Source organism: Vombatus ursinus, unplaced genomic scaffold, assembly GCF_900497805.2.
Source record: "Vombatus ursinus unplaced genomic scaffold, bare-nosed wombat genome assembly UNPS02014821.1, whole genome shotgun sequence".
Classification (NCBI taxonomy): domain Eukaryota; kingdom Metazoa; phylum Chordata; class Mammalia; order Diprotodontia; family Vombatidae; genus Vombatus; species Vombatus ursinus.
The window spans coordinates 339,847-411,935 of NW_020954599.1; the positions used below are offsets into that span (position 1 = coordinate 339,847).

The 72,089-nt window shown below is 37.4% G+C and overlaps 1 protein-coding gene across 1 annotated transcript; it reads left to right on the forward strand.

The window, feature by feature from the left end:
- Positions 1–7,086: 7,086 nt before the first annotated feature.
- On the forward strand, positions 7,087–55,336 carry EIF4E (eukaryotic translation initiation factor 4E). Its single transcript, XM_027837435.1, has 7 exons — positions 7,087–7,157; positions 38,253–38,359; positions 41,660–41,755; positions 50,549–50,612; positions 51,000–51,113; positions 51,814–51,953; positions 54,173–55,336. The coding sequence occupies exons 1-7, from the start codon at positions 7,140–7,142 to the stop codon at positions 54,285–54,287; spliced, it is 654 nt and encodes a 217-aa protein (XP_027693236.1). The 5' UTR covers positions 7,087–7,139; the 3' UTR covers positions 54,288–55,336.
- Positions 55,337–72,089: the final 16,753 nt, after the last annotated feature.

The following is a 72,089-nucleotide window of genomic DNA, read 5'->3' on the forward strand; positions in this document are numbered from 1 at the left end:
GCTCAGACCCAGCAAGCCCCGTAGGGGCGGTGTGCGACGAAAGGCTTCCTGGCTAAGCCCGGGAGTGCGGGGATCCAGAGGGATGGGAGAGTGGGGAGGGAGAGACGGCCAGGACAAATGCAGGGGAAGGGAGAGGGAGAATCCTGCGCGGAAAATACATCCGGCGTAGCTGGATTTCGGATGTCAGGGAGAAAAGCCAAATGAGCGTGGAAAGGTAGGAAGGTGCCTGGTTGTGCACAGCTTTAAATGCCAAATTGTATGTTAATAAGGATTTAGTGTGCTGATGGTGATGTGATCACTTTAAGAAAACCACTTTGGTACAGACTGGATAGATTGAAGTGGAAAGAATCAGGGAGTGCCAATAAGACTGCGCAACACGGTTCCATTCACCTAACAAAGGCTACAGGTACCTTAAAAAAAGAATGTAAGAATGTAATTTATCTTAAAGCAAATTTAATAAAAAAGGGTTGAAGGGAGAAGACCGCCATGTATATACCCAAGCCAAATACTATAGAGAATAACTATAAGATTGGTGAGGAAAGCTAAGGACAACTGAAAGGGTTTTTTTTTTTCTTTTTCAAAACTATATTGGGAGGAAGAAAAGAGACTGTAAAAAGATCAAGAACTTTTGCTTGTGGTGGATGAAGTGATAACATTCAAAAGGAAGGAGAAATACTCCATTCCTAGTTTGTTTGCTTTCTCTGCTAGGGAGAATGACTTTTGCACTGGAAATGACTGAACAAAAATGACTAATAGGGAGTCGATACACAAGATAGAGAGTTAAGAACAGCACCTAGCTGCCCATGAATTCAAAGTACCTGGCCCTGATAAACCACACCCAAAGGACCAGAAAGATATGGCAGAAGCAGTCATTGCCAACCACATATGAAAGAACATGGAAAATGGGACAAGTACCACAAAGCTGGAGAAGGGCAAGTGTCCCAGTTTTCAGAAAGAGGTATGCAAACTATTGGCTGACGAACTGGACATCAAACTTCCTGGGAAAAATTCTAGAAAGGATCATTAAAGAGGTAGCTGTCAAATATTTAGAAAGTGGTGATTAATTATAAAGAGCCAGGATGGCTTCATGGAGAATAGATTATAACAGACTAGCCCCACTTCCTTCCTAGATGAGGGAAATGCTCTTAAGTTTTCTTAGTATACAGCTTATCTAGATCCTTAGCAAAACTTTTTTTAATAGCAAAACTTTTGATACAGCCTCTAACATCATTCTTCCGGATAAGACAGAGAAATTCAGATAAGACCATAATAAAACTAGATAAACTCAAAATTGATTGGATGCATGTAAAGAGTAGCTGGTTCAGTGTCAATAGGGCAGGTATCCAGCAGAGTACCTTCAGGGACAGCTTGGCCCTGTGCTGTTTAGTATATATATATTTTTACCAATGACTAGAATAAAGACATAGATAGCATTCTCTTCAAATGTGGACTGTAAGCTTAATATTAATTAGCAATGTGATATGGTAGCCAATTAAGAAAGGCATAGCTTCCAGGAAGAGAGGCCATAGCTCCACTTTACCCAGACATCATCTGTCATAGTTTATTCAGTTCTGATTGCCAAGCTAGAGACTGTCAAAATGAGGGCAACCAGGATTTTGAAAGGCCTGTGTTCTTGTTGAATACAGATTAGCTGAAGGAAATGAAGATGTCTGCCCTTGGAAAACTTGGGGGCACATGGTCAGGGAAGTTCAAGCATCTGAAAGGCTTGTCATGTGGTTGAGGTATCAAATCTGTTGTTTGGTTTTAGAGTGCCATATCAGAAGCAATGAATGGAAATTGGAAAAGAAGCCAATATAGACTTGATACTAGGAAAGATTTCCTGACAATTAGCTATCCAAAAAGTAGGAAGGGCTGCCTCTGGAGGTCATGGGGTCCCTGTCATCGTGGGTCTTCCAGTAAAGGCTGCATGACCCCTTCTGGATGTTTTAGTGGGGATTCCTTTGGTGTTTAGATTGGCCACCAAAATTCCTTCCAATCTTAAATTCTGTGACTCACTGAATATTATACTATAGTGTAATCATGACTAAAGAAAAACGTTTATATCCAAATTGTATTTCCTAGGTTAAAAGGTTATTTTTAACTAGAGTATATTCCCTTATACCTATCTCAGAAAGCAACCTTATTGTGTTTGGGTAAATAACTGTCAAAATAGCTTGGAATTCAAATTTTCACATTTTCTTTTAAACTCTTTCTTCCTCCAAACTTCCCTATTTCTGTTGAGGGTACCATGTTTGAAGTCACCCAGGTTTATTGCTTCAGTCACCCATGACTCTTCTGACCCCTCTGTAACATCCCTTGAATCTGTCCCTTCTCTTCACTTGCAAGGCCGTGGCTCTTATTCAGGGCTTCATCAGCTCTTGCCTGGAGTATTATTACAATAGCCTCCTTCTTGGTCTCCAAGTGCCTAGTCTCCCTCCTTTCCAATACATTTGGCCCATTGCTGGCAAAAGTAATCTTCCTAAAACCCAAGTCTGTTTCTTTCCTGCTCTAGGATTTTCAGTATTGTCCCTCCCCCCATTTTTTGTTTCTAGAATAACATGCAAATTCTTCTGCCAGGCACTTACATAACCTCACTCTGCCTCCCTCCGGCCTTATTTCATGTTACTCTCCCTTTATAAACTTTGCCCAGTTGTACCCCAAACTTGACATTCCAGGTCTGTTCTCATTCCTTGGTACAAGTTCTTCTGTGTCTGGAATGTCATTCCTCCTTGAGTCTGGTGCCACTGATGTGCAAAGCCTTTTCTGAGACCCCTAGTTGCTAAATGTTCTGTCCCACTTCATCATATAAATAAATAAATCTTTTATTTACTTAATGTTGGGTTTCTTTGGTGTGTGAATTGACCTCAAAAGCCAATGAATACGCATAACTCTCAAATGGGCTATCCCCAGATGAATATAAGATCGTCATAAGAAGTAACATTTCATTTCTCGTCACTGCTTGGGATAATGTAGGCATTTGTTAAGCTATGTATTTAGTCAGCACTTGGTTGTTGAATTCAAAACCACAAAATTTCAGAACTGGAAGGGACCTCAACATCTGCCACCATTGATCCAACCCATATCTGGGAAAAAAAAAATCCCCTCTACAACATACCAGACAAGGGTCATTCAACTTTTATTTGAAGACCTCAGGTCAAGTGGTGGTGTGTGTAGGGGATTGGGATATCTCCCAAAGCAGCCCCTCCCACTTTTGGTTAGATCTCATTGTCAGAAGTTTTTCTATACAAAAAGCCAATTATCTGCCTTTTTTTTTTTCTTTTTACAATTTCCATGAGTTGCTCCTAGTTCCATCTCAGAACAAATCTAACCTTTTCACATGACAGCCTTTCAAAAATACTCAATAATTGTCATACCCCAGAGATCCCTTCCTTTTTTCAAACAACCTTCACTATCTTAGCTGCCCTTTTCCTAGACTCTCAACAGTTTATTAATGAAGGCAGAATGATGAAGGGGGAAAAGACTCAATCTGGAGTCAGAGGTCCTGAGGTCAACTATTGGCTCTGGGGCTTACTTCTCCCTTTGAAGTTGGGCAAGTCTTCTTGGTCCTCAGTTTTCTCATATGTAAAATAAGGGGCTTGACTAAATCATCTCCAAGATCTCTCCCAGCTCTTTTATGTATGATCGGTCTTATATGTCCTTTGTAAAACGTCATGCCCAGAACTGAACACAATTCCAACAGATGTGATCTGAACAGGGCAGAGTACAGTGGAACAATTGCCTACTTATTCACATGCCTTTCTTCATGCATCTCAAGAATGATTTAGCTTCTTGGCTGCCATATGTCATTGTTAACTGCTGCTAATTGCATTTGCAATTAAATAAATTCCCTAATTCTTTTTCATATGAATTGCTGTCTGGCCACATATCTTGTATTTGTGAGGTTTTTTCAACATGTGTAAGACTACATTTATTCCTATTAAGTTTCATATTATTAAGATTCAACCCAGTGTTCTAGCCCATCAAGGTCTTTTGGAATCCTGAATGCCATCCAGTGTATGTTACCTATTTCTCCCACCTTTGTGTCAGCTATGAATTTGACAAACGTGTCAACCTGGTCTTTATCCAAAATGTTAAAATCCTTGAGGCATACCATTGAAGACTTCTTCCTACGATGACATAAAGCTATTAATGCTGACTCTTTGGGTTTAACCCTCAATCAGCTATAAATTCTTCTGTATTTTGTCATATAACTTACACCTCTCCATCTTTTCCACAAGAATAGCATGCCAAATCCTTGGCTAAAACCTAAGTAAACTATAGCTACAGCATTGCCCTATTTTAAAAGCCTAATAACCCTGACAAAAAAAGGAAATGAGGTTAGTCTGGCATGACCTGTTTTTGATGATGCCATGATGACTCTTTGGGATGACTCCTGCCTCTTCTAGAAGAATTTAAAGATGTTTGAAATAAATTTAGAAATTGATCTAGGTGAATGATCTTAAATTACTTTCAGGTGCAACATTCAAATCAGTTTACTATTATTATGCTTTTGAAATTGTTAACCACTATTTTATTTCAATTTTTTTTTTTTGGCAATTGAGGTTAAGTGACTTGCCCAGGGTCACACAGCTAGTGAGTGTCAAGTGTTTGATCTGAGGCCGGATATGAACTCAGGTCCTCCTGACTCCAAGGCTGGAGCTGTATCCACTGTGCCACCTAGCTGTCCCAACAACTACTTTATATAGAAGCACTTAGTTACCTAGTACCAGTCAAGGAGTAAGAAAGATCAAGACAGAAATGCTGGATATTCTCTTAGAAAATCTTTGGAAATTACATCTAGAATAAGCAGTATCTTTACTTTTAAGGAGCAACACAGTAGCAGATACAGCTCATCAAATTGTGAGCACTTAATCAAGGCACACACAGGTAGGAATCCCTAACCTTTATTACCTTGTTTTTGTCTGGAGGTACCAAAAGAGAATTGGTAAGTCAACATATATACTGAATATCCACTCTGACAGAAATGATAAGGAAGATGCTATTAGGGGAACAAAAGAAATAGGCATAAACTGCTGTTTTGACAAACTTTTACAATCCACTCAAATTATTTTAAATATATGAAAGATGAAACTAAAAACACACCCAAGAAAACACTGTATCTAAACAAATCCAGCTGTAAGGAGATTGGTATACACATAAATACCAGGAAGATGCTGGAGTGATTAGAAATTGATCTTTTTTATCAAGAATTCTACTTTTCTTTACTCAGTGGAAACAGGATCTGGATTCAAGGAAGGCTATGATTAACAACAGGGGAAGTCTTTGTAAAAAGCTTTATTATATGAACTGATTTAAATTTTATGGGTAGTAGGGGATTTCCATTTCTGCTTCAGACTCTCCCTCTGGTTCCTGCAATAAAGTCTAGTATTATGAAAATAGCCTTATGTATTTTGCAATAAGGTAGTGTGATGGTGGCCACTATCAAAAGGAAAATACCAGTAAGATCAAAAGTAATTGAATATTTTAAGCAAGAATGGTATCTTCTATAAACAGAAATCTTTTCACCTCCTTTTATTTTCTCAGAACTCTTGTCTAATACATCTGTACAAAATGGAAGTCTGATACACCCATTCCCTTTGACGCTCAAAGTCCATCTCTGTATTAAAAGATCACGACTTTGGGGCTCAGGGACAGCCCCAATTATGTGTAAGCCAATTCAGCTTCTTCCATTATGCACTCAACAATAGCTATGACACGGCCTTAGACATCAGCTTCAGTAACAGCAGACAGGTACATGCCATAGTTATCATTTTCTGGGGCAATATACTTAAAAGCATGGGAAATAGTGATGAGGGGGGTTGTTCCTCAGAAGGCCCTCTTGGTGGCACGTTATCCGATTTCTTTTTCTGTACCTGTTTTATTAATAAACAGACCATGTGCAATAGCACCAACCTGGACCATTATAGGTACCGAAAACCCTCGGCCAGCGGGAGGGGATGAAGGACGGGAGACGGGCCGGTGCTGTAGGGCACTTTCGGGTCGCCAACGTTCTTTAAAGCCCCCCGCCCCAATCTATGTCGGTGAAATTAACCTTTTAGTGGGGGCCACTTACCTGGGGGGAGCGGGGAGGGGGCGCGGGTTTTATTTTATTGTTAGGGAGATTCGTCATTACCTAGCCAATCCAAGGGGGTCGTTGGCCGAAGCAGCGGGCCAGGCCGCCCACCCCCCCTCCCCCCAGCCCGGGGCCGCGCGCCCTTGTGAGCTCAGTCGTCTTTGAGGCCGCAGGCGGGAAAAGCCGAGGCCCCTGCGTGGCAGTCACTGGCCCGGGGCCCCGGCTCATTGTTAGCCAGGCCCCGCCACCCCGGGCCGTCAGTCCGGCGCTGGGTGACCAGGGCCGCCGGGTGCTGCTCCGGGGGGGGGGGACTGGCCTCAGGCGCCTGACGCGGCCGGACAGCGAGCACCGAGCCACGGGCCTCCGAAGGCCGACTCCCGCCCCCGCTGCTAGAGCCCGCTTAGGACAGGCATGGCCGGGAGGCGCCGGCGCTAGCCGCGCTCGCCGCGTCCGCCGCCCGTCCCCGCTGCTCCTTTCCGTTCACTAATAAATAGAAAAGAGAATGAAGGCGGCCGTGAGGACCAGGGCGGCGGGAGGAACCAACGACTCCCAGTGAAGGCGGCCCGGAGCCTTGCGGAGGCGCGCAGCCAATGAGGTTTCTTCCTGTGAGCTGAGCCCACGGGGATGATGGGAAGCCGGGGGAGCCGGGGGCCGGCGGCGCACCGGCAGCTCTAACCAGAGGAAGAACGCAAGACGGAGGAGACCCCCTCCCGCAGCAGCCTCACTTTCGCAGCCAGACCGAGCCCCACCCTCGCCTCACCTTCCTAGCCCCACTCACTCACCCGCCCGCCGCGCAGCGCCGCACCGCCTCCGCAGCCACGTGATCAGCCCTTCTCTTCCCAGCCTTCCTTCTCACTTAAGGGGAGGTGAGGGAGAGGAAAAAAAAAAAAGACTCCACTTCCCAGAAGCCCTCGGTTACCCACGCACCCGCCACCTTGCGCAGGCGCTGCCCGGGCCAAACGGACACGTTCGTCACGTGGGGGGCGACCGGCCAATCCGGTTTGAATTTCATTTTTTTACTCTCACCCCCCCTTCAGGAGCGGTTGTCTGATCAGATCGATCTAAGATGGCGACTGTGGAACCGGTGAGTGTTGCCTTCGGCCCCCCCCCACCCCCACCCCCCACCGGGTCCCCGCGCCCGGTTCCCCTGGGGCCTGGGAGACTCCGCGGGACTGCGCTCCCAGCGCGCACGCAACTCCTCGCCGCCCCCTCCCCCTCTGTCGGGCGCTGACTCCCTGGTGGCGGCGGCGGCTGGGGGCGCCGGGGAGGCGGCGGCGGCGTGTAACGCACACATTCTAGTGGGGGCGGGCGAGACGAGAGAAGAGAGGTGGGGGAGGGGCGGCGGGGAGCCGGCGGCGGTGGGAGCGCGAGGTGCCCGGATGGGGGAGGGGGAGGGGGCCGGGTGGGGAAGTTGCGGGACGCGGGGCTGGGGGCCCAAGCTGGGGGGGGAAGGGCGTGGGGGGGAGGCGGCGGGATCGGGGCTGGCGGGCCTGGGGCGAGCTCGTGAGGCTCCCTGATGACTGGGTCGAGGTGGACGGGCAGGGTTGGTGGCGGGGCCACCGGCTCTCGTGGGGGCGTGCGCGGGGGCCCCGCGAGGTGTCGGGGGTTGGTGGGAGGAGGCGGCACGCGCCGAGGGCCTGGACTACGCCGGCCGCGGGGCGAAGGGGCGGGCGCCAGGGCTCGGGGAGCGCGCGCGGGTCCCCGGCCGGGGCTGGCGGCGCGTGGGGCCGAGGGCGGGGGGCGGCTCCGCCTCGCGCTGGGCCAGAGCGGCTTTTGGGGGGGAAGGAGCGTGCGAGAGCCGGGGCGGGAGCACATTGTCTTCGCCCCTGGGCGCCGGCCCCGGCTGTCAGGAGGAGCGAGGGGAGGGGAGGGGGGCGGTCGCGGCCCCTGCGGGGCCTAGTTCACGCGCGGCTGGGGCCGGGCCGGCTTAACGCTTCGGGGTTTCCACTGCCCTCCATTCATTCATCCTTGCCCCCGTTCAGCGCATTGCGCATGCCTTGGAGGAGTGGGAAGGAGGCCGGAACCTCCGATTCCTCCGAGTCCAGATGGATTGGGAAATTTGCCCTCTTGGGCTGTACTTGGGAGGGCGGAACTTCTTACAGAACTGGGTCTTTTATTTCTTGCCGGCTTCTTCTCCCCACCTTCCTCGATCCCCTCCCACTCAATTTCAAACAGGCCTCATCTTAGACTGTGAGAAACAAAGTGATCTACGGTAGGAAATACACTCCCCTCCTCTCCCCAAAGGGAGATTGAAACATGTGTCACTCGTTGTGTGGGGCTTGCCATCAGCCCTACTGGCTGAAACCTCTAAGCCCCTACGTGGCAGTTTTAAATCTATGTAACACCCAGACTCTCAAGCACATCAGTGATAATTGGACTGAATGATCAGTTTTATAGTAAATAACTTGAGATCTTAATAATTCCTTCAGAACTTTTTCCTTTACAATTATCAGTTTTCTCCATTTTGTTGAAGAATACTTTCCTAGTCCCCCACCCCAAGTTGTGTTCATAGGGACCATAAATTTCTGTCGTACTTGTTATGTATTTAGAAAAGTAGTTACAGTTGCGAAAAGTACTTTATCATTGAACATACTTGTTTTCTTTTTGTGATTGAAAAACCTGTTACCCTACCTGTGTACTAACATTAAACTTGCTTGATTTTTTTATACACACATACATGTGATTTAAATTGAGTTCATTTTATATAGGAGAAACTGAGGTCCAGAGATATTAAAAGATGTGGCCTGGTAAGTATCTGAGCCAAGATCTCCATAGAGGTACTCGGCTCCAAATTCAGTGCTTTTCCTAATGTACCTTACTACTTTCGTCTGGGCCTTCTTACGAAGTAATTCCCCCAGACCTGCACAGAATAGGTTTTTTGAGTAGTCGTAATTGCTTCTTACGCTACATTGATGCTTTTTGATAAAGGGCTGATGCCAGTATAATTTTTAAGACAAATGTTGGGGAATAAATTTGTTAGCTTTAGAGCTCTTAAGGTTCTGCAACAAAAAGAAGCAGAATGTTTAATTTTACTTATTAACATGGTGTTAACTTTTAAAATATTTTCAGGTTCTTGTATCTATTTCAAACTGGTGTAGCATCCACTGTACAAGGTTACCCATGGAACCAAGCTAGTAGTTGGAGTAAATAGCTTTTAAAATAGTAGTGTAATTCCATGAAAGATTCTTAATCTCTTGGGCTTTCCAAAACTGTACACTATTGCTTTACCATATAGCCAGTTCAGAGAACAAATTAAACAGTTCTGGATTGCATTCTACCAGATCTGCAGCCTATAATTTGAAACACTAGCATGTTGATTCAGGGCTGATTCAGGTGGCTTGGGAATCTTAGCGTGTTGATTCAGGGCTGATTGAGGTGGCTTGGGAATCTCACAATGAGCATTTACTACCATGATTTCTTTCTACCTGTCTGAATTGCAACAAATAATGAATCATTTGAGTTTTGATACTGCTTTTGTAACATTTGATCTTATGGAAATACAGACATCAAAAATATGTAACCTTTTGGTTTAGGGTTTACAAAATATCAATATGTTTGATAGTGTTTTCAATTCTGAAACAGACTTAGTAATATCTAAACATTTGAGAACAATTTAAAGTTTTATCTAATAACCCAGCAAAGTATATAATTAAAATGTATGTTTTGTTCTTATTTATGTGTTTTAAACTTAAAATTCAAATTATAAAGTTCTCTTTCATAGACTATCAAGTAATAATTTAAAGAAAGTTTTACAAATAATTATGTTCACCTCTGGTTCCAGTTTGGCTTGATTTAGTTTAGTAATGATGCTTCCTAAGCCATGACCTCTATTCTTTAGCTCTGTAAACAGAATTGTACGTTGAGTCAGACTTCATTGTAGTATTTTAAGGGAAAACAACTTTTGTATAAAAATCTTAAATTCATCATGATTAAATCTTAAGCTAGCATTTTATGCATATGTAAAATGTATTCTTTATGGTTCAACTTCTTCTGAGGAGAAGGACACCTGCCCCTTGGACACAGAATGTGTGACACTTTCTTTTTTCAATTTTCCTTTGTGGAAAGAGAACATTTAATTTTCTCATTTCTTGAGAGTTTTCTGTTGAAGTAAATTGTTTGAGTTAGAATATAACTTTCCTCTTTTGTCCTTTTAGTTATTTCATGGCTAGTCCACAACCAAATATTGCTAGTACGGGTGATGGGTGTATTTGACAGTTTTCCTTTTTGTGAGGTTATCAGCTTTTTCTTTTCTGTACTTTTAATATAATAAATGTTATGTAATGTGTATAAAGTATTAATATTTTGTTGTGTGTAATGTTTAATAATATAAGCCTTTTTAATTTGGTTTTTATGGTTCTCTTTGACTGAGATGCTAAGTACCTTTGGAGGTATGGGCACTTTGTAGTTGCTTAATACATTCTTGTTGAATACAATTCTGGATTTCTTGGGGGTGGGACATTTATGGTTAAGGAACTTAAGAGTCTAGTATATGTAATTTCAGACTTTGAGTTGAATTGCTTGTTTATTAACCTCTTCCTTTAGGTTGTCTTTCAACCCTAACTGTATGTTAATATTCTGTAAACCTGGTATTTAGAGAAACTTTTCTTTGATCTCTTTTTCATTTTTTTGTAGTATTTAGAAAAGCAACTTCAATGCTCCTCCTACAGATTTATTTACTGGGGGAAAATACTTAAATTGCATGTGTACATAATTTAATTCTGTAACTGTGGGTAATAGATGCTGGTTGGCTGGCATACTTTTGGGCAAGTTTTAAAGAAAACAGCATTTGAAAATTTAGATTTTTAACATAAAATGGTTAAAGAGACATCTGTTGAATAAAGTGAAATCATATCTTTAAAGTGGTTGGATTTGTACAGCATAGAAAATTTTAGCCAAGAACCCAGTGTATTAAATTTATATGAAAATGGGTGACTTTGATTTTTGATTTGATAATCAGTTCTGTAGTAGCCTTGCTGTTATAGGATAATAGATTAAATATGGCAGGGACCCTAGAGTCCATCCAGTTCAACCCCTTTATTTTAAAGGTGAAACTCTTGAAGCCCATCAAGGTTAAGTGACTTGCACAAAGTCCTTAAAAAGAGAAGGGATTTGAACCCAGGTCCTCTGACTCTTGTTCTTTTTACCATGTTCTTTTTACCTCTTCCCTGCTCTTCCTGGGACTTCAAAATTCATATCTGAAAGAACAGTAATATTCCATGAAATAATAATAGCATTTATATAGCACTTTAATATTTGCAAAGTCCTTTACAAATTTTTTTTCATTTGATCCTCACAGACAGATATGGAGGTAGGTGCTGTGATTATGATTATTTGGACTTAGAGATGAGGAAACTGAGTCACAAAGAGGGTTAAGTGACTTGCCCAAGAGTCTCACATATAGTAAGTGCCTGAGGCAGGATTTGAATCTTCCTGATTCCCTGTCCATTGCTCTTTATCCACCGGTGCTGCCTTCCAATACCACAGTTTGTCTAACAATTCTCTGAATAATTGGCACTCATTTTGTTTCCATTTCTTTGCTACTAAATAAAAATGTTGCTATACATACTTTTGTATATGTTGTACTTTTCCTTCTGTCTTTAATCTGCATGGGATAAATCCTGAGTAGTATAGTATGCTGAATCAGTTGGTATGTATAGTTCAGTGAATTTTCTATTTTGATTTCCTATTGATTTCCAGAACAGTTGTACCAATTCACAGGGGCAGCTAGATGGTGAAGTGGATAGAGTGCTGGGCCTGGAGTCAAGAAGGCTAATCTTTGTGAGTTCAAATATGACCTCAGACACTTCTTAGCTGTGTGACCCTGAGCAAGTCACTTAAGCTCTGTCTGCCTCAGTTCCTCATCTGTAAAATAAGCTGGAGAAGGAAATGTCAGTATCTTTGCTAAGAAAACCCTAAATGGGTTCTTGGAGAATTGGACACAATTTGGACAAATTCGCGGCTTTACCAATGTTGCTTTAAGACAACATGTTTTCTAACCACCCCTTCAATATTCACCACTTTTGTTTATTTATATGACTGATGGAACCTCCAAACTTTAGTTTAATATTTTTTTAGTATATCTAGAGCTGGTCTCCCAAGTCAGGAGTATCTGGATTCAAGTCCTTACTAAACTATATAGTGGACGTGACCCTGGTCAGATCACTTTGTCTTAATTGTGTGCTGTAGGCAGTTCTCTAAGACCCTCAAGTTTCAAGGAAGGTGTTTGCTCATCTGGGTCTTTACTATAAAAAAAATTATAGGTCCAATTCTAGTCTCTTTTATTAGTGATTTGGGTCATTCATATGATTGTTGGTAGTTTGTATTTCTCTTAAAAACTCCATGTTTGTATCAGTTCCTTATATATTGGAGTGAATCCTGAATTCTGTTCCAACAACTCTTTGCCGAGTCTCACATATTTCCACATCCAGCCCTCATCTCATGGCTCTCCTGAGCTCCATTCCTCTGTCACAAACCCTCTGCTGAACATCTCTTGGTTGCCCCCATAGGCTTCTTAGACTTAATTTGTATGAAATTGAGTTTATCCCCTCTTATACCTCCCCCCCATCCTCAACATCTCTTTCCCTTTGTCAAGGGTGCCATCAATCTTGCCAGTCACTCAGGCTCGCAACCTTAGTCGGTCTCTGCTCTTCACTCTCCCTCATTCTGAATATCCAATCACTCTTCTCTTGTCATTTCCCCTTCCACAAACATCTCTTATGTTAATCTCCTTTCTAGTTACTCAGCCATCACCACTTCTGGTGGTTCTGGACTGTTCTACTGCAGTAGCCACCTAATTAATCTCCATATAGCTGTTAGATTAATATTCCTAAAGCACAGGTCTGACCAAGTTACTCTCGTGAACAAAAAGCAGTGCCTCTCTGATTGTATCTAGGATAAAATATGAACCCCTTGTCTGTGTGGCATTTCAAGCCCCTCACAATCTGGCTCCATCCTATCTTTTCACACTGATGTTACATTGCTGCTGCCATGTACTCGTATTTGCCAGCCAGCTGACCTCCTAGATATTTTTTATCCACAAGTTTCCATCTCTTGCCTCTGCCACGTACAGGCTGCTCCTGATCTCCCAGTTGCTAATGAATTCCCAACCCCCATTCCTGGTATAGTTTGTTTTTTTGGTTTTTTTGTTATTTACTTTACAGAATTCCTTATATACAACATTTCATCTCCGATGTCTAATCCTTTGCACTGACTGTCCATTATTCCTGGAAAGCATTCCCTTCTTATTTCGGTCACTTCAAGTCCCAGCTCAAGACACAGACTTTTCTGATTACCTAGTTGTTAGCTATTGGTGCCTGCCCTCCCCTTCCCTTTTCCTCGTACATGGTACTTTATTGATCACATGTAAAGGGCAGGAATTCTTTCGCTTTTGTCTTTGTCACACCACCTATCACAGCACCTGGCACATAATAAGCACTTATTCCGTTTGGGTGATATGTTTTGTATTTACTTATTAATATTTGTGTTGTCTTTTCCCATGTTCCTGTTCTTCCCTCCTTTCTCCTTCCCTAATAGAATGTAGTCTCATTGAGAGAGGATAGATATATATATATTTGACATCTTTTTATCCTCAAGCATTGCTTTATCAATGCTTTTGATTTGAATGTTTGCTATGATTTACCCAATCAGCAGCTTCTTTTCTTATTCTAGCTACATTGATTTTTCTTGGAAAAACAAATTTTATATACAGTCAAAGTCATCTCATCTTTTAGGATCCCTTTGACACTTGATTTTTTATTTTGTTTAGTTCTCTAAAATTACCTTTTGGTTGTTTGGTAGCATATTAACTAAAATAGTGTTGTTTTAAAATATATATTGGCAAAATAAGCAATAAATATTTTTCCAATTACGTTTTCCTTGATTACTATAAAGTGTTTTGTAGTTAATAGTGATGAGTATTTTTTTTTTGTAGGTTAACTAAGGATGTATTTTATGCATGTTTTAGTTATTTTTAATGGAATTTCTTTTTCTCTTCCCCCTTGGATTTTGTTATGAGTGTGTTTTTAGTTCATGTGCTGATGATTTTTGTGGGCATATTTTGTATCCTACTTTGCTACAGTTATGTTTTATTGAGTGACTGAGATTCTTTAACTTCATATCATCTAAGTAGAAAAAAATTGATAATTTTGTTCCTTTGCTTGTATTTATTCCCTTTATTTTTTCTTCTTTTTCTTATTTACTGCAGCTAGTTCTAGTACTCTTTGAAATAAGAATGATAATAGACATCTTTGCTTTATCTCTGATGTTATTGGAAAGTCTTCTAGTGTTTCTTCTTTACAAAAAAATGATAGTTTAGGGGTCTGGAGTAGGTAATGTTCATAAGATTACAGAGGGACATAGTGGATAGAGCAGATCTGGAATAAGGAAGAGACCTGCATTCAAGTCAGTCATAATGGCTGTGTGACCCTGGACCAATCACTTAATATCTCTGTGCCTTAGGCACCTTCAAATTGTAGAGCAAATAGGTGTTAATCTCATTTGCAGAGAGATTTCTTTATCTGGAGTGCCTAATACTAATGAAATCACTTGAGTTCAGTCTTCCTACCCTCTCCCCCAAATGCTTATCATATTAAGATCTATTTTATTCTCCTACTTTTTTTTAACGTTAGTAACCTAAAGACTGCTATATTCTGAGAAAGGCTTTTTCTACATTTATTGGTATTCTATAAATGAACTTTTGAAGTAATAGATTACTTATATGTATTTCCTCTACTCACAATATATAACTCCTTCATATTTCTTAATTTGAATGAATATATACCATTGGGTAGTATTATTTACAAGTTCTGATTAAGTTGTTACTTCATATTAACATTTGTGATTTTTTTAAAAAACTCAACTCTTTGTTGGGCTGAAGCTATCCTATTGTCCTATATTCAGTAATAAATGATTTTCTAAATAATTTAGGAGAAACCCAAGAAAGTAACACTGAATTTGGGGAGCAAATAAACTTGAGAAAGCATGCATTAATAATTGGTCAAAAATTTCTTGTCGTGTCTTAAAAGAAAATAAATTTTTACTTCCCCAGTCTGCTTGATTTGACTGTGATTGATATTTGTCAATGAAAGTAGCATTTTTGCCGGTGACAGTGGTACAGCCAGAAAGAATTTATTTATAAGAATAATTTCATACCCACGTTAACTACAAAAGACTTACGAAGATTGTGATCTGTGTCCTGAGAAAGAACTGATGATAGAAATATGTATAGTATGGATTTATATGCTTGTGTACATACATTTGTATCTAATGGTAGCCATGGGGGAGGGGGAAGAAAAAAAAGAAAGTTACATGATGACTTTATTATATATTATTTAAAAGGAAAAGCAAGTTGTACATTATAGATTTGCAGTTTCATGTGAAAAAAAAAAGAATAAATTCCCTAGGCTATGCTAGTCTATTAATTTTTAATAAAATTACAGTGTTTGGTAAATAGATAAATGGCAATTGGCAAAATTTCCTACCGTTTGGGGAACTTGTAAAAGAGCATAACAATTACTTGTTGGAAGTGAATAGGAAATCTTTAAAACCAGAGTTAGCTGTTTATATTTGCAGGGAGTTCTAGTTTTAAATTCAATACTTAACTATTGTAATGGCAGTTAACAAATTGGCTCTATTTAAAAGATTGATACTATTTTTATTAAGAAACCCTTCTTAAGTGGCCATCTAAATAGAATATGGAGCAAATTCTACAGCTTTCACATTAATTTGTTGGTTTCATGTAATGTACGGTTGTAGGCAATAATGAGGAGATAGCGATCACAACTAAAAGAATACTAGAAGTATGTTTAGTTATGTACATTTTTTTTAAGACAATTGAGGTTAAGTGACTTACTCAGGGTCACACAGCTAGTAAGTGTCCAATGTTTGATCTGAGGTTGGATTTGAACTCAAGTCCTCCTGACTTCAGTGCCGGTGCTCTATCCACTGCGCCACCTAGCTGCCCCGTGACATTTCTTACAGCATAATAGTATTGTGTTACATTCATCTACCACAGTTTGCTTAGATATTACTTAGTTTTTAAAAGAGGCAGCCTGAGGCAACCTTTTAGTTTATAGTTCTTTGCTTTTCTTTTTTTCTCTTACCCTCCCCTTCAGCATCAGGAAGTTTCTTTTGCTATTTATTTTGAATATTCTTAGTATTATCCTCCCTCTTGAAAACTCTTTTCCCTTTCCTTATCCCTGCGTCTTTTCCCCATTGAATTTAATATATTTCTACATCAAACTATGTTTGATTCTCTTTGTGCATTTCTGATAAGAATATTCAGTTGATGTCTGCTTCCCCCTATGTTTGCATATTCCTTTCATGCAACCTATTATGAGGACTGGCAAGTCCCATATCCTCCCTTTCTATACCAGTATATCCCTGTTACCTTCTCTTCTCTTGTCCCTGTTCAAACCCATAGAGTTGAACCAATTAACCAGCAGAATCTGTTTTTCTTATTTAGCTCTCTCAGTACCCTCTGAAGGTATTAAGGTTCTGGTGGTATACGTATTTCTTTTCCCCCTATTAAAATGTTAGCACCACATGCATCATCATTACAGTTGCTCCAATAAATTTACTTTTCTAAGTTCCCATTTGGTTCTAGTCTTTTCATCAAAATTTTTTGAAAGTGTCTAATTCTATTAATGGTTCAGTTACCCGACTTTGCAGGGCAAATTATTTTTGGTCTATATCTTTTTGAGATACCGTATTCTGGGGCAGCTAGGTGGCACAGTGGATAGAGCGTCGGCCTTGGAATCAGGAGGACCTGAGTTCAAATCCGACCTCAAACACATAACATTCACTAGCTGTGTGACCCTAGGCAAGTCACTTAACCCCAACTGCCTCGCCAAAAAAAAAAAAACAAAAACAGAAAAAGAGATACTGTATTCTGAGTAGTAGGTGTTGGGTCCTTGGTAATTCTGTACATGGTGTTTGAACTACTGCTTTCTAGATGCCTGTAGTGTTTTTATTTGACATGGAAGCTTCAGATACTATTTATGAAATTGAGTTTGTCTAATTCTTGCTGTTTCATGGAGTCATTGATTTCTAGTTTTGTTGTTCTAGTTTTCAGGATTGGTTGGGTTAGGTTTTATACTTCTGAGTTATTCTTCCAAATCTTTGAGAGCTTTTATTTAATAGTCTCTTGCTTCATTTCTTTTAGATATTCATGCAGTCCTTATGGAAAATCCATTTTTTTCCTTTGATTCTTGGCTTGCAGTTTTTACAGATTTAAGTCTTTGTGAGGCTTTCATATTGAACTAATTTTTGATACTTACTCTCCAGCTTTATTTAGTTCCTGATTTGGGACTCTTAACCTGGGCCATGCTTAACTCCTTGATGAGTTTTTGTATGGATTGGTTGGCACTTTGTTCTCATGTTCTAAACCTTCTGTCATCTTTAAGGTTTAAAGTGCTAGATCTTCAGAGACCTCTTTGTCATCTACAAACCTCAGAGCTCCTTGGTCTGGGGCTGTCAGCTCTGTGTCTAGGGCTCCACAAGGGTTTGGCGAAGGTCTCCACTCTTTGGTTTCTTTGGGAATTCCTTATTATTGCCTCAAGCCGCTGAACCTTGCCAGGTTATAAGTATCCAGTCTGTGGCCTGTAGGGCTACCCAGAACTGACTTTTCGCTTTGCTGGAGAGTCCTCCTTTGTTATTATCTATTGTCTTATGGCTAATTTTTTTTATACTTTGTGGTTGAAGAGTTATTCAGTCTGATGTGAAGTGGATTTCAGAGTTTTGCTGCAGTAGTAAGTTATATGGGAGCTGGGTGGGTTCTGCTTCCCATTTCATCATTCATCTAGGCAGAAAATCCTTACATTCTCTCTCAGTTGTCTTCTGTGTGATATTCATATTTAGTTCTTTAGAGATATTCTGCGTCTCTTTCGTATAGCAAAACCAGCCAAATGTTAGTATTAAAAAGATAGGCCTTTGTTTTTATGGGAATCTTGAGGTTAGTAAGAGAGTTTTGTAGTTTCCGGAAATCCAGCCTGCAATCTTCTGCTTGCCCAGAAAATAGCAGGCTACCAAGACCAACAGTTCTGCTACAAGATTGGTTGCTGTAGTCATCATTTAGTGAAGCAGTCTTTGGAGAAGGGTCCCTCCATCCTCACCCCTGCCATCAAAATTGCTTATCAGCTGCCACTCTTGGTAAACCTGAGAGTCCTAGGAGTAGCACCTTCTGTCTCCCCTCCCTCCCAAGTCACTGGCTGTGCCTCCTACCCGTCAAATGTTGCACTGGAATATAGCATTTCTCAGTGCAAATACCCCTTCATCTTTTCAGCAACACCAGCTACTGAAGAGAGAGGGAAAAAAAGTTCTTGTTTAATTAGAGGTTCTTAGCCCCATTAATTGGTCCAGCCAAAGGAACTAATATAGTTTTATTAGTAGAAATGATACACAAGACATTATCTTCTACTTAGCCACTATAACCTTAAGGACCTGGCCCTTTCAGTCGGACGGGAAGTTCAGTTGAATCTTAGTATGTATATTGGCTCCTCCCATTTGTATCTCCAGACTCTGTGTTTTGCATAGTAAATACAACTCTGAGTTGTTTGTCTAGTTGCTTATTATAAATCTAGACAATAAATTTTGTTTATTCATTAAGTTTTTCCTGTGTGAGTAACTTTAAGCCAAACTTTTGAATGATTATGAATGTCATTTAGGAGGCTCTCTAAATTCTAAAGCTTGATGCAGTTGGCACAATGTCATAAAAATGGGAGCATCTGGAAAATTTCAATCTATAGGGAATTCCTTTTCCATATGGAGACTGTGCTGGACATCCTCCATGATAAGGGAAACACTTATAGTGAATATGCATGAATGCGAATGCTTGATACTATGATAATAGAGTTGTTAAAGTTGTTTCCATTTTATCTTTTAAGGAATTTTATATTAATATTTGAACAAATGCTTAGGAAATAATTTACTGGGAAAGAGCTTTTCATATATTGGGGGTTTTTTAATCGACTTTAAACAGTGAGCACAAGTCAGTTCTTGTATTCTTTGCACCTTTCAATTTTATGACTATGGAAAACTGGTCTACTGCAAAATGTTGCTTATATTGCTTTGCATCAGTTCATAAAAGTCTTCCCAGGCTTCTCTGAATCTATCCCTATAATCATTTCTTAACAGCATAATAATAGTAGTGCATTGCATTCTTATGCTATACAGCAATTTGATCAGTCTTTCTCTAATTGATGGACACTCAGGGATATTTATGTTTTCCAAGGATTCTTTTGAATTATATTGATTGGAGATACCTTGCTATAAGAGCTTATGAGGCATTATTTTGTTCTACTAAGTCAATGATGTTTTGTACATAGTAAACAATAAATACAGTGAGATCTTACACATACTTACTTTACAGCTTTCTGTTTTGAGATAGTAAAGATGTCCATTGTTGAATATTGCTTGCAAAAGCCTGCTTGTTCCCTAGTAGTGCCCTTCTCATTGAGGATTCCCTCAATTTCTGTATGGTAGACCCATAGATTTTGTTTACATGGAATAGTGAATGTGTGTGGCTCTGTAGTTATTGATTTTGGCTCAGTTGTCTATTTTTAATATTAAAAATGTCTGAGTTTTTCTATGCTTTTGATATTTTCCTCTTTAGTTATGAACAAGCACACACACACACACACACACTCACGCTTATAAAATGAGAGAAAGATAATTTCCACTTCTTTTCCATCTCGAAAATTCAGCGACTCCATGGAATATTGTTACTATTAACAGAAACTGTTAGCCTGATATACTATTAAAATTTTTTAGTCCAGTAATAAGCTAATATTAAACCAAAAAACCTAAATGGACTAGAGTTAGAGAGGTAAAGGTATGGAGGGAAAGGGGGCACCTGGGAAATAAAGACTGACTAAGAATCTGGAAATTTTAGAACAGGAGAAGGACCTTATAAATTATTCTGCTTAAAACTCCTCTACATTTTACAAATGAGGAAAATGAGGTTTGGCTAGACTAAAAATCACATGGCTAATTAGTGGCAGATTGATAATAGTGTGTCTGATTTCTGCTAGATTGAAGATGCTCTTTGTATTCCATCACGCCAAGTTCTGAATTGCAGGGGCTTCCCAAAGTACGGTCACATCTGTAAATCCCATTTATTGATCTTTGCCAGTGGACAGTGACAGAATCTGTGAAACATCTGCCACTTGAGGTTAATTCAAATTAATTTTTTCCCAGTCAAAGAAGGCACTCTTTCCCCAACATCCTAAATAAAATAGCATTTATATTGGGTGGTAATTTGTTTTTGGTCTCTCCATTGGAGAAGTGGTTTGCAAAGAAGTATTGGCTCCTACATTGATGACTTTTGTAGCTTTGGACAGGTCAGCTTATATGGATCTCTTATTTTCTCAAATGTAAAATGAAGATGTTACGAGTCTAGCCTGTTTCAGAACTATGGTGAAGATAAGATGAGATAAGAGTTGAAAGTCATATATAAATTTGTAAGCTTTTTATACAGCTATAACTACTGCTTATGAGAATGGATGAGAGGCTTTGACGTATCTTATTGGATAATTTGTCAGATAAGAGTAATTCTAGCTTTTAAGTTTATAGAAAGAAGCCTTCATGATACATATTTTCCATTTAGATTCCTCTAAATGTTCTATTCATGTGCTGCAAAGATGATATTCCTGACCCACTCTCAGCAGGTGATTAGTTTTGTTTTGGTTTTTTTTTTCTAGTATCTTGATGGGTTGAGTTGTGCTTCCCAGATCAGTCTTGATGACTGATGGCCATGATTAAGGGGTTGTGAGTCTGTGACCATACAACAACAGTATTTTATTTGTGAAGCTATGAGAATTGAAGCTCTGCCTTGCTTTAAATGATAGTATACATACAAGTATGTTTATAAATGGATTCTGAATAGAAAATATATGCTATACTGTAGCAGACCAGGCTTTGATTAATTTAGGCTTGATATCTTCTGATTTCAATGATATGATGTCCTCAGTATAAAATTTCATCAAAACTGTGCTATAAATTAGAATATTTACTGAAACCATGATACATCTCTTTAAGAACTATAGGCTGGATTTAAATATTTCTGATTTATGGAACTTTGTGTTAAATTTCTTGATTAAAATTAATCTTTGTCAAAATTACAATTTTGAATTTTTAGTATATAGACCTACATGAAAATTACTAGACTGTTTTGTGAAATTTATTTGCAGTTACTAAACTTGCTGTTAAAGCATGTTTGATTTAAGCCACATCTGTGATAAGAGAATTTAGTTGTACCAGCCATTGGTTTTAGTTATTTAATATTTCAAAATTTAATTAGAAAGGAAACCAAATTTATTTTAAAAAAATAAAATTTAGAACTTCTGTTAAAATGTTCTTATACTCAAGCCTCCCACTTTGCTTCATATATTCCTCCAAAATTTTTAGGAAACATTGAAATGGAAATGTCAGTATTAGTAATTTGATGCTCGTGGCTGTTAATGGTTCTTATTTACTGCTGCCTTAATGTTAATTCTAGGTTGCCTTTTGGTCTTTCAGATTTTGGTAGCTGTTTACATCTCTTCAGTTTGCATCTCAGAAGCTTCCACGTTAAAAAAAAATTCTTACTTTTAAAAATAGCTTGAAAGTGACTAGTCATAACTTGGCTAAGTTGAATTGATATTTGAACCTTGTTGAACTCTCTTATTATTATAGTTTGCCAACTTTCATTTGTGCTATTTATTAGTGATAATTGCTCAATAGTATATTATTTTCCTATGTGTCTTCAATTCTCTGTCTTCAGAGCTTCATCCAGTTTTATGAGGTGCTTAAGATAATGACATAAAAATTAATCCTTCCCCAGTTCAGTAAACATTTTTCAAGTATACACAGTAGGAGAGTCAGGTTTTGGCTAGACATAAAGAAAAAAAATAACCAAACAAGAGTGCTCAGACGCAGAATGATCGTGTTTCCCCTCACTAAAAGTCTTCAAGTAAAGGCTAGATGACAATTGTTAGGGATGACATAAGGATATTTTTGTTAAGGTACTGGCAAAACCAGAAACTTTCCAAGCTTCTTTCTAACTCTGAGATTCTGTCTTATCTGTTTGCCACCCAGCGTGCCAAACTCTGGGAGGAATAATAAGCTTTTACACTTTGAGAATGTTTCATGGAATAGAGATAGGGGTAAGATTTAGACCTGTGATTTTATTGATACAGGGAACTCCTCCTTGATGAGAAACCTCTCAGTGTTTCTTCTGCAACTTACAGTCTTGGAGAGCTATCTAGAACTTGTAATTTGCCCAGGGTCATACAGTGTCAGAGGTCAGACTTGAACCAAAGTCATTCTTCATCTCAGTCAGTTTCAGTGGTTCCTTTTTCCTTCTAATATCAAATATAAACTCTTCTGCTTAATTTTTAAAAGCCCTTTGGATCCTACCAACAACCATTTTCTCTCTCCCCTCCTTCATCCAGACTGGCCTTCTTTCTCTTCTTCACACAAACACTATATCTGCTGTTCTTCATGCCTGGAATGCACTCTTTCCTCACCTCTGCCTCAAAGAATACCTCTTGTTCTTCAGGACAGCTCACATGTCACCTTCTACATGAACTCTTTTCAGGTTCCCTTAATTGCTACTTCCATCCCTCCCCAAATACTTTGTATTTTATCTTTATATTAATTCTGTAGGTATTTATGTGTGTGCTTATCTCTTCCCTTAGATTGTGACTTCCTTGACAGCAGGAAGTTACATGCATTGTACTTAGTATGCTCAGGTGCCTCACACAATGCCTGGCACATAGTGAGCACTTAATAAGTGTTTGTTAATTGATTCCTGGCTCTAAGGTTGACTCCCTGCCCACCAGACCATACTGCTTCACAGTGTGATTCATGAAATGTAAAGCTGGAATTCAGGTCCGTTTAGCAAAATGTATTAAATGCCTACCACATTGGGGGCAAGCATGAGAGTCAGTGTGGCGTGGTGTGGCCAGTGCTGGTTGTAGAGTCATTAAAACCTGGATTTAATCTGACACAAATTGTTTGGGTGTAAATCCTTTATCTTCCCATTTTTACCATATAGTTACATGAGAACCATTTCTTTCTTTCTTTCTTTCTTTCTTTCTTTCTTTCTTTCCCTCTCTCTCTCTCTCTTTCTTTCTTTCTTTCTTTCTTTTTCTTTCATCAGGGTTAAGTAACTTGCCAGGGTCACACAACTAGTGAATATCATGTGTCTGAGGCAGGAATTGAACTCTGGTCCTCCTGACTCCAGGGCCGATGCTCTATCCACTGTGCCACCTAACTCCCTGAATTACTTTTATTTTTAAATGGTATCACTATGCACATGGCTGCCTATTGAAGCGTGAATCTGAATCAATGGTACAATATTTTGTTCAGTCATTTCAGTTGTGTCTGAGTCATTGTGACCCCATTTGGAGTTTTCTTGGCAAAGATAGTAGAATGATTTGCCATTTCCTTTTCTAGCTCATTTGACAGATGAGGAAACTGAAGCAATCAGGGTTGAGTGAATTGCCCAGGGTCACATAGCTAGTGTTTTGAGGCCAGATTTGAACTCAGGAAGAGCAGTCTTCCTGATTCCAGGCCCTGTGTGCTATCCACTGCACCACCTAGCTGCCCTGTGGTATGAAATACTCTCCCAGAAATTGGAGAAGCTGAGACTAGGGATGCATACACGCACACACACATTTAATTGTTTTTTTAATACTTTTTTTTGGACTAAACCAGGGGTTTCATCTATATAAGGAATCCTCTTTGCATAAGTTCTCTATGGGGTCTTATCAGCAACTTTGTTGTCGTTGTTGTTGTTGAAATGGGTTAGCATTTATTGAGGACCTACTAAGAGCTCCCAACATTCTTCTGGGTGCTCTGAGGACCAAAGACTAAGTATAGCATCTGATTCTTACTTTTGAGGAAGTTCGAGTGGTCAAAGGAGAGAAAAAAAAAACCACACAGAAAATAAGGAGTAATCAATCACATACTCAAGTGTGTGTGTGCCAACAGCAAGAGACCAGGAGATTGTTGTGGGATGGAATAGGCAAAAGAGCTTTATAGAAGCACAGAATCTGAGATAGAGGGGACTTCAGATGGGATCAAGTCCAAAGCATAGCTGAACAGGACTCCCTTCTGCAACACTTGTTCATCTAGCCTCTCTGTTGGAACATATTCATTTATTGGAAACCCCCACCTCCTGAGACACACCCCATTCTATCTGGATATTTCTGTTGGGAAATTTTCTTGTTTTATTTTTCTACATCAAGCCCAAGTTAACCTCCTCACTCTTTTTTGAAAATTTATTTTTAGTTTTCAACATTTGCTTCCATGAGATTTTGAGTTCAAATTTTCCCCCCATCTCTTTTCTCCTCCCACCCCAAGGTGGCATGCAATCTGATATATACATTCATGTTGAACCTATTTTCCCATTAGTCATTTTATAAAGAAGAATTAGAACCAATGGGAGAAACCATGAGAAGGAAGGAACAAGGGAAAAAAGAGATCAAATAATGTGCTTCTATCTGCATTCGGACTCCATAGTTCTTTTTCTGGATGCGGACAGCAACTTTTTAAAAATATATAATCTTAGTTGTATGGTCACGTAGTATGTGTCAGGGATAGGACTTGGAATCTAGGTATTTCTGACTCCAGAGTTGGCCCTCTAATCACTGTACCATGATAGCTTTCTTAGCTAGGGATGTAGAGAAAGAAGGGGCATTTTCACAGTTACTTAATGCATTCAGAAAGAAGTAAGAAAGAATAGATTCGCTTTTTATGCGCCTAGTTGTATTAGATAAAATAAACATGGACTAGTGATTTTGAGGGTTTTTCTAAAATACACAGTTGAGCCAATGGTCCATCATGTTGTTATTCTTCATATGTGAACTCACACACCATCAGTGAGACATGTGCTAGTTTTTAAAGTTATAATGCTGGGTTTTTGTTAATTAATTGATTTTGCCCCATTCAGGCGACTTTTTGTGACCTGTAGCATTTGCAGGATGATTGATTAGATGCAGCCTGGAACTATAGAGGTATAGCAGAATAAACTGAAAATGATTTGGATCTGGCTGTGTTTTGTTAGCTCCGTTGTCGCCCAGCTGTGAATGTGTGCTCTGCCTATTCAGATCTCACCCAGGCAAAAGCCCTAGATCCACAAAAGTGTCCTAGTTAAGTACATTTGTCTGTTAAACTTGTTTGAGAATTGACAGATGTGTATATTTCTTTTTCTTTTTCTTCTTTTTTTTTTTTGGCTAGGCAGTGGGGTTAAGTGACTTGCCCAGGGTCACACAGCTAGTAAGTGTTATGTGTCTGAGGCCGGATTTGAACTCAGGTCCTTCTGAATCCAGGGCCGGTGCTCTATCCTGTATATTTCTTTATATGAAGCATTTAGGCAGTTTACAAGTTACGATTGGGTAGTCTGAAAGGGATTTGAGAGGTCATACAGTCTTATTCCTCTTCATTGTACAGGTGAGAAAACTGAGGTGTCCAGACCCTACCCCTACCACCCAGGTCCTCTGACTCCAAATCTTGAACTTGTTCTGCTTCAACCTAAACCTAAAACCTAAAACCTCAACCAGTAGGTTTTATGTTCAATATGCATTTTCCCATAGAAATACTAAGTAGTTGGTTAGAAATAATTTGAGTAGTTGGTAGGATCCTGGCCTAGCCTTCAGAAGCCTGTTTTGTATTTATGTAGCTCATTTTGTAGCTGTGTAATGGTGCTAATTATGAACCTGAATTCTGGGGTCCAGTAGATTTTTGGCAATATTTTAGATAGATAAGCTACCCACCTTTCTCCCCCACCCCCATCCCACCACTTTTTCCCAGTTACAAAGATGATCCTAGACAATATTTTTTTCAATTTGTCTGTAGCACCTTTGGACTTAATTGTGCTTTCTGAGAGTGTTGGGGTGGGTGGGAGTGTCTGTGTGTGTGTGTGTGTGTGTGTGTGTGTGTATGTGTGTGTAATGGGATATATGTGTGTGTGTGTATCTACATATATTATATACATCATATATAGATATATATTATCCTGAGTCAACTGAGCTGCTCTTGCTTGTATGGATGATGCCTAAAAGTTTGACTTCCATGGCAGCATGAAGTAGGTTTTTGGGTTTTATTGTTATTGGGGCAGGGAGAGAGACAGTTTGGTAGTACCTCTAAGTGTGAGTACCACCAGGAAGTTTGAGGCTATATATAAGATATTACTAGATAGAGACTATGTCTTTCTTTTTTCCCCAATGTTTTATTTGTGCTTTCGATGTCTTTATTATTTGTGTGTATCTATAGATGTCCTGTAATAGACATTATCTGGCGTTTATTTAGTATAGGCACTTATAGGGTCAAGCTAATTTGACCTGATATCCCTCTGTTTAGATGTTAATGGGTTGATGTGCTTTGATATGTATGAAGTATAGTTGGAACTGTTTTTCCTTTTGCACAGTAGTAGGGTGATCTACAGAGTACTATCCAACAAACACATTGCATATTTAGGATGTAAAAATCAGCTGGACTGACATGATATTTGAGCAGGCATATCTGGTATAACATAGCTTGTAGTAATTCATGCCTCATCCAAAAGTAAAGAAATTTTGCTGTAACATCATTAGATTTTTCTATTTTAGAGTCTTGTTCCTATGGAACTGTTTTATGTAATATTCTTTTCTCCTAATGCCATTTTTTTTTTCATGGAACCAGTTAGAGATGTTAGGCAGCATATGCCTGTAATACATGGCATGTTCTAATTAAAATTAGTTACTGTGTAATGAAACATTATGCAGAACATCATCGGGGATTAGGTAACGTATGAAATAGCTGCTTTAATGGTTTGTAAAGCTCTTTGTCCAGAATAGCCCTATGAGAGAGGTAGTGCAAATAATAATAGCTCGTACAAGTCACACAACTAGCGGCAGCCATCACACAAAGCTAGATCTTCTGATTTCAAGTTTAGTTTTCCTCCATCATGCTCCCTCAAAATACAAGGTTCTTTGAAGTTTATATTCCTTTTGCAGTCAAAATTTATGGTAACCTAGTGTGGATGCCATGTGATTTGGACCTGGAAAGGGGACCTCTCAGTGAAATTGCTGAATAATACTAAGTTTCCATTTCTGAAGTGTTTTACACTATCTGAGTCAGTTCTCAACAACAGTTTTGTGAGTTTGATGCCATTATTATCCCTATTTTATAGATAAGGAGCTTCAGAGGTTTATATCATGTTATCACCTGAAAAATGAGGAAAATAATAGCATCTGCCTCCCAGGGTTGTTGTGAGGATCAAGAGAGATATCTCTAAAGCACTTAGTGCAGTGCCTCGTTCTCTCACTTCATTCCTCCCTCCCTGACTCGGGATGTGACTTACTCAAGGTCATGCAGCTATTGAGTGTCTGAGGTGGGACTTGAAACCATTTAGTTCTGAATGACTTTAGTTTCAGAGCTTGATCTGCTGTGCCACACTCACTCTCTAAAAATGAGCAAATGTCCTGAGTTCATGATGTCTTTCTTCCCCTACCCCCTTCATATTCATAACCTGCCCCCTTCCTACCTTTTTAATTTTACAATTTACTTCCCCTCTGTAATCTGGTGACACTGGCTTCCTTTGCTGTTCCTCAAACAGGACATTCCATCCCAATTCTTCTTAACTAGGCATTTTCACTGGCCATACTCCATGTCTGGAAATCTGGCTTCCCTGGTTTCAAGTCTCAGCTTGAAATTTAATAGGTACAATCAATTGGGTGGGGGGGATCCTATTCAAGGATAATATAGGAGAGCCCTGACTGAAGACAAATTTCTGTAGATAATGATCAGTGCATCAGCAGTGTAACATGGCAGTCCAAAAAGCTAACTTAATCTTTATAGACTATATTTAGAGAAGAGAGAGTCCAGAACCAGAGAAATGAATAGTTCCTCTCCACTCTGCCTAGATCAGGCAACTGGATTATTGTGACACCTGAAACAGAAACACACATTAGAATGTACATTTATAGAGTAGAGTCTTCAAGAGGGCAACCAAGATGACTAGAAACCATGCCATATGACATTTGGTTGAAGGAACTGGGGAGTTTAGCCTGAAGAGGAGAAAATTTATGTTTGAGTGGGTCACAATGACCTCGAGCATTTGAAAAGCCATCTTGTATGGATGTGGAAGAGAAATCGAATGTCTTCTGTATTGCTCTGAAGGGCTGCACTAGGAATTAGGAACAAAGATAGAAAATTTGAGAGGTATTGCCACCTTGAGAAGTCACTGGAAGCAATTAAGCAGGTCCTGGATGACTACTTGTCAGGGCTATTACAAGAATGTATTTGGTAGTGCTCAGAGGTTGTGACTTAACCAGGTTCAAACAGATGAGATTCCTGTTTAGGTAACACTTCCTCACTGTGGGAGGAAGGCCACACGGTTTTATTTCTTCCTTTTAATTTTCTCTCATTTGGGGGAGGGGAGAGTGGTTAGAAAGGGGTTACCATAAAGCAATGCAGGGTTGGTATTAAGTCAAATTCTAAATGTGATAGTTTAATCTTTAGACATCCTTTCTGTTTACTTATGGTCCCCAGCACCAGTTATTGGTGCTCTCCCCTTTCTTGAACTTTCTGTATTAACTTCCAGATGTTGATAAATTGGTATTAATATATATTCTTTAGATTTTAATTTATTTTAAATTTATGGAATAAAACATTTACATGACATAGTATAATAAAAAAGATGACTGTACAAGAAGCTGCAGATCTGTTATATACAACTTGCTATTCCTTTTAAATATATAATAAAGTTATATAAATTTCTTTTTTTCCTTTTTTTCTTCCCTCCCTTCCTCCCACCCTAGAGATGGATACCATTAGACATAAATTTTTTTTATATATCCATATTCTGAATATGTAAATGTATGTGAAATCATTCTACTTGGACTTCTATTTTGTCAGTTCTTTTCTCTGGATGCCAATAGTGTCTTCCTATTATGTCCTTTGTAATTAATTTGGGTATTTATAATAGTCAAAATGACTTATTTACTCAAAGTCATTCTTAAAACAATATTGTTGTTACTGTATTACAGCATTCTCTTGGTTCTGCTCGTTTTGTTCTTTGTTATTTCATGGAAGTCTATCCATGTTTTTCTAAAATCATTGAGCTTATTTCTTATAGCATAGGTAGTATTCCATCCCAATTATATACCACAAATTGTTCAGCCATTCCCCAATCGATGAATACCCCCACAATTTCCATTTCTTTGCCACCAGGAAGAGAGCTGCTATAAATATTTTAGAACATATAAGTAGTTTAATAACTCTTTGAGCACATTTCTAGATTGCTCTCCAAAATGGTTGAATTAATTCACAATTCCACCAACAATGAATCAGTGTCCCAATTTTTCTGCACCCCTCCAACATTTGTCACTTTCTCCTTCAATCATTTTAGCTAATCTGATAGGTGTAAAATGATAGTTCAAGGTTTTAATTTACATTTCTCTAATTAATAATGATTTAGAATGTTTTTTTCCATATGATTATAAATTGTTTTGATTTCTTTATCTAAAAATTGCCTGTTCATATCCTTTGACCATTTACCACTTGAGGAATGACTCGTATTCTTATAGATTTGACAAAGTTCATCATATATTTGGTATAATGAGACCTTTATCTGAGAATCTGTCTGTAAAATCCCACCCACCCCCGAATTTTCTGCTTTCCTTCAGATCTTGGCTATATTTGTTTTATTTTTACAAAAACTTTTTAATGTAATCAAAATTATTTATACCTTATTCTACTCTCTATCTCTTGTTTATTCATAAATTATTCACCTCTCCGTAAGTCTGATAAGTAATATGTTCCACATTCTTCAAATTTTCTTGTAATATCTTAGTATTAATATTAATGTAGTTTTACTTCCCTTTCTTGGATTTGATTGGCCAGGCCATGTTGTCTCTATTTTCTAATCTTTAGTCTTTTTTTTACTGGCTCCTAGTTTATGGATGTGGGAGCTGAAGGCCTAAGCAGTTAAATATAGTCTTCTGCCTCAGTCGTCCAAAGAGCTTACCTTGATCCTTCTAGCCGTGGTCTAGAAAAAAATCGCATCTGGATCTTGCCCCTGTGATTCTAGTAGAGAACTTAGAGAAGTGTGGATGAGGTGTTTATAACTGATTGAATTGTAAGGTGAGGAATCACACGCTGGAGTCATTAGATTTCCTTACCTAGGGATTCAGCCACTTCTTTAGCTTGTGGCAAAGAATCTTAGAGTTGGGCCGTTTCCCCTCTGGGGTGAAACTTGAAGGCTGTTACTTCCCAAAAACCAACCTTTGTGCACTGTCTTCTCCCCTTCCCACCCCCACCCCCCCCATCCCATCATGCCGAAAAGAAAATTACAGCCACAATCTGTCAATTCAGGCAACATTCTGTGCTCCCACTCTCCCGCTTCTCTATTGAGAGGAGCAAGGAAGGTTTCATTTTCTGTTCTTAGGGACTGAGATAGATTTACTTATGCCAATCACTCAGAATTGAACTTACTTTTTCTTTATTGTAGTCATTGCATATATTACTCTCTTGTTTCTCCTTATTTAACTCTGTATCAGATCATATAAGCCTTCCCATGTTTCTCTGAATTCCTTATCATTGTTGTTTCTTAGGATCCAGTAATCCATTAAATGTACATTCTACGGTTTGTTGAGCCTTTCCCTAAATTAGTGGTTGACCAGTTGGTTTCCATTTTCTTAGAAACCTTTATTCTGTTCTTACTGGTATGAAATGCTTCATTTTTCCCCCTGTTCTATCCTGTCATGTTCAGGAGCATCAATCAGTCTGTTTCTGTGTCTCATGTCTATTGGCTTCCTTCCAAATGCTCCCCTCCTCCCCCAATCTCTTTTGGCACCTTATTTGAGAATTTATTTTCAGTCTCCATCTTCTTGAGGCTTTATTTACCCATTCTGCTTGCTGGCTGTTCCAGTCCCCTTTGCTGAATCATTCACTCCTGCTCCCTGATTGTGGGTATCCACTAACTTGTTTTTTTGTTTGTTTGTTATCTTTTCTTTATATATCCTCAACCCTGATTTCCCATGGATTCAATTATCACCTTTTGTGCAAACAACCACTAAATCTATATGTACATTCCAGATTTCTCTTGAATTCCAATACCACATTATCAAATACCTGGTGGACCTCACTTTCACCAGTACTTAAGCTAAACATGACCAAAACTGAACTCGCTGAACCCTACCTCTTGAGCAAATAAGTCCCCATCTTAATATTCTTTCAAAGGGCACACAGTTCTGAGACTTAAAACCTCAAAGTCATCTTTGACTTTTCCTTAACCATTTAAATCCTCTTAATGAGATTCTACCTCTTATCCATTCACACCCTCACTGCTCTAATAGCCTCCTTACTGGTTTCTCTGCCTGCTCTAATCAGTTCTTTCACAACTTCCATTATTCCCCTATTCAGAAAACTTTTGGGGACTCCCCTTCACCTCTAGACTGTACTTGAGCCCTTCATGATCTGTTACCAACCCACTTTTCTAGTCTTATTTCACATTAGAAACCTCATTTATGCACTTTATTCTATCTAAATCGGGCTACTTCCTAGTCATCTCTGAAATTGAAACAGCCATTGAGCACTTGAATGCATTCTCACAAGCTGTATTTTCCTCCATTGCCACCTTCCAGTCCCTTAGTTCTGCCTCCCAGATTTCCTCCCTTCAAAGCTCAGTTTAGTTGTGCTGCTTTCTTTCCTTACCTTGTATCAATACCTATCTCTCTGATTAAGGATCTCCGTGGTAGACTGCAAGGACCTTGAGTTCCAGAACTGTTTTTGTTTCTACAGCATGGCGGATTATCAACTTAATGCGGTGCTTGGCATATATAGCAGGAACTTTATAAGTATTTATTGAATACATCTCACAAATCCTCAGGTCAGTTTCCTTCCAGAGGATTGTTTTTCATATAAAATATTCTGTCAGAGACACAGATATTTAAGTAGGAGTCTAAAAACCCTAGTTCAGATCTTGCCTCTGACACATAACTGGCTGAGTGACCCTAGGCAAATCTTTTAATCTCTCAGTGCCTTAGGCAATTTGAAGACTTCATTTGCGAACAACTACCAGTCTACTTTTGCTTCCATAGGAGTTTCTCACCATGGGCTCCCATTGCCAATGAAGTTACAGGTCTAGTGGCTATCTGTTCATTATGTGTATGTGTATATGTGGGTGTGCATATATATATACACACACATATATACACACACACACACACACACACAGTGAGAGAGATAGAGATATAATTTTTTTCCTCTGTTAAAATTTAAATATTAGAGACATTTGTGGTAAGGAGAAAGGGGCAAGGAATTTGGAGTCTAAGGACTGGGGCTGAAATCTTCTCTCTGCCATTTGCTGTCTTTGTTAATTTTGGGCAAGTCCTGGGCTTCCATTCACTTATTTATAAAATGAGGGAGTTGGAATTGATGCCTCTAGGGCCCCTTCTGGCTTTAAATCTTTGAGAATTATAGGGGGAAAGATTAGTCCGTTTTAAAAATCTTCATATAAAATATTTTAAACGATTGAGTATTATAAAAAACAAGTCATTATTAATCCCCAGATATAGAAATCAAGATATAAAGTGGACAGTACAGTAAAATCAGAATTGTTGTGAGGGTTATGGCTCATTTAATTTTTTTGCTTAATAATAAGCAAATTTTAAAAATACCCCTAAACTTTGTTGAAAGACTTTGTTAGCAAACTTTTTTGCCATATGTAAAGTCAGCAAGTATTTATTGAGAATGTACTACGTGCCAGGGATACAAAGAAAGGCAAAAACAATCCTTGCCCTCAAGGAACTCAGTCTAATAGGGGAGAAAACATACAAAACAACTATGTAAAAACCAGGGTATACAGGAAAAATTGGACATTACCAACAGAGGAAAGGAAGGCGAAAGGAACAAGAAAGGTTTTCTTTTAGAAAGAAGATGGGATTTTAACTGGAACTTGAAGGAAGCCACGCAAGTCAGCAGACCAAGATGAAGAGAGAGAGCATTCCACACATGAGGGACAGTCAATGAAAATGCAGAGTTGGGAGGTGGAAAAACTGCAGAGAGACCAGTGAGGGATGAGTAAGGTATAAGAAGACTGAAAGGTAGAAGGTAGCCAGTTTGTGAAGGGCATTTAAAGTCAAATAGGATTTTATATCTGATCTTGGAAGTTATAGGGAGAAAACCACAGGAGTTTATTGAATATAGGTCTTGGCATGTTCTGACCTGTACTTCAGGAAGATCAATTTGACAACTGGGGAGTGGGGGTGGAGTATGGACTGGAATGGGGAGAACTTGAGGGAAGGAGAACAACTAGCAAGCTATTGCATTTTTCCTGGCACGAGCTGGTGAGGTCCTGGCCTGTAGCAGGCTGGTGACAGCATTAGAGGAGTTGAGTTTGAGACATCTTTGGGTCATCCAGTTTGAGATATCCAGTAGCTGTTTGGAGACGGGAAACTGGAAAGAAGTAAGGTCTGAGAAATCCAAGAATTATTTGCATAAAGATGATAATTGAATCCATGGGAGCTATTGTTCTGTATACTAAACATAATTTTTCTTTGAAGATGCCTCTGAGCTATCATTCTGTGTACTCTTTATTTTATTATGAGAGGCAGCATGGTAAAGAGGGCCAGCCTTAAAGCCAGGAGGGTCTTTCATCTCATATAACTGACTTTGTGACCTTTGATGAACAGTCCATTTTTGTCCAGCCTTGATTATAGCCCATAAGTCTTCAACGGTTAAAATCAAGCCAGTTCCTAGGCCATTATAGCATGTTTAAAATCTCCATCTCATAGCTACATTTCTTAACCTTTTGTGACATGTGGCATAATGCATGGTAATGCATGGTCGTATTGTAGTATTTCATCTCCATTTGGGAATTTCTGTGATTCCAGAATTCTGTTTTTCAGTATATCTCTATTGGTTTATCATTTCCTCCATGAGAAAAGCTTGCCAGTGAAAAATCTCCAAATCATGTTTTTTGTTAGGTATCTCATAGTGTGAATATGCCAAGATCTCACAATTTTTACTTGGACTTCTTCTGCCAGCAGTTTGGGGATAGCCTTAAATGAAAAATTGAAATTCATCAGTAAAAATTGCCCTCGTCCACTCTTCCGCTGTGCCAGTCTTTGTATTGTCTTGCTTCATGACAGTGCATCATTTAGCAGCTGTATATATGTCTGTATCCCTACCTCACCCAGTCTGGAAATGTAGCAACCATTCAGTGGCCCAGTTGATTGGCCCAGAAACTTTGTTGCCTCTCCTTAGGAAGCCTACTGGCTTCCTGCTCCTGGGGGCTCACGTTGGTGTCATTAATGCAGGTACTGGGTCAACTTTAGCTCTGTTGTACGCAGCTCCGAGAGATCCAGTGGCCTCAACCTCCGTGATAGAAAGATGTTGCTGGCCTGCACCATTGCACCTGGCCTGGAAGCTTGTTTTTGATTGGTTAGAGCCACATTTGAACTCCAGTCTTCTGACTGCAGGTACTGTGTTGTATTCACTGTGCCAGCTAGTGGAATTGAGTAGGCAGTCAACTGCAGAGGCTGTCTCTAAGCAAGTTTTGCTGTACAGTGATTAAAACTTACTAAAGACAAAGGAAAATTTGAGTTTTCTAAAGAGTAATGGAAAATAGCAGATTTGAACATTTTACTCTTTTTAATGTGCATTTAAAATGGAGGTCGGAATGATATTGGGCAGAGGCAAAAATAAGTAAATAAGGAGTCTAAATGGAAAGCGTTTTGAACTTGGAATGAAAAAAACCTAAGTTCAGGTTCCATTCTTTCCTTTTCTAAGCTATGTGACACCCAAGTGTAGACATTTCCTTTATCAGTGTGTGTCCTCAAGTAAAATTAGGGTAATTCCTTTACTACTTATAAGGTGGTTGTTGAGAAACTATGGAAATAATTTATGTTGTGTCATATGTGTGATGTTTCCAGGTGTTATTGTTCTCTTGCATCCCAAGTTCAATTAATTAATACATTTATGTTAATGTGAATGCAATTACAAATTATATAAAAGAATCACAATTTGAGAGTTGCTGGGGACTTCAGTGGTCATTTAATTCATACATGAAAGAAGTTCCTACTCTCATCTCTTTTCAAGGGATCATTCAGCCTCTGTTAGAAGACTTCAAAGAGAAAACTGGAATCCACCACCTCTCAGGGCAAATGTATAATACAAAGAAGTAATTTCACTTTTTTGCTAGAATATTTTATATTAATTTTAGAAAAGTAGAGCTTTTGAAACCTATGAACACAGCTTTAATTTAAAAAAAAGCTTTTGGGGCATTTTATACCTTTTTTGAGGGATAATCACATCCATTTCTAACCCCGTAAGGTACACAAAAACCAGCTGGCTCATCACCTATATCCTGCTTTTTGTCATTTTGTCCGACTCATAATATTTAGATTGGCAGAAAGTAGGGAAAAGACCAGTAATAGTAAGCTACTGTGGGAGAACTGGAGTAACATTAATAACTAATACTTGATTTTTTCCATCTTATTGCCTAATTTCTTTCCCTGATCTTTAAGCAAAGTAAAGTGAAAGTTGAATATTTTTACTGACAGTTGGAAGTAAGCTCTGGTGTTTTAAAACATTAAAAGTTATTATCATTATTAGCCTCTGGAAATTTAATGTGTGGTTTCTCATTTGTTGATGCTGTGGCCATTCCATCACAAAATCTGATGCCTCCTGTATGGAAGTCACCATAGATCCTCGAAAGCTGCATCAGCTGAACACATAGGTTGTAAGAATTGACACAGTTCTTAGAAATCTCAACATTGATGTCTTATAATTGATGTTTACTTGTAAATATATGACCTTTATGCAGTGACTAGGTTGATACAGTATTGAAGGTCCATTGATGTTGACCACATTTGTTAGATAAATGACATAAAATACAAAAGTTTCAGGTGAATGGAAGATTAATGACCTTTTCAGAGTTAATGTAAATAAAGTTTTGTGGCAAGGTTGGTTTCATTGTACACCCTGAGGCTATAACAAATTTCTCTTTTGAAACTTGGTCATCTTCCTTCCTTTTAAGTGCTCTTGGCTAAGTGTAACAAATAAGCAAGATAACTCCAGTGAAGGTAACTGCACTAAAACATCTTTTTCAGGGTGAAGAAGTTTAGAGACTTTGAGGATCTAAACAAGATCTTCCAAATTAAGTCAACATAACTTGATACTTTGTGGCTTCAGTGGTGGACACAGGAGAGAGAATAGTGAAAATAATTTTGGGAAATAAGGTTAGCTATAAAAAAATGAAAGCAGCCCAGAGGTCTCAAAAATAGACTTCAATGATAGTTCTTTCCAAGAACTTGGAAGCACTGGATGGACAAACCATTGAATAACATGAAAAAAAAATTGAATGTGTCTTAAGACAGGAAAGACTAGTTACTGACAGGAAAGGGATTTCAGATTCAGCTTTTTGGGTGAAGTCAAGTCGTGTCCAGTTAGAACAAAAGTAAACAAATTTGAAAAAAAAAATTAAGGATGAAAAGAGCACACAAGCCCAGATTCGACTGCACTGTTTAAATGGCTTTTTCTCTTGGAAATTCTGGAAAAAGGGAACCTGCCAAAGTAAAACTACCTTGGCCTGGAATCCCCTTAAGGTTGATCTGCTGCCTTTCCTCTTCCTTCAGTCCACGAGATCTTGCTCTGGCCAGCTGCTTCCCAATTTGAGTTCTATGGCGGATGACAGGCTGTTTGCAACAGTGTAACCAACTCCCATGTATTCTAACCCACCTATTCTCCCCCATGAATACCTATGAAGTCTGTCTTGGAAAGAGAAGAGAGGGGAAACTGCATGTGTGATGGAGGCTTTAGAATTAGTGGGTTTCTTCCTGAGTATTAGTTTTTAGTGACATTCATATGCTGGAGTTAAGTTCAGAAACACATTTGCCCATCTGAGATAGATTCCTATGTTTCCATTTTATTAAAATGCTTTTATATCCCGGTGGAGTACTTTATTTTTGAGCAGTAAATGCGTTAACCTTTATTTCTTCATAGTATAACTTCTTTATTAGGAAATATGCTCAAATCTAAGAGGTTTAGGAGGAAGTGGCCAAAGTCATTAGGAACATATTTTATTCATTGATGGTGTCAGTAGTAGGAGGCAACTATATCTAACTTACATAGTCTGTGCCATAATAACATTATTTATTTTCATTCTTTGGTGAATATAATGACAAAATTTACTATATTTCTAAATGATTTTTGGCTTTCTTAATAGAGAATTTTTTAAGTATAACTATGTTAAAATAGATTTTTCAAATTTATATCTAGAAGTTTGTATACATTACTAGTAATGTATAAGATTTTTCGCAAGGAAAGGTACCAAATCATTTTATAAGGAGTAGTTAACCTGATGATAGAATTAATGGTAATCTGTTTTCTTGGTAATGAGCACCTTGAAGAGAGACTCATATCTAAGAGCTATTTAATAAATATTTGTCTGTAGAATTTAGACTGTAACAGTACACTTGTAAAAAAATTTGAATCCTTGAATTCTAGTGATGATGTCTGAACTAAGGGGCTTTATTTGAATGTAATAAGATGTGAGCTACTTCAAAGAACTGGAAATTGAGGGGATGCCTCTGAACTGGGGAATGGCTGAACAAGTTATTGATAAGATTGTGATGGAATATTATTGTGCTATATAGAAATGATGAGGAAGATGGTTTCAGAACAACCTGGGATGACTTATATGAACTGATGCAAACAAAATGAAGTGAGCAGAATCAGGAGAACATTGTATACACTAGCAGCAATATTGTAACAGTGATCAACTGTGAAAGACCTAGTTACTCTGATCAATACAATGATCCAAGACAGTTCCAAAGGACTCATGATGGAAAATGCTATCTATCTAAAGAGAGAGAACTGATGAAGTCTGAATACCGGTTGAATCATAATGTTTTTCATGCCTTTTTTGGCGAGAAAGGGGCAACATTGCTAATACAGAAATGTTTTATATGACTTCATGAATAGCGAAGTATTGCTTGCCTTCTCAATGGGTGGGGGAGAAATGGAGAGAGAATTTGGAACTGAAAAAAATGAATGTTAAATTTTTTTTTTTTAAAGAAAAGAATTATGTGAGACATCTAATCTCTGTACCTTTGGTAGTAAAATGGAGTTGATATTTGAAGATTAAGTTAAATGAAACTTACTTACTGTAGGCCAGATTTTAACCATACAATTTTTGGTTATTTTCCTGTAGGAAACCACCACCACTCCTAACCCCCCACCTGCAGAAGAAGAAAAAACTGAAACCAATCAGGAGGTTGCTAACCCTGAACACTACGTTAAGCATCCACTACAGAACAGGTAAGCCTTTTGAGCATATCCCATAAAGTTTGGTTTGGTTTGTACAGAGTTCAGGCTTGTGATTTCATCAGTGTAGGAAAGACCTGCTGTGGCCACTCCTTCCATTTATCTGTAATTTATAGTCTTAGAGAATTACCTAGAGCATTTCAGAAGAAAGACTTGGAATCTAGGTCTTTCTGTCTTCAAAACTAGCTCTGTTATACTTGGTGACTTTGCACAGCCCTGCCTTGCTTAAATCCAGTTCACTTACATTTCATGGCATCACCTCCCTGGTATCATGGGCCTCTTCTAGAATGAAGGACCTACAGCAATATTATACTTGTATGCCTCTTGGACGTTTATAATCACTAACAAGATATTACATAATCCGTTAGTCTTTGATCTTTTGTGTACGTGTCCATCTTGTCTTATCATCTCCCTTCTATTCCGTAAATAATTCATGTACATTAACAGGGTCATATTGTTGTCCATTAAGTTACTTGAACTTTAAGATTTTAAGTTAAGTGACTGCAATATAGGACATTCTGCATGACGCAGGTATAGCTTGAGTGCAGTGGAGCGCATATTTAAATGACTGACTAAATAGTGCTTAGTATTTTTGAGCAGAACTATGTACCTGCTAGGCAGTAGAAATAACAATTTTTTAAAATAAATTTTTATTGTTAACGTTTTTGTATAGCAATCTCTTGTAACAAATAATTTTTTAAAAAAGAGATAAAAATCAACACATTAAAAAAAGACACTTTATGCAATTTTTCATATCTGCCATAATTTCATACCATTCAGTTTCATGTTCTGTGCTTATTCTTTAGTCTTGTATGTACATATGATTTTTTAGCCCTTTTTCACTTTACAAGTATTCATCATGTTTTCTACTATACTTGAGTATCATGATTTGCTTATCAATTTCCCAGTGACCATCTACACTTTGTTTACAGTTCTGTGCTATCCCAAAACATGCTGCTGTGCATGTTTTTGATGTTTATAGAGCCTTTTTGTTAATGACCTCTTTGGGTTATATGCCTACTAATGTAATCTCTGGATCAAAGGATGACCTTTATTGGCATAATTCCAAATTGCTTTCCAGAATGGTTTTTACAAGTTAACGGCTCTAACAACAATGTGTTAGTGGTGTGTCTTTGCACATACCCTTCAATGTTGGTTGACTCTTCCTATTTTTTCCCAATTTGTTGGGTGTTGGAAATGCAAATAATAGAAAGAATGCATTGGTTTTGCCTTTAAAGAGCATACATTCCAGTGGGTGGTGGTATTCAAATAAAAATGCCATATGGTAAACTGTGATAAAGACAAAAAACCAGTGTATCGCTTATGGCCAAAAGAAGGTAGTAATACAGGGAAAGCAGTATGCTTTCAACACCTGCTGTGTGCCAGGAACTTTGCTAAATATTTTACAAGTATTATCTCCTTTGATCCAGATGCGAACTAGTTATTTGAGAATACTAGAGAGATCGTATGGTATACAAGCATTTATTATTATCTAGGAGGGGTGTGTGTGTGTGTGTGTGTGTGTGTGTGTGTGTGTGTTCAGTCATTGATAATTTGCTGAAGGTAGTACAGAGGGAATACTACCAGTGTTGTTACTCTTGCATCCATTTTCTTATGGACTATAGACCTCAAAGTAATGTCCACCTTGTATCACTTCCTTAATGCAAGATGTCTGATTCAAGATTCTAGATCAAGTAGTCTCTGCTGATCGTCAATCATAATGTATTTTAAAGAGAATGGAAATTTTTGTGTATTGTAATACACCACTACACCCCCACCTCCCCACCCCTTCACCCCCAACGAGAATGAGGAGTTTGTTTACATTTGTGGATCAGGTAACTATTTGAAGTAGGTCGTATTATCCTCACTTTATAGGTGAGGAAACAAGTCAGAGAGGTGAAGAGAATTGGCCATTCATTATAATTCTTAGTATTAGAAATGACACTTGAATCCAAGCCTCCTGAGTCTAAGGTGTGTGTTGTACTCTGACATACTTAACAATGATGACAAGTTAATGACCTCTTCCAGAGTAGTCTCTGCATCATTAATGAGAAGCTCTTGATACTTAATGATACCTTTAAATGTAAAGCCACTTTTAAAGTAAATTAATATGAGGCTGATACTTTTGTGGACTGGATTTGTGGTTTCCATTAGTATTGATGCAAATCAGCAAATTATGTATTATAGTCTGGTGAAATTCTTTGTGTCACAGAGTGATTAAAGTTACTTGCCTCAGGGCCACACAGCTAGTAGTATATGTGTAAGATATGGTACCGAAACCCAGATCTCTTCCTGAATCTCAGGCTGGGCCTCTATGAATCATAAAATGCTGCCTCTTTTACTCGTATTTGTAGCTACACCTATACCATTTCTACATACTAAATCTCATTTCCCCATAACCTTTTTTTCCCTCTTGTAATAATTTAGTTACACAATTTTTAATAATCAAATATAAATAGTAGTTATCCATCTGAGATAATTTACTGGCAATCCCAGCTATAGTTGGTCCTAAGCCATTGTTTACAGCACCCATCAAAGACTAGTCTTGACTAAAAAGAATTGCTCTAGGCGGTAGTCACTACAGTTGACCATGCGAAGCACAACCAGGAAACCTTTTAGTCCATTGAAAAGGGTCTCTGAATGACTGGAAGAAGAAAAAATCCTTTGTGAATTATATTTAATATTATGCTTACAATTAAGGTTTTTGGCTAATCACACTTCATTTGTCCATCAGCTTTTCCTTAATAGTTCTTTATGATGGATTATAGATTAGAAGCCACAAATGGAAAGAGAGCTAACATCAATTCTATGAAGTCGTGATACTCTTTATTGAGGGAATCAATTGTGAAATGTCAGCTAGAAAAGGACAGTTGAAGGAAAATATGGCTCTTTGTACGTATGAGAATATTGCTGTGTTATGCCTGGTACGGTTTTTGATAATCATAGTAGAGTTTGGAATGCTCCCTTTACGAGCTTTGGTGCTTGAGTTAAGAACCTGGACAATTCATTAATCCAGAGTCTTTAATTTCTTTCTAAATTAGACCAGTCAGATTAATTACAAATTCATATGTATATATTAATATGTTCATATATATATATATGAAATTTGAGAGATTACAAATATTTCCAGGATAGACTAGAACTCTTAATTCTTAATCTCCAGCACAAAAGCCAACATCTCATTTTCCTTAATTCCTGTATAAAGTTCCTCTGTTAGTTTCTCTTTTTGGAATAAAAATATATCTTCCTCACTACACTAACTTCTAATTTCATAGTTCACTTTTTTCTTTTTAGGTGGGCGCTTTGGTTTTTTAAAAATGATAAGAGCAAAACTTGGCAAGCAAACCTTCGTCTGATCTCTAAGTTTGATACTGTTGAGGACTTCTGGGCGTAAGTAATCTTCATTTTGGGGTTGTTTTTAAATATGGATTAGTTTGATTTATGATGATGATATATCAGTCATATTTTTATGCAGTTTGGGGTCATTAGCCATTAGTCAAATCAGTCTTATAAATGTATTCTGTGGTCTGAATAATGTGAATATAAAAACTCTTTCCTACTTTCCTAAGAATTACACATAGAAGTCCTGGGAATCTTAAGAGTATCATACCATTTTCTCTCCTGCCTCTGAAAATATTTGAACAGTGGTAATTAAAACCTGTCACTATATTGTCTCATGACTAGGAGTTCTAGGGAGGATGGGAGGAGAGAAGCAAAGAAGGGGATACCTAGTGGTTTGAATCACCCTTGTAATCCTTCTCATGTGCTGCTGCCCTCTATCTGGAATCCTTTATATATGCCCGGTTTTTGCCTCAGTGAAAAATAGTGACAGAGCTTATAAGAGAAGGCAAATAAATTGCCATATTTTTTTTTCTTTTTTGTACTTGTGGGTAGCTTCTGGGAAAGCTGATAATAAATTTCTTGATTCTTTTCACTATGAGCAAACAACTGAGTGAAATAAAACTGGAATAGGACTTTAGTTTACCACAAAGTATAAGTTGATCAATACATGAGGAGTACTTACCACCTTGGAATTGTATGTAGTGCCTAGGAACCTAGCATTGGAAAGAATCTGTCTGGACATAGAATTCAGTCCCTTCTCAGATCCAGAATCTCATCTACTCCATCTGTGACAAGTGTCCACCTGTGCTCCAGGCAATTCAGTCTTTAGGTTAAACTGAAACCTGATTCCCCCTAGTTTATACAAATTATCTTCTGATCCCAGGCCAAACAAGCCTAATCTGTCTTCTACACAGTAATCTTTCAGATATTTGAAGACAGTTATCCTTTACCTCCCAAGCCTTCTAATCTCTGGGCTTAACGCTCTCAGTTCCCTCAACTTCATGTGGGATGTTTTGGCTCCTCCCGTCAGCATCCTGGTTTGCAACTTGTCAGTGACCCTTCTAAACTATACTGCTTTATTCTTTTAGTGGGGCTAAAATCAAATTAGCTCTTTTAAATGCCATATTGCCCTGTTGAGTCATGGAGCTTATAATCCATTAAGATCCCTAGATATTTTCTCTTTTTTTCTCAATGATCCCATTTTGCGGAGCGGGGGGGGGGGGGGGGGGGGGGGAAGATAAAGCACAACTATTTATATTTAAATAAGTTGGTGTAAATAAGCATTTATTTTTTTAAAAAATCAATATTTCCTAAATGTTTATTATTATGAAATTAATTAAATTTCATAGAGGTTTTTTCAGTCATGTTTTTTTAAGATTGTCAGGATTGTTCCTTCATTGCTCTTCACTTTTTTTTAAATGGTCATAGTTAATCATTTACATTGTTCATCTGGTTCTGATTTTCCATTTTGTAGTGTTTCATAGATGGCCCAAATCCTTGTATTTGAAAATATTAATTTAATTAGTATGTTTCTTCTAGTTTTCTTGCAGTTAGAAATATATGCCTATGAAAATTTTGTAGCAATTTGTTTTTGATTTTGTTAAAACTCAGGGTCTCAACAGCAGTTTAAGCAATATAACTATTAGATTAATAAGCATAATTATTTTTATGCCTTTTTTTTGTATAACAAGGTTTTTTTCCAAAAAGCTTGTATTGGTTTTCAGTTGTACTCTCAGTGAACGAGTGCATAAGACTGTGACACTGCCAGCATTGTATTTCATTGCTTTAGTTTTTTTTGCTAATTTGATGTATAAGGTGGAATCTCAAAAGTTTTAATTGGCTTCTGATTATTGTTGAGGTGGAGCCTGTTTTCAAATGACTATTAATAATTTGTTTTATCTTTGGTGATTGACCATTTCATTTATATCATTTGATTATTTACCTAAAGAATTCATTTATTTAAAGAATTTAGAGAAATTTACCTTTGTAAATTATTAATAATTATTTTTGGTGGGGGGAGGGGACTATGCAATCAAGGTTAAGTGACTTGCCCAGGCTCACACAGCTAGTGATTTATCATGTGTCTGAGGTCGGATTTGAACTCAGGTCCTCCTTACTCCAGGGCCAGTGCTCTATCTACTGCGCCACCTAGCTGCCCCTTTAATAATTCTTTATGTGTAAGATGCCAAATTTCTAATCTGACATTTATCATAGATTTTTCCATTTATTATTTTCTTTCCATTGGCTTATTTTTTAAACAGAGTTATTTTGATATGTTCCTTATTAGTTTCCTCTGTTTGTTCAGTATAACAAAGTAATCTCTCTATGATTAATCCCTAGTCTATTTTCTTTCCTTTCTGTAGTTTGTTTTTGGATCATTCAGTGTAAGGTGAGAAGTGTAGGTTTAAATCACCTAGGTGGTACAGTGGATAGAACACTGACCTGGAATCAAGAAGACTTGAGTTTAAATCTGACCTCAGATACTTACTAACTTTGTAACCCTGGGAAAGTCATTTAACTTCCGTTTGCCTCAGTTTCCTCAAATGTAAGATGAAGTTAATGACATTTGCCTCCTATGTTGTTGTGAGGATCAAATGAGATAGAATTGATCAAGTGCTTGGCTCACAGTGTCTTGCACCTAGTAAGTGCTATATAAATGCTTATTTCTTTTACTTTCCCCTTTAAATCAATTTCCTATCAAATTGCTTAGACACATTCCAGGTTTGTTTGTTAAATAATAATCCTTTGAGATAGATATATATATATATATATATATATATTTTGGTTTATCAAGGACACATTTTCTACATATTTGGTGGATGTATAGTATTTCTTTTTTATTCAGTTAGGTATTTTTTCACATACTGCTTTCTAACTATGTTGCTATTATAGTGTACAATTATTGTTTTTATCCAAATACTGGGTTTCACTTTTTAACCATGGTAAATTTCATCTTGTTACCGTCATCCTATCATTTTAGCCAGTCAGGATCTTTTTTTGGCAGTTGATTGCATCATTTGAAATGGTACCTTTTGGTCACAACTTGTCATTTGCAGATTTGATGAGCATGTCACACATGCTGTCATCCAAGTCATTGTTTAAGATTTTGAACAAGAAAAAAGGCCCCATATACTTCCACAAGAGTACTTCCACCATTTTGGGAGGTCAAAACTGTGTGTGTGTGTGTGTGTGTGTGTGTGTCTGTGTGTGTCTCTGTGTGTCTCTGTGTGTGTGTGTGTGTGTGTGTGTGTGTGTCTGTGTGTGTAATCAATTATACAGTTCTTAAGCCAACCAACCATTTTGCTATCTAGTATACTTCTCTCTCCTTTTCCTATCCTTCTCTCTGTTAGCCATTTATTTGAATTCTGTCTTTCCCAAACTGAAAGTCTGTTTCTACTTATGTAGGGGAAACAAGTGTGAAAAAAAGTATTTGAATAGTTCCCTGCTGTTTTCTCCATTGACCGTTACCATCATACCATTTATTCCAAATATACTCTGTGTCCTTTCATACAAATATACTCTGTGTCCTTTCTTATCTTACTATTCCTCCCTCCTCATTGTGGCATAATGGAAAAAGTACAGGAGCCAGAAGACCTGGTGCCAGGCCCTGCTCTGCCACCTGCTACTTAACCTTTTTCAGTTTCAGCTTTTTTATCTTTAATGTGAGAATACTTTCTCTAAATACTTCACTGAATTGTTGTGAAGAAAATCTTTTTAAACTATAAAGCACTATAAATAGGAGCCCCTAACCTGGTTAGTTCAAGTATAAAATTTGTCTGAAGCTGTAACCAAAGTTTTCCTCAGATCTATATCTACATAGAAAGTAACATTCCATTTTCAATATATGTAACAATTTTGAAAATGAACTTTTTATCGGATATCATTTTCTCTTTAAGCTGAATCTTAATGTTGAATCTTTTTGATTTCTCAACAATCTGCTCCATTGACCCTCCCTTGTACCATAAGCATTTATTACATGCCTACTATGTGCCACATACTGTGCTAAATGCTGAAGATACAAAGAAAGACAAAAGACAAGTCCCTGGTCTCAAGAAGCTCACAGTCTAATGAGGAGACAACATACAAACAACTACATATGAACAAGATAAATTTAACAACAGAAGGAATGCACTAGAATTAAGGGGGATCAGAAAGGCTTCCTATAGAAGATGGGGTTGGTTGTTTTTTTTTTTGTTTGTTTGTTTTGTTTTTGTTTTTAATTAAGCTGGGATTTAGAAGATAGCAGAGATGAAGAGGGAGAATATTTTATGTCCTTGGATGGTCAGTGAAAATACATCGACTGGGAGCTGAAGTGTCTTGTATGAGGAATAGCAAGGATCCAGTGACACTGGATCACTGAGTATGTGGGAATAATGTATAAGAAGGCTGGAAAGGGAGGAGGCAGCCAGGTTTTGAAGAACTTTGAATGCTAAACATAGGATTGTGTATTTGATTCAGGAAGATATGGAAAGCTATTGGAGTTTATCGAATAGGGAAATGACATAGTTATAGACTTAGGCTGAGTAGAGGTTGGACTAGAGTCAAGGAGACTTGAAGTAGGGAAGTCATCAGGTAGGCTGGTAGAGTAGTCCGGGCACGAGATGCTGAGGACATATGCCAGGATGGTGATAGTGTCAGAGCGGAGAGAGGACATATAGCAGAGGTGTTGTGACAGCAGACTTGACAAGATTTGACAGCTGATTGGATAAGGGGATGAGACTGGTCTGGGAGAATAGTGGTACTCTCAACAATAATGAAGTAACAGTAATAAAGAAGTTGGGAAAAGAGAAAGTTTGGGATGGGAAAGATAATGAGTTCAGTTTTGGACACATTGAGAGTTTTAAGATGTGTGTGGGACTTCCAGATGGACATGTCTGATAGATATTTGGAGATGAAAGACTGGAGGTTAGGACTGGATAAGTAGATTTGAAAATAACCTGAACAGAGGTGATAATTGAATCCAGGAAAGCTGATGGGATGACCAAGTGAAATAATATAGAGGGAGAAGAGAACTCTGGGGGCCATTCCGCATTCATGGATGTGACCTGCATGAAGATCCTGTAAAGGAGACTCAGACAGTAGGAGTGCCATGGTAGAGCGTCATCAAGAAAACAAGGAAGAAGAGGGTGATCGGCATTGAGAAAAGACATTAGATTTGGTAGTTAAAGATCACTGGTAATTTTGGAGGGAGCAGTTTTAGTTGAATGATGAGGTCAGAAGCCAGACTGCAGTTAAGAAAGTGAGAGGAAAAATAAAATTAAAAAAAAAAAGAAAGTGAAAGGAAAAGGGAATAAATGAACTTCTGGAGGAGTTTAGCCACTAGAGATTTTCTTATGGTGCTGTCCTCCTCCTTCATATTCACTTTCCTCCTTTTATTGACACCTACTTTTTATTTTGATTTTTTTTTTTTTTTTTTTTGCTACCACACAGTCACAAAAATGCTACTTCCAATATTTTGATATGTGTGTGAACTTTTCTTTTGGTTTGTAACTTCCTTTAGGGTATGTATTTAGGAATGAAATTGAGTGGAAGTCAAAATTTAGTGCCTTTTTTTGTCCCATTGTTCCATTTTTTTTTTCCACCAGAGTTTTGGGACCAAATCACAGTTCCGCTAACTGTGTTTATTAAGTATGTTTGTCTTCCCTTGGCCCCTCCAACATTGACTGTTTTTGTGCTTTATCACCTTTACCATTTTGATGGATGTCAAAGAGTTGTTTTAATTTGTATTAAATTTGAAGCATTTTTTTATATGGCTGTTGATAATTTGTATTTCTTCTTTTGGAAACTGTTTTATACTCCTTGATCACTTACCTGTTAACCACATAGTTTTCTTCCTTTGCTTTCCATTAGTTTACTCTCAGCTGCTTTCTGGAGAGGCCAGTAGGTGTGCCCAATAGGGCCTTACCTTGTTGGGACTGAACACTTGGCTTTCTGAAGGTGTGGTGGGTTTTCCAGGATTCCTTTAAGACTGTTCATGCTCATGAAAAAAACCATAGGGCAGGTAGAAGAGAGAATAATGTATTTTGTCTCCTTAAGACACTTGAGGGACACCACTGTAGTAAGTAATATAATTCCTTACTGAAAAGGTATAGGGTTAATTAAATAACACAGTACTCCCATAACACTTTAATTTGTAATTCAGTTTGTGTGGCAGAGGAAAAGGGATATAGGTTGTTAGGAAGTGTAGCTGTATTTATATCTAGGACAGTTACAAGGTCCCCTTCATTTCCAGAATGGTGTCTCACCCAGAAGTGTTTAGTGACATATGAACCATAAATTGCCAAAACTCTTGTCTTAGACTTGTCTAAATTGTCTAGAGAAATAAATAGAGCAGCGTTTGTACTCTTTCTTTCCTTGAGGCATTTTCCTCTAAGGTAAATTTTTGGAGGAAAGCCACCTGAAACTTATTCTTTAGTGCTAGCTCATCCTGACATGGAAGTAACCTTGATTCAGCTTGGCAGAGGGCAAGCTCCAGCAGATTCTGTTAAGGTGGAAAATACAGGCCTGATGACAGACCATTTCTGTCCCCTCGTTTATGGACCAGCCTATCTAGGATAGAGAGATGCACTACCAGTTTTACCACAGTGTGATTTAAGGCCATAGCAACCATTAGATCAGTTTGTGTTGGTGGAGGAAATATCTGCACTAATAAAATTTTAGGTTATTTAAGTATTTTAAAGCTTTGTATAGAATCCCCACATTAAGATCAAGTTATGAACCTACTATTACATTCATCATTTTTGCATAGCTTGTATTTTTAATCAGTGTGAAATATGTCCTCCCCAAAACTGTCATATAGGGAGTCCATAATTCATTGACAGGATCATATAGCTGAAAGGGGGACATCAGGAGATTATCTAGTCCAGCCCCCTTTTTCCAGTGAAGTGAGTACCTAAATCATCCCAGATGGCTACTCTCTATTCTGGTCTTGAATATCTTTGTGAATTGAGTATTATTTCAGTGTTCTTGTTGCCCTGTGTTCAAGATAATCTTCCATATGTCCACCAAACTATCTCATTTTATGTCCTGTTTCTTGTGCTTTCTCCCAACAGTAGAGTATTACTAAATTACTGCTCACCATCCTCTTGTAAAGTTAATCCTACCTCAGCAGTGTGATATGGCAGCCAAAAAAGAATGCAGACTGAGGGGCATGGTGTCCAGAATACTGCAGTTTACAGTTCCATTATGTCCCATTGGTCAGAATATGGATCTGACCATTTTCACTTCTATGTGACACATTTTAGGATGTACATTGATAGAGCCTAGAGAACATCTGGAAGAAGTTGAGAAGGATGTTAGCGGCCTAGAGATTATACTATATAAAAAATCATTTGAAGGATCTGAACATGTTTAGCCTGAAGTAGAAAAGACTTGATCAGGAAATGATAGCCGCTTAAAGTATTTGAAAGACTGCCACGTGGAAAGAGATTGTGGACAGATTTGTCCAAGCATCAGAGAAGAGCTCGGAGTAATTTGTGAGTGTTACAGAAACAGATTTAGAAACAAACCTCCTTGTTTGGTATTTTATTTTTCCCCAGTTACTTGTGAAAACAATGTTTAACCTTCGTTTTAAAAACTTTGAATTTCCAATTCTCTCCCCACCTCACACCTCCACCCCCATTGAGAAAAGCAAGCAATTCATATAGGTTATACTTGTGTAGTCATGCAAAACATTTCCACATTAGTTATGTTGTGAAAGAAAACATAGGAAAAAAAACTCAAGAAAAATAAAGTAAAAAAAGTCTGCTTCAATCCATATTCAGACACCATCAGTTCTTTCTCTGGCTATGGATAGCATTGTTCATTGTTAAGTCCTTCAGAGTTTTCTTGGATCATTGTATTGCTGAAAATAGCTAAGTCATTCACAGCTGATCATCTTACAATGTTGCTGTTACTTTGTACACCATATGTGTCACTTTGCATCAGCTCATGCAAGTCTTTCCAGGTTTTTCTGAGAGCTCATCATTTCTTATAGCACAGTAATATTCCATCACAGTCACCACACCTATTCAACCATTCCCCAGTTAATGGCCATCCCCTCAATTTCCAATTCTTTGCCAACCGAAAAAAAGCTGCTATACATATTTTTGTATATATAGGTCCTTTTCCTATTTGCTTTTTATCTCTTTGGATACAGAGTAGTGGTATTACTAGGTGAAAAGGTCATGCATGGTTTTATAGCCCTTTGGGCATAGTTCCAGAATGGTTGAATCAGGTCACAACTCCGCCAATAGTACATCAATGTCTCATTTTTCAAAGGGAATTCTTAACAATTAGGACTATTCAAAGATGTAATGAGATGCTTTGCCAGGTGTGAAAGGGGTGGTTTTCAAAGCAAAGTCTGTGTGACCACTTTTTAGGGTATTGTAGCAGGGGTTCCTAGCCAAATGGACTCTGAGATCTCTTTCAACTGTTGAGAGTTTGTGATTCTACATTATACGTTTAAAAATAGGAATTAAGTCACTGTATAGTTCTCTTCTGCTCCAGGCTAAATAGTTCATTTTATAAGTCTTTCAGCCTTCATAGTCATGTGAACTCATATAACCCACTGCTCCTGTATCAAATCAAGTTAGATTAGATGTTGTAATAAACTGATATTTGATAGTGTAGAAGTGTTAGACATTTTACATCAAAAACAGTTCACACTATCGGAAGAAAATTCTTGAACTTCATTCATGAATGAAAATCTGACTAATAAACCCATTTCAATTGATAAGTATGAATTTTTAAATATCTAATTTTGTGATCTGTGTTTTCATCATAGTCTTTAAAGGTGATACTTAAAACTCTTAACTCTGCCTCATTTTCTTTTGTTCATAACTGTCATTTTCTTTTACATAGTTTATACAACCATATCCAGCTGTCTAGTAATTTAATGCCTGGCTGTGACTACTCACTTTTTAAGGTATGACTTATTAATTGCTGACTTTAAAATTAAGTGGACATGAATCATTTAATTAAGCTAAGAAATCTTATCATAATACTACTTTGCAACATGGCCTAACAATATGCAAATATTATGCATATATAGGTACATATATGCATTGCTAAGTAGTTTTTATAGGCATAGTATAGAAATAAGGAACTAATTTCTTTATCCTAAATGTAGTATGTAATGGTGCTATAGTTCCAAGAGACTGTGCATTAATGGATGGGAATGTTTATGGAGATTATTGAGACAAAGGGAGTTTTTGTTTGCAAAACTATATGACAGGGTGTTGTTATTTTTGGTTTGAACTCTGGTAATCATTTTTTGAAAGAGTGTCTGATAATCTGCACTTTAATTTTACAGGATGGGATTGAGCCTATGTGGGAAGATGAAAAAAACAAACGAGGAGGACGATGGCTAATTACATTAAACAAACAGCAGAGACGAAGTGACCTTGATCGCTTTTGGCTAGAGACAGTAAGATTTTAAATACAAATACATTTTTGCAAGAGACAGTTTTAGAGTATTAGTGATATTCAGTGCTTTGGAAACAATATTTTTGTTAAATCCTGTCTTTCTCTTGTTTGAAAAGAAAATAAGAAACATCCATTTGGGAGAATGTGAGTAATTGCTAATATAAATGGTGTAGCTGGTACATTTTAGGAAGTATGTTTGCTTGATTGGTGAATCACCCTAAGTATCCTAAGTGAGACTGGTACTTTGCCTTAACAAAGATAAATAAACCTCTTTTTTTTTTTCTAAGAGATGTAGTTCGGGATCATAATAGATGAATTTTTGCATATTTAGAGATTTTGGTCTTAGCTCTTGGCTTTTCCCAATAATAATCTGATTGTTTCTTTATTACATAGTCGATAGCCAAGAGTCTATTAGTTGAAAACAGTATAAACCTCAGTTTTTATCAAATTCTTTTAAAATTTTCCAACATCACTGGAGTAATATATTCGCATGTTTATTTGTAACATAGTAAAAGTTTTAAACGTGCTATCACCTGCTACATAAATATAAATATGTTGTTGACTCTTTTCCTTGAAGAATCAGAAAAACTAGCAATTTATCTATAACAGGTTTTCATGTGAGTTGAATTTCATCTGTTTCTTAGATCTCTACATGTAGTATTGTGTGTAATTTGTAATGGACTATTTTTTTCCTTTGTTAGCTGCTGTGCCTTATTGGAGAGTCATTTGATGACTACAGTGATGATGTGTGTGGAGCTGTTGTTAATGTTAGAGCTAAAGGCGATAAGATAGCAATATGGACTACTGAGTGTGAAAACAGAGATGCTGTTACACATATAGGGTAAGTTGCATTTCAGAATATTTATTAATATTATTTGAGTATTAAAGGATGAGGAAGCAAATTTTTCCTTATGCTTTGAGAATTAACTTAGATATGTGGACTTGGAGTATGTCAGTGCTTTCCATTGGCTTTCATGAATGAACACTTTTCATTTTTCGTTCTTAGTTTTTTTAAGAATTTATATTCTCATTTTACTAGTACATGGCCCTATTCTCACACTTGATTTATTGTTCTGTCTCTCACAGATAGTATTTCTCTGTGTCCAGTAATAAAACATTTATATTTCACTTTGATTCACTTTAATATTGTCATTGTGTGGGGTGCTATTGTAACAAAATTTTGTTCGCCATTGCTTTCTATGCTTATTTTTAGTATCAGTTATTATCCTTTTGAAGTCAGTGACCCTTGATATTCTGAAAAAGTCATACACACACACACAGCCAAAACATGATTCTTAATTCTGGGGTATTTAGAGGTGAATGAGAGGGGAGAGTAAGGGGAGTAGTCAAGGAGACCAAAATATGGACAGATTTCAGGCTAGATTTTCCTTTAAAATGTTTATTACTTTCAGTTTTGATTGTTGCTATAGATTGATGATAACTATCTGTTTGGGCATTCTGTGTTATAGACACATTTAAATATTATTATTACTTTAAAAATTCAACAGGAATTTTTATTTGGGCTAGCCTTAGTACATTTGCAGCAAGTAATGAGTAGATGAGATGCAGTATGGTATGATGCATAGAGGCTTGAAGTAAGATGGAGCTGGGTTTGAGTCATGCTTCTGACTCATACTAGCTGTGACCGTGTTCAAGTCACAGTTCCTCAGTATCTCATGCACCTGTCTTAGATTGTAAGTTATAAATGACTTGCCATTCTGCATTGGTGAAGGCACTTCCCATACAAATCATTCCCTACATTGAAAGAATCACAGATCCACATTCCCCCTCAAATAAATGTGTTTGTTGCATGAGTATTGAATATGTCTTAGTTTTTATTTTATTTATATACATATGTGTGTGTGTATATTATATATATACACACACACATAAAACTTGTTTAAAATTAATAGATGAAAATGTTGGTAGTATCTTTTCTTAAGTATTTTCTGTTTGTACATATTCTTTATACATTTAGTGTGTAAATTTTTTCACTTAATTTTAAATTGACTTCATGAGTTCTGGAAATTTTCAGATTTTATAAGCAAAATTTTTTTTTAATCAGCCTATGAAAGTAGCCCAAAGGTAGTATAACGATCTTTTGTCACCCCACCCAGCCATGCCTAGTAAATGATGTTTAATTCTCCCAGATAATTCAGTTCCATCACAATTGAATGAATGGCAATAGTTGTTGGGGTGGGTTGGTTTGGTTTTTGCTTTTTTGAAACTAATTGTGGGCTCTTCTCCCCCATCCCAAATTCTTGATCTTTCAAATTACCTAGAAATTAAGCTGATTATATAAAACTACTTAGCTTACTTTTCCATGGAAAGATTTTATTCCTCATCTTTCATTGCTTGATGATACTCTTTTTTTTATTAATATATTAATGAATTTAGTATAACCCAAGAATGTATTTGTTGATAGCCAAAGAATCTTAAATATGAGAGGTATAGTATGGTGGAGCAGCACACCTGTCAAGGGTGTAATTTCAATGGGTGTCATACTATGTGGTAGTGGAAAAAGTATTTTGAACCATATATAAACTACTTGATGGTTCATATGTATCTTTTCTTTGTGCTGTGTTTTGTCCTTCCATTTTCCCCTGTAGATCAGTTTCATGCAAATATATTCCTCTTGTCTAGAATTTTGCTTATGTGTTTGTTATAGCACTAGATTTGGAGATGGAAGAAACTGGGTTCAATTTTATCGCTTATTAGCTGTCTCGTTTTCCTCTTCTGTGAAAGAGGGATAATGCTACTTTGACCACTTGTTTTACAAGATTATTGTGAGGAAAGCACTATGTAAATCTTCTGGTGCATTGTTATTTTGCTTGCTTATTTTTACCTGTTGATAAAATTGAGCAGATTGATGTGAAACAGAAATAATCAGCCTGAGAAATTACAAGTGTAAACATATCAATAAAAGGAAAAAGAAAATGAATGCATTTGGCTGTTTATTCTGTTTTTAGTATATTTTCTTGTGTAGAAGAATAATGAAAGATAAAATGTTTTTCTATGAATACAAAAGTAATGGCATCCTTCTTTTTTCCCCCTTTTCAGGAAGGTTTACAAGGAAAGGTTAGGACTTCCTCCAAAGATAGTGATTGGTTATCAGTCCCATGCAGACACAGCTACTAAGAGCGGCTCCACCACTAAAAATAGGTTTGTTGTTTAAGAAGACACCTTCTGAGTATTCTTTCATAGGAGACTGCGTCAAGCAATCGAGATTTGGGAGCTGAACCAAAGCCTCTTCAAAAGCAGAGTGGACTGCATTTAAATTTGATTTCCATCTAAATGTTGCTAAGATATATGAGAAGTCTCATTCGCCTTTGTCTTGTACTTCTGTGTTCAAATTTTTTTCTATTTTGACTAGAGTAACTATTATCCCAATCAAAGAATTTACAGTACACATCATCCCCAGAATCCATAAATGTGTTCCTGGCCCACTCTGTAATAGCTTAGTAGAAGCATTACTATTACAAAAACATTTATCTATCCACAATATTCAGAAAAGAACTTGCATTTCTTTACCTTACAGAGAATTACTTCTGTTGTACATTTGCATTGTATGCAGTAACATATTTTACTGGTTTGGAAGAGTATGATGCATACCATTTTCTAGCAATTTTCTTTGTTTCTTTTTTACAGCATTATTTTTTTGCTGTAATCTATGCTGATGGCTGCTAGATTTAATTTATTTGTTACCCTACTTGATAACATTAGTGATTCTGATTTCATTTGGTTTTTTTTGTTTGTTTTTTGTTTTTTTTTCCTTTTTTTTTTTGGTTTTGTTTTGGTTTTTTGTTTAATTTTTTTTTTTTTTTTTTTTTGGCTCATGTAACATTGGTGAAGGATCTGGGTATATGACATAAAGGTGGAATAAACATTAATTTTGTGCATTCTTTGGTAATTTTTTTTTGTTTTTTTGTAACATTAGAGCTTTGCTACAAATTTATGCATTTCAGTCAAATCAGTGATCTATGTTTGTGTGATTTCCTAAACATAATTGTGGATTTTAAAAAATGTAACATCATAATTACATTCCTAACTAGATATAGTATGTCTGTTTTTGTATCTTATGCTGTATTTTAACACTTTGTATTACTTAGGTTATATTTTGCTTTGGTTAAAAAATGGCTCAACTAGAAAAGCGGTCCCATTCATATTAAGACAGTGTACAAAACTGTAAATAAAATGTGTACAGTGAATTGTCTTTTAGACAACTAGATTTGTCCTTTTATTTCTCCATCTTTACAGCCAGTATTTGTATTTTTTTGTTGTAAGGCAGTCTCTACTGTGTCTTTTATTGTACTGTCTTCCAAGAGAAAAGCGTAAGTTTGGAGCTCTAGTTTGATTATTATGTTTATTAAAATTTTTAATAAATCAAATAGGTAGTACCATATATATGAAATTAAATTGATGTGGCTTATCTTTTTTTTAACCAAGGTAATTTTCGTAATTAACTCAGTATATTTTGATATTACTTGTTTAGCACTTAATTCGTGTGAATATTTTGACTCTTAAGTGCATGTTTGTCAGATTTGAGGCAATAGCTATTATAAAATGGCTAGGTGCTAAACATTGATAACATAGGAATATAGTGAAAAAAGAGATATACTCTAAGAAACTATTTGTTTTTCAGTCCATTAAATTTGTGATAAATAGGTATATGGATTTTGGTTTTTTAAAAGAGGACATGGAGTATCTTAAAGTCCTTATATACTTTAAAAACTTAAAAATATCTGTAAAAGTAAATATTAAGCTTAGGAAAATTGCATTATACTGTAAAAGACAGTATAATACAATTATTTCAGAGCCTATGAAATTGAATATGACTGCCAGAAATGAGAATATAAACTTTATAGAATTAAAATGAAAAAAATTATATTCCTTTAAATATAATTTATAACCTAAGTTGTTAAAAATCATAAAACTACATATAGATGTTATGAAGGTCTTTCTTGTACACTTGAAACTAATGTGGAATTAGTAGAATGGTAACATTTAAAATTTTTAAAAAATGCTTCAAGATTTTAAAGAATACTTTGGATTAGGGATCTCAAACCCAGGGTCATACCAGTTTGTGTCTCTTTGTTCAGACAAATAGATAATTTTAAAAATTAAGACTTTTTTGTTAAGAGAAACAACATATTAAATTATGGTGGCATAAATATATGAGTACTACATAATTTAGTCAAATAGACAGTTTGAGACTATGATTCTTAAAGTATGCTAGAAAAATTATGCCAGTGCCTCAAAACTTATCTTCTGTTCTGGACTTGCTTGTTAAATGGAAAGAGCATTGCATCTCAAGGCAGTAGGCATGGGTCCAAATCCTGGCTCTTCCATTTACTGCCCGTATTGCTTTGGCAAGTCATTTAACCTCTGGGCTTCAGTTTCTTCATCCATAAAGTAAGGAGTTGGATGTGACCTCTGAGGTTCCTTTCGGTTCTAGGTCCCTGTGTTCTTTTATATGTATAATTTAGTTAAATATCTGTTACAATTGAAGTTTATTTATTGTGGGCTTTTACCATAATGGTCAGAGTCCAGCTTATTATGGACTATGACCCTCTTAGGGTCACAGGTAATCTTCTTAGCTTATTCATCTGTGCTTTAATATGATATATTGGAAATACTGAGTAAATTGTTTAAAAGGTTAGGTCGAATGTATCTAAACTAGCCATTTTGCTATATTGTGGGAACACTGAAATCCTAATGTCACAAAATACTTAGAACTGAATTGCTCAGTTATTACTTGAAGTAATCATTCTTTTTAGGGGAATTGAGAAGCAACATTTGTAGTGGCAGCTATTGATGCAGTATTAAAAGCCTTTAAAGTTAGGGGGGAAAGTTGTTATATAATGGTACCTACTGCTGCTGAGACCTCATCTAGGTTCCAGCCCACTTAAGCGAGTAGAAATCTATTTCTGTCTACTAGCAACTGGTTGAATAACTAGTTTAAAAGCTGGTTCGATATGCACATTCACAAGAAGCATAGGTTGATGAGTTAAGTTTTTTGTATACTATTTCAGATGTATTCAGCTATGTGTCGAATTGTCTTATGTCCCATGATATAAAGTAGAAACAGATTTTTTAAAATTGATAGTCTAAGAACAGTTGTAACATAATGTTAAAAGAACAGTTGATTTTAAAAAGAAACATCTGATTTGAGTTGATAAATGAGGAGAATTTGTGAGGATTACATGTTTTACTTTTTGAAAATGAGATATAACAAATAATACCGTCAGAAGTAGCTGCCAAGTTATGCCTTCTCATTGAAGTTGTTGTTCAGTGTTTAATTACTACTTTTGCCTCTTATCATATTACATTCACGTTTCCATCAAGTCCAACGGTAGTCTTTCAAACCCAAATAATTTAGGATAGTACATTTTAATGCATACGTAGTCTTTCCCGTTAAAGAGTTGGGGGTAGGGAGTGGATAGTTAAATTCCCTTATTAAGGTGTCATTTAAAAAAAAAAAAAGCCTGTAAAAAGGCAGTTCTAAGTTACAACCTATGATGGAATAGAACATTAAATCTGCCATGTTGACACATTTTTTAAAATAGTGAATGTCCATCAATGAACTTTACGCAAGACATTGTCTCTGCTTGTCATCCACAATCACCAGTAAGAATAAGGACATCCATCAGGCTGAGATGCCCCCTCAATGAGTGACTAATCCGTGTTCTGTTTTGCATTTACTACAGGGTTTCACCGTGTAATCCATAGGCCTTCATCCTATAGATCTGACATTTTCATGGATACTAATAGAGTATGCAAGTTGTGCAGTGATTGTCCCCCTTGACACTTGACCGCCCATAGTTTTGGTTATATGTTGCTTCTCTTAGTTCTTGATTGGTACTGGTAACAGTCCTGCATGGACCTCTTTACTGTCCTTTGATTAAGCTTCAATTTTAATTTTTCAGGGCTTGTGGTATTCCAACACATGACATTATCATTGGGGAAATATTGGAGTTAAGCCTTTGCTTCAGGGAAATGGTTGGAATCATTAAAAGAACTGTACGTTTTCCCAAAGGTACCTGCTCTTCAATTTGGGACCTAGCTCATTATCTTTCTGCATGTCTGTCCAAGGTCTGTCAATGAGGCTTCATAACATGTATACAGAAGGTCTTTGTTCCCTTGGTTTTTCCTATATGAATAGTTAGTCAAAAGCATTTTTGAGTTGCTGCGGATCTTGTAGAGTAAGTTCAATAAAAAAAAACAAAACGAGTCACTATGGATCTTATTTAGGAAGCTCATTTCTGTTTCCAGTCTTGATGCAATTAATACATCATCTACAAATGGGAGATTCTGGAGACTTCTGTTTATACTCTGCCCTAGACACACTCTATGACAGCAGCAAACTCCTTTGACTAACACACATCTTCCTATTTTATGGCTCATTATTTACCACTTTTGCATCTTTCTAGAAATCTTTTGTGATTTTGACTTAGGCATGGGAGACAGCTTTGTTGAAAAGCTTTACGTTTGCTCTACCAAATCTTTTTTTTTATTTTATTTTTTTTAGTTCAAATGATGAGCACATTGTTTCAATTCACCTTGAGTCATTTTTACTTTAAAGATGTGGTTTCGGGGGCAGCTAGGTGGCGCAGTGGATAGAGCACCGGCCCTGCAGTCAGGAGGACCTGAGTTCAAATCCGGCCTCAGACCAAACATTTGACACTTACTAGCTGTGTGACCCTGGGCAAGTCACTTAACCCCAATTGCCTAAAAAAACCCAAAAAACAAAGATGTGTTCTCTACTATAAAATAATGATTGTAAAAACATGCCTATGACTTTCTCATACCTTCATCATATCCTCCACACATGCATATGTAGATTTTTTTTCCTTAGGAAATAGCTGTGTGCACTGGTACTTATTAGTTTTTAGATTTTTTTTTTGGTGTGCCTTTTACAGTTACAGAATTGGATCATAAATTTTCAACTTGAAAAGGGACCTTAGAAAGTCATCTAGTCCAATACCTTCATTTTGAAAACGAGGAAACTTAGGCCCAAAGATGTTAAGTGGCCTAGGTTGATAGGATTTGTGCTAGGATTCTCCACCTCCAAATGCAACAACCCTTGATACTTTCATCTATGTCACCTCCCGGTCTTTCTGTATATATATTTTATCTAGTTTACCTGCTGTTCTCATTTTTTTCTTTAGTTTTACTAATTTTGATGATTGATTTTAGAATCTAAATGTAGTTCTGTTGTTATTGATGGATAAAGAGTTAAAGAAATATTTACAGATTTTTTCTGTTTTTCATCTGTTGCACTTCCAGTTAAATGCCCTTGGGATGATTTTGTTTACTGGTATCGCTTAGCCCACAAAAGACCTGGTTTTCCCTACACTGCTTTTTGTTATTTTATGAGATGATACTATTACCACCCTTATTTTTAAAGAGAGTTTATATTTTAAATTGGTGTTGCCCCTGGCTGACATAGTTCACCATTTGGCAAAGAGATTGTGTTTGCTGGCTTAGGTGGTTTTTGGCTTTCACGTTTCTTTAGAAAATATCTGTCAATAAGTACTCTCAACTATTTCTCTGTCTTCAGCTGTCTGCTTAAGTCAGTTAGATTGGAGGTTCTTTAATTCATTGTCTTCTCATCTTTTCCTTCTGATGTGGAACTTATTTTGATTTTGATTTTTAAGTTCATTTTGGGCATAGCTGATTTGGAAATGACTCCCACCTACATTAGCCACAAATCATATTCTATGTGTAAAAAGGTTTGGATTGGTGGAGAGGGGTTGATGGTTTTGTTTTTTTTTCCCCTTTTGATCACTACAAAATCTGTGGTTCACCATGCCTTCACTTTTTGTTTTTAATTAACAAAAATCCATTTTCTCCCTTATCTCTCTCTGTATTGGGGAAAAAACCAAAACAAGATCCCAGTACCAAATGTGTATATATAGCCAGGCAAAATAAATTCTCGTATTGATCTTGTCCTAAAATAATAATTCAGACTGAATCCTGAGTTTATCACCTCTCTATCAGATGATAGCATGCTTTATTGGTCTTCTGGAATCGTGGTTGGTTGTTGCATTGCTCACTCTTCTTGAAGAAAGTGTTCACGACGTGGGCAGGAGGCTTCTATACAGTCTACAGACCTTTAAATTCTCACATTTCTTACTCTTGATCCATTTTTTTCCCCCAACATTTGTTGATATTCTGTCCTCATGCCCACCATTGTATTGAAATTACATAATATTAGCTCATGTTAATATAATTTGGAGGGTTTTACCATGTTCCTTGTGAAATTTCTCTGCCCTCTTCAGATTTTGTGGGTTTTTATGGTGGTTGGTTGGTTTTTTTGTTTTGTTTTTTTTTAAATAATTGCATGCCCAGTTCATTGATCTCTTCTTTTATTGAAGAAAGTGTTTAGAGATGCAGCCTCAAAATTTCGGTATGTTGTCTCATCTTTAATGAAATAATTGTTTCTATGATTTGTGCTTTGACCCTTTTTTGTTTTTTTTTTTGTTTAGGCAATGGGATTAAGTGACTTGCCCAGGGTCACACAGCTAGTAAGTATTATGTGCCTGAGACCGGATTTGAACTCAGGTCCTCCTGACTCCAGGGCCGGTGCTCTATCGACTTTGACCCATTTTTTTAGGATTAAGTTAGTCTCCAATTGATTTTTAATCTTTGCTTCAAAGGCCTTTAATTGAATATAATTTTCGTCTCATTATAATCTGTAAAAGATGCATTAATTCTGTTTTTCTACATTTGTTAGGTATTTTTGTCCTGATAAACAATCTGTGTCAAGATGTCAAACACAGCTAAGAAATATACTCCTTTTTATTCCCAGTCAGCATTCTCCAGGAATCTATCGTATCTAACTTCTAAAATTCTATTCAGATATTTCATGTTTTTTGTGTGTTTACCTTTTGGGTTAGATTTATCTGAGTCTTAAAGGAGTAAATTGAGGTTCTGCTGTCTTTATCCCTGTAACCCATTCTTTTGAGCATTTAGATATTATGCCCTTTGGTGCTTAAATGTGTAGTATGTATATTACCATTGTCTGGTACCTTTCAGTAGAATGTAGCATTCCTGTTTCTGTGTTTTAATTAGGTCTATTTTTGCTATTGCTTTCTCTGATATGACTGTAACCTATGCCTTTTTTTAAAATTATTTTTTACTTCAGCTGAAGCATTGTAGATTTTGCTCTAGCTTCTTTTTTAAAAAATTGTTAACATCTTTTTGTTTCAAGTGTGTTTCTTGTAAACATATTGTTGGATTCTGGTTTCTGATCCATTCTGCTATCCTTTTCTTTTTTAGGGGTGAGTTCCTCCCATTCACAGTCATTTCTGATTGTCTTTGCCTCCATCCTGTTCTCTACACTTCTCTTTGTTTCCTGGCCCTCTTTATGAGTTTGTTTTGCTTCTGACTAATACCTGCCTCAATATACACTTCCTTCCCCCCCCCCCCTTCCTTTCTGTTTCTCTGTTGAGTGAAATGTGTTTCTGTACTCAACTATATGTGTGTAGGTGTGTCTGCATGTATATGTGTGTGAATATAATTTTTACCTCCCTTTGATCAATTTATATGAGAATGAAGTTTGTTTAATCTGCATCCTACCCCTCCTCGCTATACAGACTTCTTCTTGGAAACCTCAATTTTATAAGATAATTTTCCTTATTCTTTTAAGATTGTCAGATAAGAGATATTTATAACACTCCCAAACCCTCTAATTAGATTCTCTCCATGACTCCTGATGATGTTTTGTGGGACAAATATCTCCCCATATAAAAGGGTAAATGGTTTATCCTTGTGCTAGCTTATTTACTTTCTTATGCTTCTCCCAATCTATGTTTGTGTTTCAAAATTTCTGTGCAATTCTGTAACAGGAAGTCCTATTTCATTAAAGATAATTTTTCCCCATAAGATTTTCATTTTTGCTGGTAAGTTATTCTTGACTGTAAGCCTGGATCTTTTGCCGTCTGGAATATTGTATTCCAAGCTCTGTGCTCCTTTATTTTGGTGGTTGCTAGATCTTGTGTCATCCTGGCTCAGTCTTTTCTTTCTCGCTGCTTTTTTTTTTTTCTTTGCATAGAAAGCTGCTCTTTATTTTGGTTATCATCTTCCTGAGAATTTTCATTTTGGGTTTTTTTTTTAGGTTTTTTTTTTTTGTTTGTTTTTGGTTGGTTTTTTTTTTTTTTTTTTAGGATGTGACTGCAGATTCTTTCTTTCCCCTTTGACTTTTGATTGTGAGAGATCTGGGCAATTTTCTTTTAGGATTTCTTGATCTGTTTTCTGGTTTCATTGTTTTTTTGTCTAAAAGATGCTCTATGTTTTCAGTCTTTTGACTTGATCTTGAAATTTCTTGATGTATTCTGGAGTCACTGACTTTTATAAACTCTTGCATTATCTCTTCCAGGAATTGTGGTTGAATCTTTTCTTTGAGGCTTTCTTGTAGATGTATGCAGTCATTTTCTTCGGGATTTGTCTTGAGTGCCCCTTTCACCATAATAGCTTTTTATGGTGGTATTCTTGTTCATTATTCCAACATAATTCTTGACTTTAGACTTTTTGTTAGGGCCAGGCTCTGTGAACTTCTGGAGAGGGGGTAGGGATATCTGAGTGGAATTTTTGTCTTCATGGGTCCCCCTGCTGCTTTCTTAGATGTTGTGTTATTCCAGTATGTCAGGCACAGCTCAGGCTGGGGGCCTACAAGTCTTCAGTGCTCCCAAAGTGGTATGATCTAGGGCAGTGTCTATTCCCTGCCCTCACCCGTGTTTGGGTTTGAGCTGCACACCTGTGGGCTTGTCCTTGGCAAAGGAGTTTCAGTAGACTCCTGCTGAGCTCAGTCCCTATTAGTCAGTCGGGGAGCTCTGCAGGTTCAGAGGGGCTGAACTTTAGGCTCCCCTTCAGCCTGGACTGGAGGTTGAAATTGAGTCCCTACTCTGTCCTGGGGACCAGAGCCACACAGCTGTGGCTTGTTTCTGAACTTATTCCTTGCTCAGTACATTTTGAGCCCTGTCAGGCACAGACCCCTTCCTCTGTCTGTGCTGTATCTGTGACCCTGAAATTAGTAGTGAGCAATAGAGCTGTCGTTTGGCCCTTGTTCCTACACCTTGCATTGGAGCCTGGGAGTCTGTAGGACTTCTTTCTGCCCCAGTGCACAGCCTTGGTCCTCAGTCAGTACTTGGGTGCTGGAATTCTCTGTGGGTGCTTCTGTCCAGACCCTTCCACAGTATCCATAGCTCTCTCTGCTGCTCTCTTTTTGCTGACCTGGACTGGGAAATGACTCCTTAGGATTTCCCCCCCCTAGATTACCCAATCATGACTCAAGTCTAGCACATTATTAGATCTTTGTGGAGAGATTGTATTAGGGAAGCTAGGATGTATTTATTGCTTGCTACTCCCACCATTTTGACTCCACCTTATTCAGTAGATTCTAGCTTACTAGTTTCATGGTAGTAGTTTTGCATTTTTGATTCAGTTCCTCCAGTAATTTTCTTGGACAAAGATTGCATATTTAGAGCATTGAAGACAAAGTTAATGTTTATGTTTATAGATAGCATAGAGATTGGTTTTTAGCGTCCTGTTTCTCCCTTTCCCATCATTCTGCCTCTGTCACTACACAGGCTAACGGGTGACTTTTTAAATATTTTCTTGGTTTTGTGGGCTACTATGGCAAAGAATCACTAAATGGTCTACCTATTGTGAAGCTAGTAAGCTTCTCTGTACCCATTTAGTCTAGTCCCTAGAAAATAGACACAGACCTTTTCTAGAAGCATGCTTGAACCCTTTGCTTTCTAGCACTTGCTCTCCACTGACTTAGCTTTCCTAAATTGAGGGTCCCTACTCCATGATAAAGCATTGGAGTAAGATTTTCCATGACCTTTCATAAATTTTTCAGAGGATGTAAGCAATATACTGGAGACCCTTCTCTTGGTTTTCTAATATTTTGTGGCCATCACTAAAACCCTTGGGCTTTTGTGGACCATATTTTGTTTCCTACTTTTGATACAACTGACTCTAGTTAGTCATTCATGCACTTGCTATTTCTTTGCCACTTACATACAAATAATCATTGGTCTGCCATAAACTCTTTATACCTTCCATATATCTTTCCAGTTCATTTTTAAACTTCATTTTGATTTTTCTGAAGTCATGGTATTCCATAGGTTTTCATGGCAGGGGGAACAGCTGGGGATTATTGGCATTTTTGTACAACTACTAAAATGCAATGCCATCCACACTCCTGTTAGTTTTGGGAACAACTCACTATTCCATTTGTAATCTGTACAATGTAGAGATACTAATGCATTAAAATGCCAATCTGGCTTCATATCATACTCTTGACAGTGTTCATTCTTTATCCACTTGGTGGTTTTTTTTTTCCCATATTGATTTTTCAGTCAGAGTTTTATGAATGACTTATATGTTATTGGGGAGTCCCTGTGATGTCACCCACAAACAGCAGCATGTAGCCTCACCTTCAGTAGGGAACTCTTGTGCCATTTGGACTCTGTGCAGGACCGTGACACTGCTGAAACACCTGTAGTGTCTCCTAGTTTACATCTGATATTTTTACTCTATACATTGTCAAGGAATCTTGTATGCCTTTAACATGGGATACACCTTGTTAAAAATAAAAAGGGCCTTATGACTTCCTCTACTGATCAATTTTTTATTAAAATATCAAAGTGAAGAGCAGGCTCGAATTTTTACTTCATGAGTCAGTTGTGTGACTGAAGATAATGATCTGCTAAAGTGAACTATCTGTCCAAAACTCCCTGTATTCTGGTCAATTTTTTTCCCCAAGAATATTCCCATTATGTTTGCGGATTTTTATATAGATGAGAAAGCAGAATGGGTAAACAAATGTGTTACATGAATGTGATGGAATACTATTGCGCTGTAAGAAACAGCATGAGACATTCAGAGAAGTATGGGAAGATTTAATGAACTGATGGAGAATAAAATCAGCAGAACCAGGGGAGCTGTTTGCCCAATGACTTTAACAATGTAAATGGAAAGAACAATTTAAAAAAGGAACGTTGTGTGATTATGATGACTAAGCTTGGACCCAGAGGAAAGATGAAAAAATGCACCTGTTGGCCGAAGAGCTGGTGAACTATGTGGAATGTTGCATGTTTTTGCTGAACTGTGGTTTTTCTCAAATCTTGTTTAAGTGGGGAAGACTCACTGGTTAGGGAAGAGGGAAGTGTGATTTGGAAATCAATGTGATGTAAAAGTAAAAAAAAATAAAATTTGTTAAAGAATAAAATGAATTCTATCCCCTCCCCCTCAAAGTAGGTACATGGATTGATAGTTGTTGTTGTCTTCTCAGTTTATTCGTTCATTCATTTAACAAACACTATGTACCAGGCACTCTGCTAGCTAGGCAGTGGGGATACAAAGGGAAGGGTGGGGAAGGGAACAAGCATCGAGTGCCTGCTGTGTGTCAGACACTGTGCTAAGCACTTTACAAATATCTCATTTAACCAAAGACAAATGCTCATTTAGTGCAAAGACAAAAGTGGAAGTCCCAGCCCTTAGGATAGTCTATTCCAGTATTCTAGTGGAAGAGGGGAGAAAACTAATATATGCAGAGTAATTTCTGGAAGGGGCTCTCACCTAAGGTCACCCCCTCTTGATAACTGCCTATTTTCTCATTCTTTTGGAATCTCTTTGAAATAGCTTATTGTCCATCATGAGTGCCTTTACAATTATTTTCAGTTGTTTCAGTTTTCTTGGCAAAGATACTGGAGTACTTTGCCATTTCCTTCAGTTCATTTTCCAGATGAAGAAACTGAGGCAAACAGGGCTGTGACTTGCCCAAAGTCACACAGTAAGTGTCTGAGGCTGGATTTGAGCTCAGAAAGATAAGACTTCCTGACTCCAGTACTGTCCTCTGTGCCATGAGGTAAAAGTGCAGGATGTGGAGTCAAAGGACCTTAATTTTAATTCTTTGCTCTGTGTCCTTTAGCAAGTTGGAACCTTAATTTACTAATTTTTTTTTAATAAAGGGGTAGATTTAGGTGACCTCAAAATTCATCCATCTCTGGCTCTAAATTTTTATAACCTCATGCACACCTTTATTATACATATTAAGTCTGATCCAATTGCTTTTCTCAGCATCAGGTGCCTCTTCATCTTCTAGTCCAAAGCATTTAGGAGGCAAGCATTTATTGCCTACTATATGCAGGACACTAAGATGTTGAGGATAGGGCACCCCCCTCCCCCGCCCCCCAAAAGGGTTCCAAAACAAAGTTTTCCTATCTTTAAGGAGCTTGCATGCTATGAAGAGGAAGAACACCTACAACTAGGGGAAATTAGGAAAGGCTTGCATGGGAGCTTCGGTGGTTAAAGAGTGATTGCACTTTTATCAGTGATGAGAAGAGATTTCTGTAGAAATGCTGACAAATGGGTTTCATTGTATTTGTTGTCCCAGTTTCATCTAAAAAAATAAATTTGGGTTAATATGGCCCAGTTGGATCTCTCTACCAAGCTTTCTTCAGGTCCATTTTTCCTTTGGTTGATTTTTACTGCCTTGTGAAGGAATATTCTACTGGCAATCTCTGAGCCTCCGTGATGTCTTATAATCAATTTTTTTTTAGCATGTTAATATTGGCAAAAATAGATTAAAATGACTGCTTTCTTTGGGTTGAATTTTAGTAATCTAAACTATAGTAACTGGATTTATAGTATCTTCAGGTGGAAATGTGATCATGAAAAACAAACATACTTTGAGATGAGTCAGAATACTGTATAACATAAGACTTGTATGCACCTTCAGTGATTTCACAGTTGTTGACAGCTGCTCAAGAGTGATTTGCCTGAAATCATCCATTTCATTTGTCCCCACCCTCTTTTTTTCCCCCTGAATTGAATTGCTAGCAAGCAGTCATAGAAATTAATTGACTAGTTTCTCTATTTAAAAGAGAAAAAAAGTGAGCTATGCAAGCCCAGGAGTGTGGAGGGGAGCATGGAAAGTGACCTGAGATGCCCTCCAAACTCCTTATAATCATGATGAAGATCTAAAAGTTTGGAGTTTGACCTTTTGTAGTACTGCTAGTAAAAGCTATTGGGAATTTGAGGATCCCGTTCTCTAGAATTTGCTTAGAACAACAGCAAGATGCTTTTGTGTAGTGTTCGTGAAGTACTGACACTGTTACTTTAACTTTCTGTCTTCATTTAGCCCAGTGTGTTGCACACACTTTATAGGCCTTAAATAAAAATGCTTATTGGACTGAATTAATGATTTTTCTCATTGAGTATTCAAAAGAACCACCTACCAAATTGGGAATCAACTGGTAAAAGAGGTATTAGTAACCCAATATAAATATTTGGAAGTGGGCAATGTTGGATTTATTATTGAAAACTTCTGAATACATATCACTGGTTGGCTGTAAAGGATTATTTCCTTTGGAAGAATGTTGGATATTGCCACTTCTCCCACTTGCTGGTACCTGAGTACTATTGTTGACCCTTTTCCCAGGGCCAAACATTGTTCTGGATGCTCCCCTCTCTGGTAATGGCTAGTCAACCACATTAATGATTCAGGCATCCCAAAGGGGATCTGGTAGCGAGGGCTGAGCTAGGACTTGTCAGTGGTCATAGTCTCTAATGAAATTTCTCTTGACTCTGGGGGACCTGGGAGCTATAAACTTGTGGAGCCTGCTGTCAGGAAGAGAGACATCCATCTCAGTATCAATCACTTTTCACTCACCCAGGGTCAGAGAAAGACAAAGCAGCGGCAGATGGTCAATACATGTGCTCTAGCTTTCATGTGTAAATGGTAACCATTTCTACTAGGGGAGAGAAGGGCAGCTATGGCCAAAGCACTTGGGACCAAAAAGCACCTAGACCTTGCTATAGTGTCCCAAAGCGCTAAATCCTTCATCCTTGAGTCCCATACATGGCTGAAGATTCCCTGGATCACAGGAAGTAGGTTTGTCTTGAGAGAAATTATTTTCCTTATATTAAATAACCAGTTAATACTGGGGAAATTTTTCCCCTTTTCTATTTCCTCATTGTCTTAAGTCAAATCAGCAATTGAAGAATACGATTGATAACTGAGATTAGATTTAACGTTCTCTGTCTGTTTAGACCCCACCCAAATGGGAAAGTTTAGATATGATCAAAAGGTAAAGAGATTTTAAACTAGGTGAATTTTGGCTCCTTGTGTTCTACTCAGGCTTGGAGTGGGGGAGGGATTAGATCCTTTGTCTAGGTTGGCTGGGGTGGTCTGGAAGTAAGTGATATGTCAAAGTCAAGGCTTCTGCCCCTCCCCCATTAGAATAGGTCTACCTTTCATTATAATCATTCTCATTATTAATCACTCAGAGTTGATTGCTGCCTGTCAGGAACATCCACTTTTCCAAGGGCATATAAGCATCAAAAGGCTGCCATGACCCATCTATGGTTTATGAGAGATGGCCAAATGAGCATCATTTTATTAATTATTCCCTAGCTGTAATTAATAAAATGACTAATTACCCAGATAGTCCTTCAAACTTCATTCATCACAACCTTTTTGCTCTCATTACACACCCCTTTAAACACAATCCTTAACCTGGCCTAACCTTAATTTCCCCTTTTCCTAGGGTACATTTGGCACATTCATCCATATTGTTCATATTCCCAGTCTTGAAAAAAATTTCTGTGGTCTTGGAGAGGCTCAAGGATTATCCTTTTAAGTACTTTCCCCAGTGCCTTGCACACAAACAAAGCATAGTTAGTTCCTAATGAACTCCCAAATGTCATACAAAGAGTCCCCTTCAGCCCATTTAGCATAGTTTTTTGGTCAATCCCCAAATTAATCACCACTGCTGGTGGGCCTGGAGATTACAGTCACTCCCTGAAACATAGTTATTATATCTTATCAAGTGAGATAATACATTTTTGTGGCATGGTTCTTGAAGACCCAACACACTTGCACATCTTTCCTGTTATTGAATACTAGCAGATAGTTACGATTTCCTAATCCTACTGGTCCCATTGGAGATCCCTCCGCTCTGTCCCATTGGGACGACTAATACTAATAGAAACATGGTGGCGACAATGGGGCCACAACGTGCAAGATTGTTATGTCAGGGCGTTCTATCACCCAGGGCTCCCTTTCCATCTTGCCCTATTTCAGGTACAAGGTAAACCATAAGGACATTCAGATACAATCAAGCCAACTTTGCCAAAAATTCTGCACCAGGCCTGATTCAGGCCAGTCTATTGGTTCAGGCTCAGAATTTGAACTAAATGAGACATTTTTAGGGCATGTAACTTAGGGGAAAAAAAAAAAAGATTTACTTAACAATAGCAGGGAAAGTATATTCAGCAAGGATATGGTAATAGATCCCACACCTCCCTGTCTAAATTCATATACCACAAATTGTTCAGCTATTCCCCCAATCCATGTGCATTGATTTCATTCCTAGTTTTTTGTTGTCATGGAGAGGGCTGCTTTGAATATTCTGGTATATAGAGCCTTTCTGTCATTAACGTGTTTGGGGTATATATTCCCAGTAGTGGAACTTAATGAATAAGAACAATTTAAGAACTTTAAGAACAATTCCATTTCCTCCTACCCCCAGAATAGTCAGACCACTTCACAATTTCAACAACAGTATATCAGTGTTTCCACAGTCTTTCCCATATTGATTGATTCTTTTTTTTTTCATTTGTCTATTTGCTATATGTGAGATGAAGCCTCAGAATTGTTTTAATTTGAACTTTACTTGGTGATTTAGAGCATTTTCTTCATGTGGTTGGTAATCATTTTCATTTGTACTTCTGAGATCTGTTCATATCCAGAACGTTGCTAAAACTATGCAGCCTCAAACGCTCACTAGCTGCGTCCCTGAGCAAGTGACCCTGGGCAAGTCACTTAACCTTTGTCTGTCTTACTTTCCTCAGTTGTAAAATGGAGATCATAATAGCATCTACCTTATAGAGTTGTGAGAAATAAAGATAATATCTGTAGAGCTCTCAGCACAAAGTAGCTTAATGAATATTTATTCCCTTCCCTTCCCCTTTCTCTACCCTTTGATAAAGCTAGACCTATAGACCTACCCAAAGAAATGAAAAAGGGAAAGGATCTATATATGCAAAAATATTTATAAACTATCTTTTCTTGGTAGTCAAAAATTGGAAACTAAGGAATGTCCTGTTATTGGTGAATGACTAAACATTACAGTTATAAATGTAAAGGAATATTATTGTGCCATAAGAAATTGTGAAATGCACAATTTCAGAATAAGTTAGGAAGACTTTTATGAACTGATGCAGAGTGAAGTGAACAGAACTAGAATAACATAACAACAACATAGAGAGAAACAGCTTTTAAAGACGTTAGAACTCCGCTTAATGCAGTGATAAAAGAATGGAGATAAAATGTACCACTCATCTCCTGACACAGAAGTGATTAACTAAAAATGCAGAAAGAGATATAGTTTTGAACATGGCTAATGTGGGAATTTGCCAGACTACACGGAAATGTTTTGAGGAATTTGTTTTTCAGGGTTTGTTTTTTAAATTTGCTCAGTGGGCATGGTGGTAGTGGTGTTGGTGGAAAGAAGAGGTTAATTTTTTAAAAAGTTTACATGAAAAATAACGAACTATTAAAAAGAAAATTTGTTCATATTATTTGACAATTTGTTTATTGGGAATAGCTCTTGATCTTAAATATTTGTGTCAATTCTTGGATATCAGACTTTTATTAGAGATAGTTGATGTAAAAAGTTCCTTCCTCCAGCAGATATCTTCTCTTCTGATTCTAGCTTCATTGATTTTGTTTGTAGAAAAAGTTTTTTAATTTTATAAAATCAAAATTGTTTATTCTTTTATGATTACCATTATTCCTTGCTTCATTAAGAATTCTTCTAGCCATAGATCTGAAAGATACCTTCTCTGTCCTATTTTTTTTTAATGTGATGTTTTTATGTATAGATCACATATCTATTACAGCTCATGATGGCAAATAAGATATTAGAGGCTGGTTTAAACCTAATTTCTGCTAAATTATTTTCTAGTGTTTCCAGTATCTCTTTTCAAATAAATAGCCTCTTCCTCAGTAGTTTGTATTTGTGAATTTACCAAATGCAGAGATACACAAATATTTTTAATTTTTTTTAATTTTTGCTTATCTACTTTTCTATTTCCAAAAAAAACAAAAAAAAACTACTGCAAAATAATTTTTATGATTATTGCTTTATAATATAGTTTGAGATGTGGTAATAGTACCCTTTCATTCCTACTTTTCCCCCCATTATTTATTTCCCTTGAGATTCTAGAATTTTTGTTCCTCCAATTTTGTCTAGTTTTATAGGGTAACCTTTTGGTTGTTTGATTGGTATCTTTCTCCATTTTTGTATTTAACCAAAAGAAAGGGTGTATGCTTTAACTTTGATAATGTGTTATAAACATTGACTATTGAGTTTGTCCATAGGTTTTATTGTTGTTGTTATTGTTTTGCTTTCCCACGTTACCCTCTTTTAGCTGATGATGGCGAAACAAGGTGTTAACCTATTGCTCCCATTCTCAAGATTATGCTTTGGGATCATTGAGCATTGCAACTAGTTGAGGAGGTGAAGGAAGATTAAAGATTGTAGGAGAGGAAAGTATACCCCCCCCCCCCATGGCCTTGCAAGTGTTCTTACTCACCATATAGAGGTACAGAGGCTTTTTCTAATGACCTTGGGCTGGGTCTGTGAGACATTTTACCTTTATGTTCCCAGAGGCAAGGGGGATGAATGGCAGCTAGTAAATCAAGATATTCTTGTTTGTTGATGGACTCAATTTCACCCAATTCTCTTAAGCCAAGCTACTGTTTAACCATGACTTTTCTTGAGGTACTCTGAGGTGGATCAGCAGGCAAGTTCAGGATTCCAATGAGGATTTCAATTTACAGCATCAAAACAATCTCAACAAACTAGACTATGGGGCTCAATCTAATAAGTTAAAATGTAGTAGGAATAGACAGAAGCACTTGGATTTTAAAAATTAATTTCCCAATGTCAAGTTGGAG

Coding starts and splice junctions, on each gene's coding strand:
- EIF4E (XM_027837435.1), top strand. Junction 38,360..41,659: donor AAGCATCCACTACAGAACAG/GTAAGCCTTTTG, acceptor TTTTCTTTTTAG/GTGGGCGCTTTGGTTTTTTA. Junction 50,613..50,999: donor GTGACTACTCACTTTTTAAG/GTATGACTTATT, acceptor TTAATTTTACAG/GATGGGATTGAGCCTATGTG.